Source organism: Trachurus japonicus, chromosome 17, assembly GCF_045865225.1.
Source record: "Trachurus japonicus isolate A0001 chromosome 17, Traja_1.0".
Lineage (NCBI taxonomy): Eukaryota > Metazoa > Chordata > Actinopteri > Carangiformes > Carangidae > Trachurus > Trachurus japonicus.
In genome coordinates, this window is record NC_140923.1 from 30924195 (window position 1) to 30994329 (window position 70135).

At 42.9% G+C, this 70135-nt stretch overlaps 5 protein-coding genes across 9 annotated transcripts in view; all 5 read left to right on the forward strand.

Moving 5' to 3' along the window:
* The first annotated feature begins 290 nt into the window (after positions 1-290).
* Positions 291-11084, forward strand: LOC146971052 (uncharacterized). 3 transcript variants are annotated; one of them, XM_085805031.1, is made up of 12 exons: positions 309-461; positions 1414-1616; positions 1874-1966; positions 2055-2147; positions 2251-2361; positions 2459-2591; positions 6306-6508; positions 6614-6706; positions 7016-7111; positions 8217-8327; positions 8416-8545; positions 8627-10722. In XM_085805031.1, the coding sequence occupies exons 1-12, from the start codon at positions 458-460 to the stop codon at positions 10501-10503; spliced, it is 3147 nt and encodes a 1048-aa protein (XP_085661157.1). In that variant the 5' UTR covers positions 309-457; the 3' UTR covers positions 10504-10722. The 3 variants fall into 3 exon arrangements, with proteins under 3 accessions (XP_085661156.1, XP_085661157.1, XP_085661155.1); XM_085805030.1 differs by lacking the exons at positions 6306-6508; positions 6614-6706; positions 7016-7111; ... (1 more) ...; positions 8416-8545; positions 8627-10722 and adding an exon at positions 3269-4659 and having other exon boundaries at positions 291-461; XM_085805029.1 differs by lacking the exons at positions 309-461; positions 1414-1616; positions 1874-1966; ... (1 more) ...; positions 2251-2361; positions 2459-2591 and adding an exon at positions 5373-5516 and having other exon boundaries at positions 8627-11084.
* Positions 11085-13644: 2560 nt separating this feature from the next.
* Positions 13645-38375, forward strand: col6a1 (collagen, type VI, alpha 1). Its single transcript, XM_085805033.1, has 35 exons — positions 13645-13913; positions 14635-14764; positions 15339-15539; positions 15627-15786; positions 17141-17260; positions 17536-17556; positions 18291-18311; positions 18416-18460; positions 18576-18629; positions 18729-18773; positions 19801-19827; positions 19938-19964; positions 20085-20129; positions 20227-20280; positions 20817-20879; positions 20967-21029; positions 21117-21170; positions 21280-21315; positions 21410-21472; positions 21695-21757; positions 24978-25040; positions 26281-26343; positions 26490-26540; positions 26628-26663; positions 26869-26931; positions 30639-30704; positions 32599-32634; positions 33013-33049; positions 33271-33279; positions 33390-33523; positions 33829-33935; positions 35431-35617; positions 35702-35876; positions 35999-36028; positions 36134-38375. The coding sequence occupies exons 1-35, from the start codon at positions 13829-13831 to the stop codon at positions 36736-36738; spliced, it is 3039 nt and encodes a 1012-aa protein (XP_085661159.1). The 5' UTR covers positions 13645-13828; the 3' UTR covers positions 36739-38375.
* Positions 38376-49788: 11413 nt separating this feature from the next.
* On the forward strand, positions 49789-64506 carry col6a2 (collagen, type VI, alpha 2). 2 transcript variants are annotated; one of them, XM_085805027.1, is made up of 32 exons: positions 49789-49941; positions 51294-51385; positions 51557-51657; positions 51762-51905; positions 53212-53574; positions 53667-53687; positions 53789-53854; positions 53953-54051; positions 54166-54192; positions 54315-54341; positions 54451-54495; positions 54636-54689; positions 54784-54846; positions 54933-54995; positions 55079-55132; positions 55227-55262; positions 55367-55429; positions 55527-55589; positions 55695-55757; positions 55835-55897; positions 55983-56033; positions 56121-56219; positions 56310-56372; positions 57046-57081; positions 57177-57222; positions 57313-57465; positions 57567-57661; positions 58502-58683; positions 58769-58947; positions 59041-59079; positions 61104-61438; positions 63494-64506. In XM_085805027.1, the coding sequence occupies exons 2-32, from the start codon at positions 51310-51312 to the stop codon at positions 63758-63760; spliced, it is 3036 nt and encodes a 1011-aa protein (XP_085661153.1). In that variant the 5' UTR covers positions 49789-49941; positions 51294-51309; the 3' UTR covers positions 63761-64506. The 2 variants fall into 2 exon arrangements, with proteins under 2 accessions (XP_085661153.1, XP_085661154.1); XM_085805028.1 differs by lacking the exons at positions 61104-61438; positions 63494-64506 and adding an exon at positions 59680-60892.
* Positions 64507-65676: 1170 nt separating this feature from the next.
* LOC146971055 (D-serine dehydratase) lies at positions 65677-69598 on the forward strand. Of its 2 annotated transcripts, none has more exons than XM_085805034.1 (10): positions 65677-65890; positions 66382-66537; positions 66631-66760; positions 67063-67213; positions 67298-67478; positions 68380-68498; positions 68601-68727; positions 68823-68885; positions 68971-69076; positions 69162-69598. In XM_085805034.1, exons 2-10 carry the CDS (start codon positions 66392-66394, stop codon positions 69249-69251), a joined length of 1113 nt encoding a protein of 370 aa, XP_085661160.1. In that variant the 5' UTR covers positions 65677-65890; positions 66382-66391; the 3' UTR covers positions 69252-69598. The 2 variants fall into 2 exon arrangements, with proteins under 2 accessions (XP_085661160.1, XP_085661161.1); XM_085805035.1 differs by having other exon boundaries at positions 65731-65890; positions 66387-66537.
* A 497-nt stretch (positions 69599-70095) lies between these two features.
* Positions 70096-70135, forward strand: part of orc2 (origin recognition complex, subunit 2) — a 6424-nt gene continuing 6384 nt past the window's right edge. The window contains exon 1 of the mRNA XM_085805036.1: positions 70096-70135. This exon is cut by the window's right edge and continues 407 nt beyond it. The gene's annotated coding sequence lies outside the window, so the exon portion shown is untranslated.

Sequence of the window (70135 nt, forward strand, 5' to 3'; positions counted from 1 at the left end):
GGTGGGAGCAGACAGTCAGACACCGAGTTGTCAGAGTTTCTCTTTCAAGTGTTTAGCCTACACCTTGAGTGAATTTCAGGTTTGCGTTGCATGATAATCAACAGAGCCTGGCCTGTGGAGGGCAGCACCGCGGCCTGTGGAGGGCGGCAGCACCGCGGCCTGTGGAGGGCAGCACCGCGGCCTGTGGAGGGCGGCAGCACCGCGGCCTGTGGAGGGCAGCACCGCGGCCTGTGGAGGGCGGCAGCACCGCGGCCTGTGGAGGACAGCATCACGGCCTCACAGGAATAATGAGACGAAGAAGAGGAGCCCGGAAGTAGCGCTCAGCTCCTCATGTCAACAAGAAGAAAGTGTCGTGGAGTGGGAATAAAAGGCGTTTTTCACTGCACGAGGAAGATATTCTGCTTTAGAAACACTCACCTGTTCCCATTCAACTAGCACAGCTCTTCAGGGGATTAAAATGGGTAAAGTTTAGTCTCTTACTGCTGTCTTCATCGGTTTGTTTTGATGTTAGCATGCCTGCTAAAGCTAACTTCATTGCACTGATGCATTACACTTGTGGGATACAGATACAACTAACCTGAACAATACTTTTATGAACACCTAATGGTTTTTAGTTTCTCATTTTGTCATTTCGATTTTTTAAAATATTTTAATCAAGTTAAAATCACACTCATATTGAAATCTTTAAGAGGGGGGCATCAGTGTTAAACACAGTGAGGCCAAACCTCCAAAACAGCATAAACAACATTCATGCACATTAAAAGATAATGAAGACGCAGTCTTTGTGGCTTAATGTTTTATTAGGGGCATGAATCAAAAAACACGAGACAAGATGCAGAGCTTGAGTCTTTGCCGTTTGTCTCTGTGTCTAAAGTGTAATCCACATCCACTGAAAGGAGCTCATATTTTCATCAGTTGTTGCCACAGCACAACTTTTTGAGTCTCACCTGATGATTGTTACAATTTCTTCTCATGTAGCATCTCTCTCTGTCCTTTTTTTTTTTTTTTTTTTTTAATTGAAGAATTGTTAGTTGGGATGTACATTGTGAAATGAGGGATGAGGGGGTTACAAATAAAAATGGAATAATGTCAACAAGTTCAGTTACATAGTATCATGACAGGCAGGAGAAGACAAAGGATAAGTACATTTTATGTTAGGCAAACAGAGGTCTATTCAAAAACGTGGAAACAGAGAATAGTGCTATGGTCTTTATGGCTTTCTTATTTTCAGATTGACTAATTAAGTTGATGTATTGTTTGATTTCGTTTCTGAAACGGTGAGTGCAAAGTATTTGATTTGTAAATTTGCGGTTGTGGATATGAGCTTTGGCTAAAAATAATATCAAATTGATTATATAATATTGGTTTAATTAAATTTAATTAATTAAATCTCTCTCTGTCCTGTCCTGTTAGAGAGCTCCGTCCCCACGTCCTCGCTGAGGCTGCTGGCTCCGCCTCTGAGAGTGATGCTGGCTGTGATGTGGAAGGTGGTTCATCAGAGGAACATAAAGCATTATGGGAAAGTGGAGGAGTTTGTGTCCTTGGTGACTGAAGCCGTCCCTGACATCTTGACCAATAGACAGATGAGACTGCTCACTCTGGGCTTAAGAGCAAAGGTAACTGATGCAGCCTACATACTGGGAATCAATGTAGTTGGTGTTGGCAGATGTTGAATATAATAGATAATACTTATAGCAAGCCAGTGTTACTTATTCATCTGAGTTATGATATTACATAATATAATAGGATAGAATATATTATAAATGTATCCCTTGGATTATAATACTTACCCTATATTTAAGTGCAAGCATACAATTGGATGGTCAGAAAATAACTGCTAACTTAATTGTTAATGTCGCCGTCTCTTTTCCAGATGACTTTCCAGATGTTATGTTCTGAGGAGTCAGAGGATCTCAAACGTGTGGGAACTCACTTCAACAACCTCCTGCCATCCCACTCAAAACAGGTGAGACTTTTTCAATCGTGACCTGAGTACCACTCTCCTGTTTTCAGAATTGTTCTGCTTAGATAACACGCACATTTTTACTTGACAGCTTCAGCCAGAAAATGAAGCTCTGGAAGACAACTTTGTCCGGCTTGTTCAGAGTCTTCTGGAGGACCCAGATGGAAGACGGCACTTCCTCGAGGTATGACTCCGTTTTCCCCTCATTGTTAGTTTGAACACGAAAGGAGACATCTGGTTTACATGTTTGACAAATCCATGCACCTGTTTGATTTTTTGTCCCTCAGAATGTGTTTCCTGTGGAGTATGGTCCCAGCTTTGACACGGCACTGGAGACTCTGACTTTTGAGTTCTTCAGCCGACTGGAAGAGCTGGTGCTTATACCAAACTTCAAACAGGTGCAGAGACCATGAATCCTGCTGCAGTTTACAATGTATTTCCTGATTTCTAGTCCATCAAAATAAATGTGTTTTTGTTTGTATGTTTTTCACTAAGACTGCTGTGTGGATCAGTGATACATCCTCTGTGTTAGAAGAATACACGCAGTGTGTAACCACAGCAGACGACTTTAAAGTATTGCTCAAAGGCAAAGTTCAGCAGGAGCAAATGGCCAAGCTGGATTCCAGTGGTAAGTGTTTTTGGTGTTTATCAGTGTGGAAATAGTCCCTTGATGAAATGATGAGTTAACCCTCCTGCTGTCCTTCTGGGTCAAATTGATCTGTTCACTTCCCCCATCCTTCCTTCTTTCCTTCCTTTCTCCCTTCCTTCTTTCCACAATCCTTTTTCCCTTGCTTCTTTCCTTCCTTCCTTCCCTTCGTCTTTACTTCTTCTTCCTTCTTCTTTTGATCCAGTTGGCCTGGTCTGTTCCCTCCCTCCATCTTTCTTTCCTTTCCCTTCCTTCTTTCCACAATCCTTTTTGCCTCCCTCCCTGCCTTCCTTCCTTCCTTCCTTCCCTTTGTCCTTCTTCCTTCTTTTTTGACCCAATCTGTTCCCTCCCTCCATCTATCTTTCCTTCTTTCCTCCCATCGTTCCCTTTGTCCTTCCTTCCTTCCTTCTTTCCCTTCACCCTTCCTGCCTTCCTTCGTCCTTCCTTCTATCCCTTTATCCTTCCTTCCTTCTTTCCCTTTGTCATTCCTTCCTTCCTTTCATCCTTCCTTCCTTGACCCAGGAGGACAGCAGGAGGGTTAAGAAACTGCAGATTGACTTTGTGAGCAAAAATCTTTGCGATGAAGATAAACAATTTTAAATGTTAAGCAGTCAAGTTGCTTGACCTTTTTCTTCTTTTTAATTTCTTTTCTCAAAAAGTGCCGTCTCCCTCAGAGCAGCAGCTGTTATCATCATTATCCCTCCTTCCATCACTGAGAGCAACCGACACCAAAGATGTGGAAACCAGCGCACAAAAATCAGAAAACCAAAGACAGTCTGAGGTGATGTGTCCTCAGGGGGAGGAAGAGGAAGACATGAGGACAGAGGATCAGACATGGCCGGGTGATGATGAGACCCAGCAACATCTAAACAGCAGCGATGCAGAAGAAACGTCAGGAGAGACGTGCGGTGACAGTGTTCCTGATGTTCACACTGTGGAGGAGTGCGACGACGACAGAGCTCCCTCTACATCTGCTGAGAGTCCTGCGTTGTCCAGCCACATGATCGCCCCCCCTCGGCAGAGAGTGGCGCACAAATGCAGTCAGTGCGGAAAGTGTTTCATTTACCGCTACGAGCTCCTGGAGCATCAAAGATTGCACACGGGAGAAAACCCTTACAAGTGCTCTCAGTGCGGAAAGGCCTTCAGGAGGACGTCTGACTTGTCCACCCACAGACGAACACAGTGCACAAAAGCAGCTTACATCTGCATCAAATGTGGAAGTAGCTTTCAGTCCATACAGGAGAAATTCAGACACCAGTGTGTGCACAGCGTCCAAAAGTTTGACTGTTCCCAGTGTGGCAAAAGCTTCAAGAAAATGTATTTGCTGGGTAAACACGAGCTGACTCACACCCAGAATCGTATTTTTACATGCAGGCAGTGCAAGGAAGTGTACCCCAGCATGAGTGAGCTGAGATCCCATCAGAAGGTCCATCCTCCTGAGCTGTCCAATCAGTGCATGCAGTGCGGGAAGTTTTTCAGCTCTGTTGCGTGCTTGACGGCCCATGAGCTGCGCCACAGACAGCAGAGGACACAGATTTGTGTGCATTGTGGCAAAGCTTTCAAAAACAAACATGACCTGAATCTTCACATGCGCAGCCACACGGGCGAGAGGCCTTTCCAGTGCACATACTGCGGGAAACGTTTCTCCGTGTCAGGAAATCTGAACATACACATCAGAACTCACACGGGAGAGAAACCGTATCTGTGCTCCGACTGCGGCAAGGCGTTTGTTTCGGCCGGCGAGCTGCAGATACACAGACGCACCCACACGGGGGAGAAGCCGTACAAATGCAGCGTGTGTGGGAGAGGATTCACCATGGCGAGTAAAGTGACGCTGCATATGCGTGTTCACACCGGGGAACGGCCTTACATCTGCCCTGAATGTGGGAAAGGTTTTTCACGTGGAAGCGAACTGAAAAAACACACCATGAACCACACAGGGGTTCGACCATTCGCTTGTCAGATGTGTTCAAAGACTTACACCTGCCTCAATCACCTGAAGAGACACTTAAAAACTCACAGTGTGGTCCAGGCCCAGTCTGTCTGACTCTGTTTAGTTACCAAAAAGCTTTTTTCAACCAATGTCTTTATACGTTCCATATACTGACTCTGGTGTTGACTTGTTGGACTGTGTTATAGGTTTCATTGTCAACCTCAGTTGTAAGGACTGCGTTGCAGAAATGCACTTAGTACTGATTAATCCCATATCCTGCTTTGTCAGATCTGTTGTGATTGTAAACTCAGTAAGCATGTCACTTTGTCACGTGCTACGTGGTTTCCTAATGCATATGTTAAAAGGATTTCTAAGAAACATATATGAATACCAATGTTGTCTAAGTCTATTTGTCCCTGACGGCAGCAGAATTTCTATTTTAAGTTAACATCAAACATCCTGTTCTGCTTTTTACAGCCAGTATTTTTGGCACTTTCAAAAAAATGAAGAAATACAAGAAATACACTCCATATGAACCCAGAATATTTTGGGGAAATGAATAAAGTGATAATTCACTGAATTTTAATGGGAATTCCTTTCTAACTTGGTTATTCAAAACTTTTACCTTTTCTATTTTCTTTTATTACTTGAGGACATTTTTTTTTTTAAATAACGACACGAGTTTGTGAAGTGAAAATGTCCCTGTTGTCGGTAGTAATTCATTTTGCTCCGACAGTGAGTCAGTAGTGAAGCTCTTCTCCGGGTCACACCGTGCACCAAAACGAGCGCCCCTGCTCCAAACAGCCTCGACCGGGCCAACGCTCCCACAGTGAACAACGTGTTTCAGGAAGAAGTTGGCGCCTGAAGCCCCCTGCGCTGTTAGCTAAACACGCTAACAGAAACTATGAGAGATATGACTCTGTAAAGACGTTTCAAACCATCGCCAGTGGAGGTTTCCAGAATGAACGAAATGGGTAAGTAACAGCTCAGGAAGCTTGTAAAACTGCATGTATGGTTTCTTATGCGGCTAGCCGAGTAGCTGAGAGAAGGATTAGCCGAGGCTCACCAGGCCTCGACTAATCCCTGGAACAAGAACTGTTTTGCTCAATAATACGCCGGTTTAACCAGGCAGCACCAGCGGTCTTGTGGCTCGTCTCTTAACATGAATATTTTGCACAAACAGTGAATGATAACTTTAGAAATGCTTCTTTACACCAAATGCAACACGGTGGTCGTGTCTGCTTCTGAACCGGGAGCAGGTTAAATTGAAGTTATGCTATGCTAACAGCTAACAGCTAGCTGTTTGGGGACGTCCGTCTCTGTGAACTAGCTGCACACTGCCCTACCTACGCACTAGCGCACTACAGTGTCCGGCACCAGTTTAAAAACACTAAATATGTTTGTGTTAGCCAGTTGAGGACAGCACCGGCAACCAGAGCCCATTACCGGTGGTCGGTGTGTGTAGTGGACACAGCCTGGTGCGTCAGATACCTGGCTGACACACTGACACTGCTGTGCTGCATCACAGGGATGGATCAGAGTACAGCGACTAGATAGTGCTGCTGACTGTATAGAGACGGACGCTGTTCTGATGAAGACAGGCAGGTCTGCTCTCCATCAGCTCTGGAGCCGACACCGCCCCCCCCCCCTGAATAAAACGTGTTGAAGTAAAGCCCGAGTGCACACAAACAGCAGCGGCAGTGCACTCCGCTCTCATGATGCTTTTCAGTTTGTTTGACTTGATCTGGTCTCTGTTTCTGAAGAATTCAGCGTCCCCCTGTCCTCGCTGGCGCTCCTGGTCCCCCCACTCCGGCTGATGTCGGCGGTGATGTGGGAAGTGGTCCGCCAGCGGAACATAAAGCACTATGGGAAACTCGAGGAGTTTGTGTCCATGGTAACAGATGCCGTTCCCGAGCTGATGAGCAAAAGAGAGGGGAGGCTGCTGTCACTGGGCCTGAGAGCCAGGGTAAGAGATCAGACGTGTTAGTGTGTAGAGACTGAAAACATCCAGCGTTTGAAAAGATTGTCACTGAAACACTGATTCGTAAAACGCAAATTAAAATTCCCACAGACAACTCTTGAACTGTTGCGCTCTGAACACCCTGAAGATCTGAAGGCTGTAGAGACTCACCTGAACCGAATCCGAACTTCTTGCATTGAGGAGGTGAGTGATAAATGTTTTTTATTGACTGGTATGATTACAATTTGAATCCATTTTAATCAGAAATGCCAATAAATGAACACGTTCACAATTATCACATTTGAGAATTTTCTACCCTGTGATGTGAAGTTGAATTTCAGTGACAATGTGACTGTTTATCCTACTAAAACAACTTTAAGACGACAACATGTGATCTAGGAAATTGTTAGGCACAGTTTAAATTACCTAAATAAGGAAACAATCATGCAGCCCTACCTGGTGGTTTCATCTTTTAGGGTCCTGAACTCATCTCACTGGTGTCTTGTTTTCCAGACTAATGATCCTGTAATTGAAGCACCAGAGGCAAACTTTATGAAGCTGGTACAAGGTCTCATTGAGGATACTGACGGCAGAGAACATTTCCTTAAGGTCAGATTTATGTCAAACTTTCTCTCTTTCCATTCATTGTCTGTTGTGCTCATCCATGCAGGGTTACAGAGGGGCTGGAGTCAGTCCCAGACGTAGGGCTCTGGACCGGTTGCCAGTTGGCTCAACGCAGAGCTGACATATAGTCACAAACACACACACTTACATTTGCGCACTACAAGCTACAGGCAGTGGCTAACAACAGCTAACGCTCATATTAAAGCATATCGCAGTCAAAACGTAGTTGACGAAGACGGCTCCTTTTTTCTTTTTTTTCAGCCGGGTTTAGGCAGAGAATTATCACTAATTAGACGGATCACGTCGGGTCCAGGCTTCAACACCCGCGGGTTGGACCGGGTTGTAATTTTCAGATCCGTTTATAACTGTAGCAGGCAGCAAAGACAGGAGTAGATACTGAATGGGAGGCGTGGCTCTGACTTTGCTCCTTACCAGTGGAAAAGCAAACTGGTTCTTTGGAGGCACCAGCAGCATGGAACGAGCACCAGGGACTTTTTGGTGGAAAACACACACAGGGAGAATATGCAAACTCCACCCAGAAAGGCCACTGGCCCTGGAGTTGAACCTCTCTGAGAGGCAATGGTGCTAACCGCCACACCACTGTGCGGCCCACTTAATTTATGTGGTGTGGTAAAACATACAATTTGCTAAGTTTCAAATCTTGGGATCAGTATATCATCACAGCTTGATGTTCCAAAAATGTGAAAAATGTTGTTTTCTACTGTTCATCGAGGACATAGTCATGTCTTAAAACCTACTTTTACAGGAAGGCTTTTTAGAGTAGCTCTGTTGTTTCCCACCTTTATTGTTTTTACTTCAATTTTATTCCATTTATTCTATTTGTTTTATTATCGATACTGCTGATTATGGTTTTATGCTTTTATCCTGACTGTTTTATCTCACTCCGTAAAGCAGATCAGGTTTTTGGTCTATGTTTTTCTTAATGTTTGTGTAATGTTTGTGATGACGGTGTTATTTTTGCTTGATCTGTAAAGCACTTTGTAACTGTGTTTTGAAAGGTGCTATACAAATAAAGTTTATATAGTCATGTTCTTACGGTGACCTGCTGGTCTTCTCTTTCATCTGACAGAATGTGTTTCCGGTCGAGTACGGTCCTGACTTCGACACAGCACTGGAGACTTTGGTTTGTGAATTTTTTACAAGACTTGAGGAGCTGCTGCCAATACCAGACTTCAAACAGGTAAAGAAATGATTACTCAACAAGGACAATGTCAAATAGTCAGAGCACTTTGAGCTTGAAATTCAGATTAGCTGTCTCTCTTGTACAGACTGCATCTTGGATCAGTGCTGCCCCCTCTGTCCTAGAGGAATACATGCAGTGTGTCTCAAATGGAGACGACCTTAAATTCCTTCTCCAAAGCAAACAGTGCCATGGGAAACTGGCAAAGAGTAGTGTTGGTAAGTGTACAGTTTATACATGTTATATCAGATGATGAAGTAATCATGGTATATGGATAACTTTCTTATGTTTCCACACAGCTCCGTTCCAGTCCGACGATCTCCTCATACCCTCTCTGTCTCTCCCCCCTTCGCTGGAAGTGGCCATCGCTTCCCACCCGAGCGGCTGTGACGACGAAAATAACGACGTTCCTCAGATCGTTATGTTCGACGAAGAGCTGTCGACAAACCCCTCCACCTCAACTGACTTTCCCGAATCGCCAAAAAGGACTGACATCTCGTCTTCTCCGCGCAGGAGACAGCAGTCGGGAATGCATAAATGCCCCGAGTGTGACAAAGTCTTCAAGCATCACTCTGTCCTCATCGAGCACCAGAGAGTTCACACGGGGCTTCAGCCCTACAACTGCTCCGAGTGTGGGAGAGCTTTCAGGACGGCCACCCTGCTGGCCGGGCACCGGCTGCGCAAATGCAAAAATGCAGCGTATCTGTGTATTAAATGTGGGAACAGTTTTCCAACCTCGCTGGACAAATTCAGACACCACTGCCCAAAACGTGGCCGCAATCATGACTGTGCCCACTGTGGAAAGACTTTTCAGAAGTCCAGCAGCTTGAAGGAACACCTGCTGACTCACGTTCAAAGCCGCCTTTTCAAATGCAGCCACTGCGGCGTGGGGTTTTCAGGCATTGGTGACCTGAAGTATCATCAGCAGGTAGATCACGATAAGCCATACCAGTGTAAGCAGTGCGGAAAGAGCTTTATTTCCTCCAAGTGTCTGACCAAGCATCAACAACGACATCAAGAGGTCGGCGAAATGGAGGCGGCCAAGTTAATGAGTGGAGGTAAACACAGGAAAAGTGGCTCCATACACCGCACGATTTCAGCATCTCTGTCGTCCAGGAAGTCCTCGATCAAAGCCGCCTACCCTCGCGGACGAGTCACCCACAACTGCCCGCTGTGCGGAAGGAGCTTTAAGTATCGCTTTGAGTTTCTGGAACACCAGAGGTTCCACACGGCGGTGAAACCCTACAAGTGCTCTCAGTGCGGCAAAGCCTTCCGCACCGAGGCTCACCTGTCGGGCCACCGGAAGAGAAAGTGTAAAAATGCCGCCCACATTTGCACCAAGTGCGGGTGTCAGTTCAGGTCCGTACACGAGCGAGTCAGACACCAGTGCGTGCAGCTGCTGACGAAATACGAATGCTCCCATTGCGGAAAGACCTTCAAGATGGCCCACATGCTCCGAAACCATCAGATGAGTGAACACCAGCTCCCCTACAGCCCCAACCACCGCTTCAGGTGCAGATACTGCGACGAGACGTTCCCCGGGATCAGCGAGCTCAAGTACCATCAGAGGGTCGACCACGAAAAACCCTATCAGTGTCAGGAGTGCGGCAAGTGTTTCCTGTCTGAAAAATGCCTCGCCAATCACGAGCTGCGCCACAACGACGACAGACCGGAGAGCTGCCTGGTGTGCGGCCGCGGCTTCCGAAACCGCTACGACCTGAAGCAGCACATGCGCACGCACACGGGAGAGCGGCCTTACCAGTGCACCCACTGCTCGCAGTGTTTCTCCACGGCGGGAGGACTGAGGAGTCACACCAGGGTGCACACGGGCGAGAAGCCGCACGTTTGCCCCGACTGTGGGAAGGCCTTCTCCCAGATGGGGGCGATGCGCACCCACAGGCTCACCCACACGGGGGAGAGGCCGTTCAAGTGCACGGTGTGCGGCAAAGGTTTCACGATGGCGCACAAGGTGACGGTACACATGCGCGTTCACACAGGAGAGCGGCCGTACGTGTGCTCTCAGTGCGGGAAAGCCTTCTCAGACGGAAGTGTGCTAAAGCAGCACATGTTGAACCACTCAGGGGTGAGACCGTACCACTGCCAGATCTGTCCCAAGACCTACACCTGCCTGAACCACCTGAGGAGGCACCTGAAGAGCCACTCAAACTTGAACTGAGTCGGACATAAACACAAGCTGGAGCAGAACCTAATAGACATTTTACACATGTACTGAGACACTGCCTTTGACAGAGAGTGGCTACTACTAAAATTGCAACGTACTAACTAAACCAAGCAATACATGAAGGAATATGGAAAGATGCTGTATGCTCACTGCTAAAAAATGAGGTGAAAAGTTTCATTTACTCTGCATTGTAAAATAAATGTAACCATAACATCCAGTTGTTAATGTCTATGACAACCAAGCACAAAGAAATGTCTCTTCTCCCTCATTCCACACCAGGCTTTTCCTTGAGTGTTTTTTTTCTTACTTCAGTTTGTTATGCATGGATACACGTGGATGTTAGATATTATTTGGTTGAGATGATGGGTGTTCAGAACAGACGCTGTAACATTGGTGAAATTATATTTTTGGAAAGGCCTCAGAATGTTGACTGTCTTTGAATAAGCTGAAAGACAAATACATTTAGTGCAAAGTTAAAAACGATGACATGAACCTATTCCTTAAGGCCTTTTTATATCCCCACTATGGTTTGCAAGGTTTGTGAATTTCAGATTAAATTACCTTGTTACACCTTGTACATGTTAACTGACTTTATTTAATTAAGAGAAATGTGTGGACAGACTTGAAGGTTGTAGTCAGGATCACAGCAGAAGGTCTCACTAGATGGCAGTAAGTGACCATCAGCTGTGTTCCCCCTTGATCTCCATGTGTTACCAGGCTTTTGTGACTCTGAGCTGAAATTAATAATGGGATCCGTTACCTCACGCATCACGAGCTGAATTTATTTTTAGGTTGTTTATTTTCCAGTTTTTGAAGGAAGCAATTTGGTGTTATATGTGCTGCAGAGTGGAGCATAATAGAGGAAAAGAAAACATTCAAGCAATCTTTTGAGGACACTAGAGATTGATGAGGGAGGAGGAAGTTAATCTGGTTTACTTCCTGTCATTAACGTTATTTGGTGTGTTTTGGAATCTTGATTAGGCTGCAATTTCCTCATGTTTTGACTGGCGCCTTCAGTATCTGAAGTGGGGTAAACCATGACAAAGAGCAGTCCTCACTTTTCTTTTCTTTTCTTTTTTTTTTATCAGTTTGCATGGGGCCACTGTGCATGGTGCCGAGTTTTACAGTTCAATCTGGACCACCACTGTTCACAATACTTTTTATGTTCGCTTGGACCTCAGGCAAATGCAGCTTTGAGTCGTATGGTAACGGGCACATTGGTTTAATATCTTCCATCTGTGCCGAGCTCACTTGAATGTTTTCTCTGGAAAAGAGAAGCTGATTTTCTTTTCTTTCTTTTTTCTTTTCTTTCTCCCTTGTTTCATGCTTGTGTTTCATCTCATCTGCGGTCGCTTATGAAAAATAACTTTTGAATCACATTCTCTGAGACAAACCCACATCTTTGCTCTTTTCACATCCCCAAAGTACAGCCTCGGAGATGGATGCGGTGCCCTGTTAAATGTTGCAAGATGCAAAAAAAAAAACGAAACCACAAGTTGTAATGATCTTCAGACTGGAGACACTGGCTGTGCTCAGCAGTATATTCTGTCTTTTTTCTCTGTGACTCAGAAGTGCAACTAATCTTCTCCAGCGAGCATCTGAATCCTGCGGAAACTCGTGCTGCGTCCTGCCTGCCAACAGAACATTACCCAGAACCGCTCCGCTGTAGGAAGTATGTTACTGCATTTATCTGCTTGTAACGGAGCTCTATCTCTATCGCCGCTTGTTTCAGGACATGCCCTGTCTGTCTCCTCGGCTTGGACAGTAATGACCTCTCAGTGATCCAACCCCCACCTGCCAGCTTCAACTACAACAGATTCTTTCTTTTGAACAAAAATTGTTTTCACAATCGTTACTGTGGAAATTGAAAACGTTCCCAAATGCTGCACTAATGAATTCCTTAAGGATTTTTTATGGAGTAATGTGTTTCTGAGGAAGGCTGGTATTGAGACATCTCTGAATACATGCAGCAATATTTTACACATTCACACAACTGCCAGTGATCCAACAGATTTACTATGAGAGCTCGCTAATAAACACAGATCATTACCAGATGTCTGCCCCTCTCTCTCTCTTTCTCTTTTTTTTCTCTCATCCCTCCCTCCCTTCTTTCTTTCCCTCTCCTTTCCTCCCCTTTATCCAACTAACGTTTTCTCTCCACGCAACAGTGATCTCAGTGGAAAATGTGAGTCCAGGCCTTTCCCTTCCCTTCGGTCCCACACACACATGCATGTCCACAGCAACCTTGGAACATCCACCCCCATCAACACTTTGCCAAATGAGCGATCCATGCCTACACCTCCCTGCCTCCTTCCATGGAAGTACCTCACCCCTCCCTCCCTTTCTCCCCCCAAAACACAAAACTGTTTCCAGACTCCTCTCCAACATCTGTACACGAACAGCCAGTAGGGGGCACTGTGTCTCTTCCTGTTTCTGCAAAAATCCCCCTTCTTCCTTCATCTCCCCCCACACCCCACCACACCCCTCAACCTCTTTTTTTTGCTTTTATGTTCAGGTCAGGTCTGGATGCCACAGTGTAAACCAGATGCACCCAAAGTCCCGCCCACCCCCGTCTTCCACAGAAAGGAGAGAGTTTTACACAAAGAGAAGAACAAGATGCTTCCAATCTGTACTGTCAGCTGCTTTTCATTAGGCTCCATGAAATTACTCCAGTGTGCATCTACTTCTTCTTGATTGTCTTTATGTGAGGGGGGGGGGGGGCAGGAAATATAAGAAGCCCTAGCTGATTTCTGATTACACATGTTCTGAAAGCATTCAGACACAGTCACAATCAGTTTCCACGTGCACCCTCTTTGGAAAAAAGTAAAGAAAAAGTCTGTTTGTTTTGTTTTTTATTAGGTTAAGAATAAACCGTCAGCTGTGTGATGGTTGGATCGTCCTGCAAACTCAGCAGGCTGCTCGTTTATGTCCCTGTGTCTCCGTGTCCTCGTGGACCCTTTTAAGGAAGCAGACATATCTCGCATTTTGTGTAAACTTTTAAGTCCGTGCGCGTTCTGGTGTATTCCCATCTCATCCTCACAGGAAAAGCGCGTGAACTCCCACCACCCCTCCTCTCCGCTTCTTCCTCCTCCTCCCCCTCCTTCTCCTCATCCTCCTCCCTTTGCCGTGCGCTCTGGTCCTCCTCTGCGCGCTCTGGGTTTCGCCTCGGACAAATCGCGGTGGAGCGCTGGATCACCAAAAGTTCGCCGAATTGGTTTAGAGGTACCGGGCTTGGGGGGCCGGAGAGGTTCGGTGTCTTGTTTTCTGGGGGCCGGGGTGCTGTATTTTTGGAGTTTTTAGTTTTTGTTGCAGTTTAATCATGGAGACTTTCAGAGGTCTCCTTGCGTTGCTGTGCGTTTTCCTGGCCGGAGCGCAAACGCAGGTCCAAAGAAACAGGTTTACGGGTAAGTTCGCAGGAATCTGTCCTGCTCTCTAAAAAATGTTCTAGTATCTGGTGTTTATGGCATAACGCTGCATGTAACGTGGTCTTTCTGTGCCTGACTGTGTTGAAGTGATGTCTTGCTGCAAGAGCTAGTCCAGATGTTCATTGTCTCTGGGTTGCATAGTTCTGAAGGTTGACTCGCCTTCACAAATCAGCAGCAGCGACACCACAGCAGCTGGAAGTAGGATCAGAATATGAGGCTGGTTCAGCTCCTCCAGTAGGCCCTTGTTTGGTGCCATGCTATAGTATAGTGGGCCTGGTATGGGCTTTGGGTGTAATGCAAAGGAAGAACTGCTAGTGCTGTTCCAAAACAGGTGATGTGTTGAAGATATGCCCAAAGAAGAGTTTTATTAGTAGTAGTAGTAGTAGTAGTAGTAGTAGTAGTAGTAAGTGCAGCCTAAATGCAGATAGTCAGTATGTGGGGCCTGGACAGAGTAAGTCCTGCACCTGTTAGAAGTTTACCTGTGTACAGATAGATCAGGTAGAGCGTGTCATGTCACCCAGTGGGAGGCCGGCTGCTGTCCTGAAGGCCTCCAAGCACTGTAATGACGTCGCTACAGCTGATGGATGAATGGATGGAAGTGCATTTTGGATTGTTTCTGGTTCTGCAAGGATGTGGATGATCCATTTGCTGACAGCCATGTTTGTTTGTTTGTTTGTTTGTTTCCTGTATGTGTGAGCAGACTGTCCTGTTGACCTTTACTTCGTACTGGATACGTCTGAGAGTGTCGCCCTCAGAAAGTCACCTACCGAGTTTTATATTGACCAGATCAAAGATTTCACCAAGCGCTTCATAGATCAACTCGAGGACATGTAAGACACACACACACACACACACACACACACACACACACACACACACACACACACACACACACACACACACAAAACAGGTTACCTGCAGTGGTGGAAAAGGTTTTAGAAAGCAATCAAACCTTCACCACTAGTACCTCCAGTAAAAGTCTATGAATTCCAGTTGTTACCTAAATATTAACATCTCCAGTCCTACAGCTTTTCCCAATCCTGCAGTGATGTCCAGGTGTCCCCTGTGACATTGTGACATCACTCGTGGGCGTGGCTACAGGTGCAATACAGCACACTGACCAAACCTAACCACACCCATTGGTCTAATGATGCTGGCTCTGACCTCAAATCCCATCCAGCACCTCAAAACTCTATTGAAATACACTATTTGAGTACATTATACAGAGGCTATGGTCCCCGGTTCGATTCCACCGGTGGACCTTTGCTGCATGTCATTCCCCCTCTCTCTGTCTCCCCATTTCCTGTCTCTCAACTGTCCAATCCATTAATCCCCCCCAAAAAGTCCTTCTCTGCACCATGAGTTGATGCTGAGTGACTGTTGCACCTGTTTCTCTGTATCCAGGCGCCACCAATGTGACCGCATCCTGACCTGGAACTCAGGAGCGCTGCACTACAGTGACGACGTCATCATTGTGCGAGAGCTGAGCGACATGAACACTCAACGCGAGGCCCTGAAGAGCGACATCGACAAAATCAAATACATTGGCAAGGGGACATACACCGACTGCGCCATCAAGAGCGGCCTCGCCGAGCTGCTTATCGGGTAATAATAACACACATGTAGTATACACTTCAGCAGTGATATGAGAAAGCTGCTGTTTCATTTCCAAGTGTGTGTGTCTGTTTGCAGTGGCTCCCACTACCACGAGAACAAGTACATTGTGGTTGTGACCGATGGTCATCCTCTGACTGGTTACAAAGAGCCATGTGGAGGAGTACAGGAGGCCGCGAATGAAGCCAAGCAACATGGAGTCAAAGTCTTTGCTGTCGCCATCTCACCTGACCACGAGGTACCTTAGTATAATTAGTACTCCAACTCCTAACCTAACCACAACTAAACACAACACAGCTCAGTTACCTCAAAATCAAAGATATCAAAGGTCATTCTGGTAATATGAGTAATCAAGTCCTTTATGAAAACTCAACTTGCTGCCATAGTTTAAATTTGTGATTATTTTCTAGACAGATTCCCCCATTCATTTTCTTTATGTTCACTTTGGTAAAGATATCATGTATATTACAGTTAACAGGCTATTAACAGGCTATCAAATCTGATCAAACCACAGCTACACACAGTCCTGATGAAGTTTCTTAACTGTGTTGGAAATACTAAACCCATCCCAAATACTACCTACAGATGGTTTTGAAATAAATAAATCATTGGCTGAACCAAGTTTTCGGGGGGGGGGTTAAAGATTCTTTAATTTAATTTCATTATGTTGTATATTATCTATCTGTACACTGACAGAATTGTTGGTCTCTGTCCATCCTGTGTGTGGAGACATCTAAGTGCAAGACAAATGGAGGACACAATCCAGTCTTAGATTGAGTGTAAAGGGCAAGTCCCGTCCAGAAATGCATTTCAAACTTTAGAAATAGACTATGAATACTGAATACCCACTTCAGCCTCAGACACCTCGCAGTGGAAATATAGTACTGTGCAGTGAGGAACAGTCAAGTTAAATCAATGAATACTGTGAAGTACTGTACAAAGAAGTAATGTGAGCTGTGAGGTGAAGTGAAGGACAATATACAGTCAAGTGGAGAAGGAGAAGTAAACTCACTCAAGGTGAGGTTAGGGTTAAGATCAGTGAAGTACAATACAGTAACATGATGCAAGGTGAAGTAAAATGAAGTGATGTCGTCAAGTGAAAAACGAATATTTTTACACACTCTCAGGGTCTAAAACTTCTCATTTGCATCAGTGTGTGTACTCTCATCCACACTGATACACAGACACATAGACAGTCTCCTTGACTCTTGATGTGCATGGACAGTTGTGTTTTGAGCGCAGACTGTAAACAGTTATACAGTTTATACAGTACGTACTCCCGGACTACATTCTACAGACCGTACAGTATTTGAAATCCTCCATTGTCAGATGTTTATGTTAAGTGCTGCCAAGAGCCAAGATTCATTGTTCACACTGTGTCAACTCAGTGGCCTGATGCCCGGAGACAGACAAAAAGAGAAAAGGACAGGGACCTCATTCTCAGAAAGATGTAAACGGAGTGAACCAATCCAATCCCTGGATGTTGGACATCAACTGAAGATACAAACCAAAATGTCAACTAGTAAAAGATGAGTTCCACCTGCTGCTCTCAGGCCTGGAGGTCATGATGTTTGTGTTGTGTCTCCATCCAGGACACCAGACTGTCCCTCATCGCCACAGATCAGAACTACAGACAGAACTTCACCGCTGCAGACGACGCCAGATCCGTCAACACCAAGATCGGAACCATTCGAACCATCATTGATATGATCGTATGTACTATTATTTTATTATTTTTGATTGATTTTATTGTGCACTTTAACATGTACTATGCACTTTATATATGGATTGCTGCTAGTCCTACCACAGGTGCCTTGGTGTTTATTATTCTACTTCTTTTATTGGTCTGGTTTTATCTTATTTTTAGTTATTGTTTATTTGCAATCGCCTTGTCGACATGGAAATAAAGTATTGAATCTTGGATGTATTTTCTTCTCTTCTCCTCATCACATTTAATTAACCTGTGTTTCCTTTCCTTATTTTTCAGACAAACGAGACAAAGGATGTGGTATGTTTTGTTTTTTTTTGTTTGTTTTTAGATCTGTAAAGAAATCTTTTGATAGTAGATGGTGAACCGTTATGTGTGTACATTAGTGGATTTCCTCACATTCAAACAGTATGACTAAACATGTCATCAATAAGCTTTTTGGCAGTTTGTATCTTGGTAGTTATGATTCTTCCTGATTTGTTTTGACTGATGGATTAGTTATGGATTATTCTTTACTTCAGATGAAACATGTCACAGCAGAACTGGGATGGAGAGTCAGTTAAACAAAGTGTTCAGTTTCCTACTCTATTATGTTTTCTTGCCAGATTTACTGTTTATGACTTCATGACCACCAGAGCTGTTCATCTCTTATTCCTCCCCAGTTACTGGCTCGGTCTTATTACTGGCAGCCCTTTGCTGCCCTCTAAACTCCCTCAAACACAGGAAACATGCTGGAGTCACACAGGAAGCTGAAATGAGCAAATTAAGATTGCTGAGATATTCAGGATCCTGGTTACTTCTGTATCTCCAATAAAATGGCGGCCTTTATATGTTAAATTATTTCTGGTCTGGTCTTAGACATGACAATGTTAAGTTCAGAAGACTTAATTATTATCTAAGATCAGACCAGATATCATAGGGCCACATCCTGTTTTTATAGATTTGAACAATTGTCAATAATAGTCACATCAAGCCAAACATAAAATAACTACTTTAAGATTTTAATAATTTTTATTTTCTCTTTTTTCTTCCAGTGCTGTTCCTTTGACTGTAATGTAAGTATGATGTTCATTACATTCCTGCCAAATTAACTGCTTTTTGGTTTACGTTTGTTTTGAACTATTGTTTTATTGATTGTGTTTTATTGTTTTGGATGCAGGCTCCTGGAGGCCCCAAAGGACCAGACGGCGACACTGGCTCTAAGGTGTGATGATCATACAAATACATCTCATTTCAGAGACCGGCTGCAGCCGGTGCACTCAGCTGCACTCCAACAAATCAAACAATCAAACTTTTGTTTGTTTTTTTCTTGTTTACAGGGAGAAACAGGTAGACCAGGAATGCCTGGAGAGAAAGGAGATATTGGTGCAATGGTAGGTCATTTTCTCAATACACACATGTATATAGGACACAACAACATTTGTACTTGGAGGACATCTAATGACATTTCTTTTTTTTTTGCCGTGTTACAGGGAAACGTTGGAGATCCTGGTCCTGTTGGTTACAGTGGAATGAAGGTAGAGTACACATGTACCACTAACAAAGCGTTAATAGTGTTAATGTGCTTCACTCACTTCAATCTAGTTTTCTATCAATGGACGTAACAGACACTTAGCAGTAGCAGCAATGATACACACAACAGCTGAGAGTAATGATACAATTCAAGTCAGTTCATTCATACTCTGCATTATCTCAAAGTGCTTTACAGGAAAGGTCAAGACCTTAATCTCTTGTAAGTAAGTGCAATTAAATAGAGGCACCAAGCCAGATGAATAGGTTTACATTAACACCACAATACAATGTCTGCCATGCGTGATGATGGCTTACAGACATTTATATAGACATTTTTCCCGGCACTTTGTGTATTGGTCTGCTTTAAGTGTGAAGATGAAGGTCACACTCTCCTGACCTCATGCAGTTTCCTCAACAGTAGCAGTCACTGCACCTGCAACCGTTTCCATACTTTCCGTTTCCATACTTTCTTGCCAGCAGCTAAAATATTTAAAATAGGAATCATCTTGTGCCGCTAATTTAAAAAGTGTGAGCACTTTTCCACATTTTACATTTTAGTTTACACATTTTTGACCTAGAAAGAGAGTCAAACTGATTTATGCTCCGTCAGGATGCTGTCTAGTCCCTCTCAATGTATTTCACATTACTCACCGGCCATTATGGTGTTTTTTATTTATTTATTTATTTTGCACGAACATATCATTTAAAATAGCATGAACAATCATCATGACTGGGATGTGCAAAGGGGAGGTATGAAACCCTTATATGAAAACCTCACCCACATATTCAAAAACCAAATTTGTTACAAGTAAAAACAAGAACATAGGGAATAGTTACACGATAACAAAAAATAAGTAGAAAAGTAAGTGATTATACAGTAAGTATAGGGAAGTAAGGAAAAATGCATACATGAATGAATAATGCAAAACAATAATAATGAATGTAATAATGAGAAAAAGAAGAAAAAAAGAAAAGAAAAACATGACAAGTTTATCTTGATGATAATAATAATGTGTGTATTTCTGTTTCCAGGGAGACCGCGGTGGCAGAGGAGAAAAGGTACGAACCCATCACACAAATACGTCACCATGTGTACTCTGTTTGATACGACTCTGACTGATGTGTGTAAATCATGACTGACTGATGTGTGTGTGTGTGTTTTCATGCAGGGTGACAGAGGAGCCAAAGGCTACAAGGTGAGCTGAGCTCTTCCTGATGCTCTCTTATCTCTGCTCACTCAGAAATCTAATAGTTAATTATTCCATCACTTTTACAATCAAATTTATTTCATCTCTGTGTTTGATTTTCCTCCTCAGGGAGACAAAGGTCAAAGGGGAAATGATGGAACTGACGGACGCAAGGTGAGTTACTGACCTCAACATCCAATCGGAGGAGCTGTGGCTGTCTGTCTGTTTTCCTTTTCACTGGCGTTCATTGTCCTATGTGTTTCCTCATCAGGGTGAAGCTGGTTATCCCGGCCTTCCCGGCTGTAAAGGATCTCCTGGATCAGATGTGAGTGGTATATCTCTGTATAGTCTCTGATTAAGGTCTCCAGACAGCATGAATCACAACCAGGTGGAGATCAGTCATTAGATGTTCACACCGATAATGACATCAGGTTGAAGGACTGCAAATACACAGCCAATCAGAAGAGGAGGCGTTGGTGCATACACACACTTTTTTGATTTCCCCTGTGTTGATTTCTGTCTTGAATACAGTAACACACTGAGACAACCCACTTCCGTATCTGCCCGGGGTTCGGCTTCATTGTTTACAGATCAGCCATTTGCATCTTTAGGAATGTGGCTGTCGGCGTGGCCCTGACCAGATCGCAGACCTGATCGCAGCGGCCTGGAGGCCTGCAGGCTGAGGCCATTAGCTCTTTAATCACCGCTCAGTTTACATTCTCCACTGTCAGATTGTTTAAATGAACAAACACACATGCGCACATGAGCATACGTGCACAGCAGGGCCTCTTAGCCCGAGTGTTGTGGCTTCAGCTGCTCATGATCATGTGCTGAAAGTCTCTCTGTGCTGGATGTTTCTAGGGGCTGCAGGGAGACGGTGGACCAAAGGGAGACCCTGGTCCTTATGGACTGAAAGGAGGAAAAGTAAGATTTTTGGAAATACTCACATGGTCAGAGATTGTCAGATTATCTCCTTGTGGTGGGTGATGAGACATTTCCTACTTCTTCCAGGGTGATGCTGGAAGAGACGGTGAACCAGGAAGGCCTGGAAACTATGGACCTCTGGGACCTCAGGTAAATCAGCACACAGGTAAACACAGGAGGATGATGATGGAGAGAGGAAGAAACATGTCTCATATAGATGTGTGTGTGTCGTGACAGGGTGATCCGGGCCCTCGTGGAGCTGACGGGGACAAAGGAGAGCGTGGTGACGATGTAGGTAACAATTTTGCTGGACAATGCCAAAATCAACAGTTATGCAATTGTTCAGCCCCAACTGATGTCCTGATGTGTGTGTGTGTGTGTGTGTGTGTGTGTGTTTCAGGGCCCACCTGGACCAGATGGCGGTCGCGGCGAGAGAGTAAATAAACATATATGATTAATTGACTCAAAATGTGTGTTTTCTAAGTGTGAGCTGCCAATGTATACATTGATATCTGTAAAATCTCTTGTAGGGAACAATCGGAGAGAAGGGCGAGCAAGGTTCCCGTGGAAACAGAGGGCCCAGAGGCGAACCGGTAAGTGATGATAAGGATGACAATGTGGAGAAATGAAGAACAGATCCCGGGTCCCTCAGGGGCCTTCTCCTTTCTCACATCTCATAGAAATTCATGGGAAATTCAGTTTGGCACTTGTACTGAGGCGACTGCAACCACACTGACCTTAATGGAAGCCATACTTATTATTACAGCGCCGGTCTCCATTAGCTCGCCTTAAACATTTCTTCTTTTCCTTGTCAGGGGGAGCCAGGACCCCGTGGAGAGCAGGGGAGGGAGGGCTCAACTGGACCCAACGGAGACCCCGTAAGACACACACACACACACACACACACACACTCAAATATAAACACACACAGCAACTGAAATAGCACAAACAGAAGCTACGTGCTCCGATTGTTAGCCTGTTGTTTTAGGAGGCAGCTCAGCCCCAGAAAACGAACCACCTACTTTTTCTCTCTGGCAGCATCCTTTTTTTTCCAGAGGGTGAGAGGGAGTGTGCGCATGCTTCCTGGTCAGCGCTCACATCCATATTTCACGTTGAGAGGGGAGTACATTGAGAGACGCTTAAACAGAGGCAAATCTGGCCGTGGCCCCAGAGCGCTGCCCACCTCTGCATGCTCCATCTCCCCTCTCTCATTCTCAGTTTTTTACTCCTCCTGGGAACTTCCACACTCACTCTTTCCCCTCTGACTCAGTTCTTCTCTCCGTCTGCTCCAGCCAAAGCCTCAGTATGGTTTTTCTTAATAAGGCATCGAGCAGTGTAATAATAATAATACGTTACAAGCGTTAGTTGTGGTAACCTCCGTGAAGTCAGGAGCTTCAATGGCGCTTTTGTGCTTTTGGCTGATGATTAGTGAGGGACTGGATGGTACAGAAAACATGGAATAACTGACATGTTGGGCCGACCCCTCACACCCAGGAAAAACTGTATGCTCACATGCTAGGGATGTCATGATTACTTGTTTTAACAATTAATCGCGGTATTAAACGCCACAATTAATTTATCGCAAAGATTCCTAAATACGTCACTTAACAAAAAAGATTATGTCGGAACCATCTCGGCAGATGTGCGCCAAAGTAAAGGTAAATGCACAGATACTGGTCCATTTACCTAATGTAACATTGAATCGGTAGGAATTTTAAAGTTTGCGTGTCATTTGTAATTTAAAAAAAAAAAACGGTTAAAATAAACTTAAACATTGGTATAGATGACACTTAATGACTTGAATAATTAGAACACTTCCCCTGGGGAATATAATTGGTCCTTTATTTATAGATACTTAAAATATTTTGTGTAAATAATTAGTATTGTAATTATTTAGACTATATTTGATTTTACACATAGTGTTGTGAAATCGTAATACCGTGATTATTTCTCTGACAATAATCGTACCAAGAAAATCTATAATCGTGACATCCCTATCACATGCAGTAATGTGCTGTACATCATCTGCAGCGATTAAACACTGTCAATCCACATTTTATGTGATTACGCATATATAGCGCTGAATCGTTATACCATAGAAATGTGCAAATGTTAACTTTTATTTAGGAAGTAGGCTACTGTGACATTTTAGGATACCTCCTTTTTTAAGCCTTTACCAGGATTAGAAGAGAAGAGCAGTACTGGGCTCAGCTCTGTTCATCCAGGGCAGGTTGGTCGACCTGTGTGATTTAGCCTGGCTGTGCTCAGACAGAGGCAGGAAAAAAAGAAAAGAAAAACGACCCTTCCAAGAACTACCGAATGTCCCTGTGTAAATATTCATCAATACATTTGACGGTTCTGTTCAGTTTCAGCAGCGTGCAAAACATGACTCATGGCTGAGGGGCTGCATGCAGCAGCTGGGCCCAGCTGTTAGAGGAAGATGGCGGCTAGTCAAACACTAACTCCCTGTAAACGACAGCATTTTGTTTTCCATTACGCTAAATTATTGTTGAGATTTACAAGGTGCAATGTGTAAGTGAGTCACCTTGGGAGGTTTAGAGAGTTTTTTTTCTCACACTGACCTCCTCCTCACGTAGCTGTTAAACCTTATGCCTCCAGTCTTTGTGCTGAACTAGACTACAACAAATAGGATGTGGATTTGTCTGCAATGTTGAAGCGTTGCGTTAACATAAGTTACTCATGTGTGTGTGACCTGCTCCTGCAAGCTGCTAATAGTAAGCTATAGCATGATGCTAGTGGCTGTGCTGTAGATGTTGTTCAGGACATTTAGTATTGAACTCATACTTATAGGATTTTCTTCTTTCGGATTAAAAAAAAAACTTATCATGTCACACTTAAGATGAACAACTCTTATACATACAGTACATATAGATAATTATTTAAATGCATGATGGAGCCTTTCAGATCTTGCAAACCAGGCAGATCTGAGAAAAGCTAACATGTAGCTAGCACAGTCTGAAAACTGCAGTTCCTTTAATGACCACTTGAGTCTTGCTCAGTCCTAAAATGTAGCTTTATTGCAGTACTTACTCCTTAATGGCATGTGTAGGGGGAGTGGATTTTTATATATCTCAGCTATTTGAATTTTATTAAGGTGTGAAGTTCTGCATGAATGAAGACAGGCTTCATCCCACCTCTTTGCCTATTTTTGGATTAGCTGGCAGTGAGTCCCAGTCAGGCGCTGGCTGCCAACTTAGTGACACAGCAGCTCACTCACAGGAACCAATGGATGACGTTATGGAGGCTACGCCCACTTTTATGATGCTATCACGGACCGAACACCACAATGAAAAGACAGGTTCAGGTTACCAAAAAATCATAGTGATTATTGTACAGGAGAACAAAACACACAAAGCAGAGAGAAACAAGCAGAGATGACTGAGACAAGATGTCAAAACTGAGCAAATGTCACTTAAGTCTAAACTAAAGAAGGCGTAAAAAGGGGCAAAAAAGGGGGAAAGAGAAGGGAGAATGCAGAATAAATTCCCCAGGAGAGAGGAGACAATCCGTGGCAGGAAGAGAATCTGAAATGAGAGCAAGTAGTAAGGATAAGACATGGTAAAAAAAATAAATGATAAGAAATAATAAGAACAGAAATAACCTAGAGACAGAGCTTCACACTACTTGCATGTCATAGCAGTGACTTTCATTGTTATGAAAGTGAAAGAATAATGGACAGAGTTATGGAAAATTGTTATAATATTTAATCTAACAAACAAACAGCAGGTGAAAATATTTTCTCCTGACCTCCAGAGGTTAAACCTCTCACCTTGCTGCAGTGTTGTAGAAGTGTGTCAGTACAAAGTGACATCCCAGCTGGTGTGGCTGCTTCAGGCCACGCCCATCACTGAGAGAGACGTGACTTGATACTTACAACCAGAGTGAATCACTGTATCATTCAGTCATGTACAAAGTGAATCTTTAAAATTGAAAAGTTTCAGGTTGTCTTATTGAAGTCTGGATGAATTCTGACATAATGACAAAATATTGTGATTTCTTTATGAGGCGAATCAAACCATGACGAAGCCTTTAAAAAAAGACAAATTTACCACATTAACACTGGTGTTGTTTTTCCAGGGTGAGCCAGGAAGGGCCGGGTCGCCTGGATACAGAGGAGATGAAGGCGCACCTGGACCAGAGGTGAGTCCAACAGGAAACACACACACAAACACACACTGTTGCTGAGCCAACAAATACTGAAAACATACTTGCTCGGTACAGCTGTGATAAGATCCTACAAGAGTCAGAGCAGTTTTAAATCATTTTACATGAGAAGCCTTTCTTATGTTTGTCTGATATTTATTAACTTGTTTCAAGCTTAAAGTAAAAAAAAAAAAAGAAATCATGTTCTGTGCACCAATCAGGATTTAGAAGCATTTTAATTAGAAGTTAGTGAGTGTTTGTAGCTTTTCTTAATCAGACAGCCATGATGAAGAACACATTAGCCATAATGTTGCAACTCTTTATACATAGTAAGTTAAAGCAGAAGTAAGCGATCTGGTCGTTTTGGCTAACTTCCTGTCAGCCGATGGAGTTAGCAGTCCCCGCCCTCGTCCCTACGTCACCACATTCACGCGCATCCCTTGGCTGCACACACAGAGAGGACCGCCCCTTTGTGCCGTTCTCTCTCCTCATTGGATAAAGGTTGTAGAATACAAGGAAAGTTTTCTCCTCGGCTTACAGCAGAGCAGAGTGACTGACAGACCCGTGTTTCAGACCAAACACTCTATGTAAGTGATTGCTGTTGGAAGATATAACTTCTTCCGACAGCAATCACTTTGTATTATTAACACAAACATTCCGCTTACTTCTGCTTTAAGGCTCATGAATGTTTTATATAATCGAAGCGCAGACATAAGCAAAAATAACAAAATGTGAAACATATAATACTTATTTTCTGTAACTGGAACATATTTAGCGTTAATAATTGAATATTATGGAAAAATAGTAAACATTGTAAAGTGTTTTCAGTCGATACCACATGAGCTCCAACTTGGCATGTAAAGAACTGACTGTAATAACCGTATAAATGTGCAGCTCATTGCATCAGCTACAACCATAAAGCTGATCACAACCATGTGTGTTACAACTATTATCATCATTATTAGAAGACATTTGTCTGGACACTCACCTCAGTAATCACCCAGACTGTAACAGATTGCTGTTACTGATCGTTGCAAGCAGTTCAAATCACCCAGCTCTGTGCAAACCCTAATCTTTAGGTTTTTATTTACATGCTTACACACACACACACACACACACACGCACACACACACACGGTGCCTGAACAACATTCACGTGAACACATGTAATGTGTTTGGCTCCAGTTGAATGTTATAGTTCATACGTTGCTAACATAATCATTGCTTTCGTCTGACAGGGACCCAAGGGACCGAGAGGAATCAAAGGAGCTCCAGGAGACAGAGGCCAGATGGGAGTGAGGGTGAGTATGGGAGAGACAGAGAGGGGGACGGGGGGGTGGGGGGGACAGATGTGCACCATCCATCATAAGCCCTGCCATGAGGTTTGCATTTGTGTGTGCATGTGTGCACAACTGTTTGAATCTTAAGTGTTTCTTTCCCATTACAGGGAGAGGATGGTGCCCCAGGAAACGGTACTGAAGGTTGCCATGGCTTCCAGGTATGTGGTCACATCTGTATGATGTCATGTATAACACACTACGCTACATTGAAACGTGTCGAATCTGAACATTTCTGTGTCTTTTAGGGTTATCCTGGACCCCGGGGAGACGCTGGTGAACCGGTAGGTCATCTGTCACATGTCCTTTAACTTTCTGGACTTTTATTAGAAATCATTCATATGGTTGTACCTGGTTATCTTTTGCCTTTTGCATACATTTTAGCAGCAGCGCCGAATGAAACCAACCAACACTGTTTGAAGTTCTCTGAACTCAGTCGTCATGCTCACGTTCCCTCACGACCCCTAACATTTACTGTGTGACTTTCAGGGCGGCAAGGGAACCCCTGGACCCAAAGGAGATGATGGAGATGCTGGAGATCCAGGACCTGATGTGAGTCTGCCTTTGACTTGTCTCTTTTCTGGAGTTGCTTTTCGCCCTTGATCTCTTTTTATTGTTCTTCAGTCCTCCCTTGGCAGAGAGCGCTGACAGGATGTGAATCACATGTCTCCTTTTATCACCACACTGATATATTTCTTTTTTATTGGTTCAACACTTTTAGTAATATACAATCAGACGATTCTTCTTTTAATTTCAGCCTCTCATCTTGTTTTTTTGTGTACTTCTTTTCTTTCTCCTTTTATTCTGTCTTTCTGTTGTTCCTCTCTCACACTCTTCTGTTCTGCAGCTGGGAATGCTTTCTTAAGTAGATCTGCACTCATTTTTCTGTGTGTGTGTGTGTGTGTGTGTGTCGCTGGGGAAGATGGCTGTGATCTGATGCAGCTGTGTATATGGCGTTGTTAGGGATACCAGGAAATGAGCGGAAACGATGGACTGCATTACTCTTCTGGTGTGAATGTGTGTGTGTGTGTGTGTGTGTGTGTGTGTGTGTGTGTGTGTGTGTGTGTGTGTGTGTGTTGCATCTGTACATGTGTGTGATCATCCACATCTTCATAGCATGCCAGTTTAACGCTCTAACCCCCGGTTCAACCTGCTCGTGTTTACATTAAAATTACTGCCTTTCCAAGGTTCATGTTTCACCTTTCTGCACACACTTTTGAACGTCTCTCTGCTCCGTGCATCAGCGCACCGTGACCTCATTTCTTCAAGAGGAGTCGCACTCTGTAAGCCTCAGATCAGTTTACTTCTCCTCAAGACTCTGAAGCACAGTGCAGGGATTAGACGGAGAGGTATAACTCACCCAGTGTTTACACTTTCCACTTTGGTGACAGCTGCAAACAGGAAGTATCTCATAACCCTTATAACTGATTCTACAGCTGCAAATGATGCACGAGTTGATAACAAAGTTCCACTGACTCCAAACATTTCCAGTCAGTTTACAAGATGCAGCTTTTGGAATCCCGTTACAACATCTTTATCGATTTCAAACTTGTAAAAGCTTCTTGTTTGTTACCCCACTGACTTTTTGAAGCATACAAACAGCAGTTCACAGGAATGTAAAGTAAATTGACCAAGACACATCAAGTAAACCATATCGTAATAGACAAAGACAGAGCCAAGGCGATGCTAAGCTAACCTGCTGCTGGCTATAGCCTGGTGTTTAACAAGCAGATAAGAGCCTGCTATCAATTTTCTCTTGGCAGGAAAGCAAATAACTCCAAAACTTTCTTCTTTAGTCTGCTGTTGCTGTACCAGTCTGTGACCAGGTCTTGACACAGATACATAATAGTAGCCTGTGCCATATTTAATAGATCTCAATGGAAAAAATGAATCCATTACATTCCATTTATTCCCCGCGGCATTCATCCGTCTCTGTGCTCCTTGTTGTGTCTTTTTTCCTCTGAACAATCACTTGTTTGTCTCTCCACAAGTTTTACTCTCAGCTGAGCGCTGTTTTTTTGGACAGGAGACTGGAATCTGTTTGGCCTGCACATGAAGCTTCAAACTGAATAACAGCATATGCAGCTAATCTGCCGCTGGGCTCATTGTAATTTTTTTTGACCAACTGGATTTCTGAATTGTTTAAATATTTTCACACTGTATGGACACGTACTTTGCTGCTTGGCCTTTCTCTGGCCAGAGGGGACAGGCAAAGAGGAGGAGGGAGTGTCAGAGACGACGAAGGTGGAGACTTTTGACTTTTCACACCAGTTTAACTTTTTTAACTAACAGGCTTTGAAATGATGACATACACATGCTGGACGAGGTACGACAGGCAGTCACATCTGGCTCTGTGTCATCAAATATGACGCCATAAACTCTTGGCACGACATATGTTTATGTTTGCGGATGATATGACCCATGGTCTTAACATCAGAGTGTTTAAAGTTGAGAATGTGCCATAATTGGAAACGTGTGTGCTCTTATTCAAGGCTGACAGCAACTAGGTGCGTGTGTGTGTTAAAAGCCAGGTGCTGGCATCACCCTCTCTCTCTCTCCGTCATATCTGTCCACTGGAGGCACAGGGCTGTGCAGCAGACTCCAGATCTGCTCCTTTAAGTCGGCGTCTGACTCACATCAAAGAGCAGCAAAAGATTTATCATGATGATTTGTGACTTTAGTGCCAGTCTGCCCCGTTCCCCTCACTACATCTCATTTCTGTCTGCCACGCTGAGCTGTAAATAAGTATTTATGTGACAACCAATCAGAATGTGTTTGAAGCCGAGAATTAAAGGTTGAAGTTAGTCTAATAATGATCTTTAAGACTTGAGGGTAATCCCTTTTTACTGAAGATCTAAAAATAAGCCTATTTACAGTAATGGGTTCAATATTGTACATGAGTAAACACACGCTTTTAGTGTTAGTGTTTAGTTTAGTTTAGTTTATTTATTTATTTCATTCCTTTTGAGTCCTCATGTGTTTCCAGGCCGGTTCGGAGGCTGTTTCTAGGGCATAACACATTCAACATGATATCTGCTTTCAGTGTCTCTCAATTTTTCCTCCTCAAACCAAAATTCCCTAATTTCTTTAAAGTGTGTAACAGTATCTGTGGGAACATGCAAGTTAATGATGAGCTAATTTTCCAGAATTGACTTATTGACTCATGTTAAGCTGTTTATTCTACAGTGGAGCAGTGGAGCAGCTGCAGGGGCTTTAGCTGCTCCCTCCTCCTGCAGCTGTGATGTCTTGATAGACAACCAGATCAGCTCACAGTTTAGATTTGACATGGACTTAGAGGCTTTCCTCAGAATGACTGTACATGTTGGCAGTGATCTGAGACGATTCCCCCTTCGCAAATGATATACTGGTGTAAATTTGTTTAGAGTGGAACGACATAGTGCAGAATACTGGATGTGTTGGTGTTAAAACGAGGTGTGATCAGGTGCGTTGTTGATGCATTGTGTTTTGAGGGAGCTGAAAGCAGCTGTGCACCTAACCAAGGAAAACCTGATCTGAAGTCAGTGGTTCTGTATTTTAATCATCTTTACCTTTGTTAGCTATGTTTGCTCTGAAATATTTTGTCTTAATACCTGTTGTTACCCGTCCTTATGGTGCAGACACACATGTCTTGTAAAAGGAAAGGAAGATGGCACCAAAAATACACCCACAGTTCCAACCTTTTTGAACCTGCAACCATTTTTTCCGCTGTTAAAGTGGACCTGAAGGACACACCCTGAGTGCTTTTTTAATTGTAAAACCTTTATCTCAAGGCTCCATATTAGGAGCATTACTTTTCTAACAGTAGTTATTATTGGTGACATCCTTTGTCAATTTGATGTAAATATTAAAATTTCAAGTAAGAAACCTTTTTCATTCCAGTATTTACCAACAAGACGCAGGCCATAGGCCACGGTGATGTTTTGTTCTCAGTCCTTCCCAAATGTAGCATTCTAAAAGTTAAATCTGTGCCTTAATACAGCAGCTGCTACAGTCTTATCAAAAAGACAAATATTTGAACACATAACACAAATTATGTTTCTGCTCATGTAGCATTTAGTGGAACTTCAATAGTTATTGATATTCAGATGGATACAATGGATAAGGAAACTATTTTTTTTTAGATTTCTACCATCAGGCCTACCGAATCTCAAAAGTTGCATCACGAGCAAAAATTGGAGACTGTATATACATCCTGGTGTTTCAAAAAGAGCATTTGCTTACCTTCTTTTAATCTGCATGTCATTTTCTCCCTTCCACAGAACAACCAACCAGGGCCTCCAGGATCCAAAGGGGCCAAAGGTCACAGAGGACCCGAGGGCAAATCGGTAAGAATACCATGAAGCCGGGCCGTTAAGTGTGTGCGTGTATGTGTGTGTGCATGTGCGTGCTTGTGTTGTAGGTTCTCCCTCCAGATGTATGCAAGTTGAGACACCGGAGGGACTGTTGTCCACATGCTCAAACTTTCACTTTCAACCGTAGCTTTGGGGTCATTTGGACTGTTTGTAAATCTCTACAGTGGGAAGTGGGTGTGTTCTGAAATAACGCTAAATCTGTTATTCTGAATGAATTTAGCAAAGCACAAACTGAATGAGATTACATCAGTTGACACCGCCACAGCAGAAGAGACATAAATTTGACAAAAAATGTTGTAATTGTTTTTACATTTGTATTCATTGAAATTATGTGGCAATATCCCACATACTGTTGTTGTTTTTTTGCTAATCTGACAAAACAACTTTCAGTTTCTTCACCCTGTGGTACTCAGCCACAAGCTCATTATTTTACAGCTGAAGTTGTAAATGCATGAAAACAGGTCACAGGTATAAATTTCTATTTTTAAAATTCAGTCCGTAATTTCCTAAAACACCTGTTTTTGCTTGTATTTATTACTATGACCTAAACAGAGGTAAATGGTCTATTTGTTGGGGACTATTTTCAGCTGCGGATTAAGACACATTCGCTGATGTCATTTACTGCACCAGTACAGTAGTAGAATAAACAACAGTATCCTGTGAGCATGGTAATGAAGGAACATGTTGTTCATGCTGTGACTCACTGATGCCTTTTTAATAGAGTTGGGACAAAAACTGAGATCTAAGTCGAGGAAGAAGCCACACAGGCACACCTTGTTTATAAGATCAATTGATTGATTTATTGACAATAAGAAATGTGATAAAATCATTAATGAATTAATACATTGAGCAAATAAAAAACAAACCTGCATCATGGTCTATTTTTCCACCTGTGGTTGCTGCTCGTCCCACACATAGACCCACAGACGTCCAGTAACTGAGCTCCGTTAACTCATTACTCAACATGAGACCAAACCACATGATGAAACATAAAAAAATCGGCATCTTTTGGTTTTTTAGTTTGGCTCAGTCTATGTAGGAAAGATGTGTTTAATAAGTGTAATTCCCCACCTCTCTCACCAATTGGCAGGAAGAAGTTTGTGGTACTGGACCGTGTGAAAAAAAAGAGCAAAGATTGGATCTAAATATAAAAGCCATGTTCTCTGGGGCAAAGTATCAGTTCTCAAACTACCCTCAAAAAACTTTCCCATCTTTCTTTCTCCTCTCTACTCATCCCCTCTTCCTCTTCCTCTTCCTCTTCCTCTTCCTCTTCCTCTCCTCCTCCTCCTCCTCCTCCTCCTCCTCCTCCTCCTCCTCTCCTCTCTGCTGTCTTGTGTCTGTGTTGCGTATTTCTTCATGAACCGTTTGTCATGTGATTCTCGGGACAGTTTCTCTCGTCTACAATTAACGGCTGCCTCTCTCACTCTCTCGGTCTCTCTCCTGCTGGCGTCTTTGTCACAGCAAAGAATGCTCTTAAACTGAGTTTAATGTCTGTTAAAACAAAACAGATGGTTTTTCCCACAGCTGAGCAAAAAAACAAAATGCTGTGGCAACGAACTTTTTGGAAGATTCGCATGTTGTTGCAGGAAGATAGCCGCGCACAGAAATGTGTGGGTGTGGATGTGGCTTCTGTGACGGAGGGATTCTGGTTTTCAGTGAAGGGAGTAATGCTTTTCCTAAGAGTCACCATTTTTCTTTATTCCAGTTAAAATAAAAAGACTCTTCCAGGAGTCTCTGTAATCTTGAAGTCAGACCAGATCGACCTTTATCTGGACAGTTTTCTGAAGAGATAAACACACATCTATCAGGATGAATCACACTGTCTCCCTATCTTCTCTGCTCACATTCATTCTCTTTTTCCATCCAGGGACCTCCTGGGCCTCCTGGACCACCAGGAACTGATGTGAGTATAAAAAAATTTGAATCAGTCTCTTTAATCTGAACCCTTGGCCTCATTCTAACCCCAGGGACAGAACAGCAAAGCACCAGAGGCTTAATTCCCTCTTCAGGCTGAGCTACTTCTCAACCTGAAACTGATACTGTGTGTTCAGTCTGAAGCCACACATCCAATTTCCTGAACACAGAACACAAAAACCCATAGTCTTTAATAGAAACAGCCCTCTAAGTAAAAAATATGACTATTGTCTTCATTCATTGTTTTCTTTTTTTTTCTCTTTTGAAGCTTGAAACAGTGGAGGGCTTGGTTGTGTTTGAAAGTTATGTAATGTGATTTAACAGCGCATTGCAGCACTGTAACATGTTACTCCACCTCTCCCTGCAGGAATGTGAAATTCTGGATATCATCATGAAGCTCTGCTGTAAGTTATACGCTCACAGTTAGACACACACACACAAAAAGGAGGCTACACATGAAATACTTTGCCCTTTTCAACTCACAGCCTGATTAACCAAACATGCAATCAAAACCTAAAGAATGTGAAGGTCATGAAGGTCCTGTTGTGTTACGTCGTTTTCTGGCCAGTCAATTAACTCTGACTTGTGTTTTTTTTTTCTCCATCCTTTTCTAATCACTTGGCAGCCTGTTGTGGTAAGTCTGTACGCAATCTACACAGTCATTATCAATGTTATGGCCCGCACTCCACGGAGAAGTGTTTTCCTGAGAGATTTAGTTGATGTGTGTTTTGTCTGCGTCCTCAGAGTGTAAGTGTTCCTCTCTGGACCTGGCGTTCATTGTGGACAGCTCAGAGAGTATCGGTGCCACAAACTTCGCCCTCGCCAAAGACTTCATCATCACAGTCGTTGACAGGCTGATCAAAGACCAGCAAGTCAAGGTAACAGCCCTCTTTCTTTAGTCACAATGACGCCATCGATGTCGTGAAAACGGTTTTTCATAGATGTTACTGTAGGAACCGCCTGCTTTGAGAACAAACCTTAAAATAGAAAGTGTGAATGAAACATATTATTTCTGATTTTGCAACTTGCTCTCATGTCTCTCCAGTGACTCTCCTCTTCCACTTTGGATATAATTAGTCAGGATGGGTGGGACGCAGAAATGTTGACAGAAGAAAACACATGGCTGTAGACATAACACACAGACCAAAACACACAAGTCACTATGCAACGTTTTTCTTTCCAGTTTGCAGGTAATGAGTCCAGAGTGAGTGTTGTCCAGTACAGTGGAGCGCAGGCCCAGGAAAGTGTCCAACTGGGCGTCAACGTCCATTCCCTCACCGAATTTAAACAGTGAGTTCACATGCATGTAATCACAACCCTGCCTGTCTTAATACTTTCTCTCTAGCTTGTTCATTAATTGTGCGGTGTAGGCTAATGGTGATTTATGCTGACTCACCACTGCTGCTGGGCTTTGATTTCAGTCTTTCAGTTGGAGCTTCACACATTTAGCCTCAACTTCAAACAAGTCAGTATTTGGAAGGAGTAGCACAACAAGCTCCTTATTCTCTTCATGGGCCAGCAGTGCATTGATAAAATCTTACCCAATATTGACTGTGTGGACATATTGACAGCGAGGATATATGAGATACACAGTCAATATTGAGTAAGATTGTAGCAATGCACTACTATAAATATGTCATAATTTTGCACCCAGCTCAGTGCCCCCAAGTGTTTATAGTTAGCTTAGCCATGTCAAAAGCTAAAGGTTATGTCAATTAAACATTTATTTAATCACGTTTCATTAGTAAAGAATTAAATATTGTAATTAAGATGATAAAAGTCTCATCATTTGGGGATAGCAGGAAGTAAATAGCTTAGCAAAGCTTAGCACAACAACTGGAAGCAGAGGCAGCTCATAGTAGACTAAAACATTTAGAAAGTATTTTGATTCTACTTTTTTAAAGGGATAGTTCAACATCTTGGCAAATTGGCCCATTGCCATAATCACTATAGTCTTAGGAGTACATTTGTTACCTTTATTTGTCGTTGCAAGCTATTTTTAGAACGGCGGTGCAGAGCCGCGAGCTGCTCAGAGCTACGCCACGGAGGCTCATGGGATTTCTTGGTTTCCCTCATCAAACTCATCAAATGCACAATCCAACAACTCCAAAACGCTCTGGTGGACAAGTTGTGACCTGCACATTCACCAAGATAATCTAAGATAATAACAGAACGTTACGAGAGTTGTTTTAGAGGGAAATACAGATAGATAGATAGATAGATAGATAGATAGATAGATAGATAGATAGATAGATAGATAGATAGATAGATAGATAGATAGATAGATAGATAGATAATTTATTAGTACAGACTCTGGGTCCAGTTAAGACAGAGACTGCTTGATGAAAAACTGCCCCTGACAGGAACGCACATGAGCTGTTTTGCATGAATTTACCTTGAAAAAAACTCTGTCTCGTAACGTTCCGTTATTATCTCATAGCGTGGTGAATGTGCAGGTCACAGCTTGTCCACGACAGCGTTGTGGAGTTGTTAGATTGTGTATTTGATGAGTTTGATGAGGGAAACCAAGAAATCCCATTAGCCTCCGTAGCGTAAATAGCTTGCACCAACAAATAAAGGTAACGAACCTACTGAAGGGATTATGGCAATGGGCCAATTTGCCAAAATGTTGAACTATCCCTTTAACCCATACAAAACCAAACAAATTAAAACTAAAATGTTTCTTTTTTCATTACTGAGAAGGTAAAACCTTTTTTATTATGTTATGGAGTCTCTTAAAGCAAAGCAGTGTTTTGTGTCATCAGTTCTCTGTGTCTGTGTGCAGGACAGTGAAAGACCTGCGCTGGTTGGCTGAGGCCACATACACAGGCGAGGCCCTGGAATATGCTTTGAGCAACACAGTCAGGCTGATGACACACGAGAACAAGGTTGTTCTTGTTCTCACCGATGGTCGCTCTGACATCGACAGGGACAAGGTTCCCCTCAATGTTCTCTGTGGTAAAGACGTCACGGTGAGTGTCACGGCTACTGTATATGTCACTGAACTAAAATAGTTGGGTAGCAGCTAACCTAACAACCTGTTCCCTCGTCTCCAGGTGGGGGGTTTGGGAGTGAAGGACTACTCAGGCCGTCAGCCCAACCAGGAGCAGCTTGGAGATGTGGTGTGTAAGAGCGACCAAACCAAACCAGGCTTTTCATTCGTCCTGGACAACTTTGCTGAGCTGCTTGATGACACTTTCCTGCAGAACCTCACATCACGAATCTGCCAAGGTAAACACACGCACACACGACCTACACAAAAAACACATTCATGGTCATTTCATTTGCACCAACTGAACGTTCTGTACCATCATCAAACGAACTGACTGAACCTCTTTTGTTTTTTCATATAGATAAGAAATGCCCAGACTACAAGTGTCCCAGTAAGTCTGTTTTACAAAGGAATGGAATTGAAAATGTGTAAATGTTATTTTGTCAAGGCTGTCATCTGGCTTCTTATCTAATGTATTGTGTCTTGTGTTTTGCAGTCACTTTCACTGAAGCTGCTGATGTTTTGATCATGATGGACAGCTCAGCCAGCGTCGGCCAGAAGAACTTTGAGACGAGCAAGACCTTCGTCCGTCGCTTGGCCGACCGCTTCCTGACTGCAAAGAGGAGCGCGGGCGCTACTGTCAGAGTGGGCGTGGCCCAGTACAGCCGAAGCGCCCGCATGGAGCAGCCGCTGACCACCAACTACACCCTGCTGGCCAATCGCATCGAAGAGGCCGCCTTCCAAAACGACGGCACCGACGTGCTGCAGGCCATGGAATTCGGCATCAGGAATTTACGAGGCCGCGGAGACGCTTCAGGAGGAAACAAGAAGCTGGTGCTGTTCTCCGACGGACGGTCTCAGGCCGTCACCGAGGCCGTGCTGGAGAAACGCGTTCGCGAGGTGGCGGACGCCGGCGTGGAGCTCTTCGTCATCGCGGTCGGCAGCCAGGTCAACGAGGCCAACCTCCGCACGCTAGTGAGCAAGGGGCGGCTGGACGACGTCACCTACGCCCAGCGCCACCTGTTCCGCGTGGCAGACTACCCGTCTCTCCTCCGCGGGGTCTTCTCCCAGACCGTCTCCCGCAGGGTGTCCATGCGCTAAACGCAGGGCCTCAGACAACAGGACCAACACACGCTTTAGATTTTTTAGTCCCATTATGAATATTCAGTCTCACTCATTTACCGTACACTGTGTTCAAGTACTTTTGTAGAAAACAAAAAAGAAACGGCAAATGATTGTGTCGCAGAGAAATGGAAATGTCGTCTTTTTTATTTTTACCCTTATTTTACCAGGCAAATTAATAAGAGTGATTTTATGAAATCCTTAATTTCATGAAATTGTTTTAACAAATGTTTCATGGGACATTTTCATCCTGAGTTGCGCCTCCTAGGTAGACTATCTCAGGCTGTGTACAAATTTCACCCTTTATGTCTGGATCATTAGTCCTTAACTGAAGTGATAGCACCACTGTAGAGCACTAGAGGCAGTAACAACAGCAAACAATTGGAAGAAATTCCTAGGAGGCAAAGCTCAGGGTGAAAATGTCCCTTTTTAAGAGAGGTCACTTCAGTCCTGGAGAGCCATCAGAAATGGCCACATGTTAATGTTTTTCTAACTTTCACTATCACTGGGCAGATTTCTACTCAGGGATTCTGCAATTCCTGTTTCACTATCATCTTTGAACTTATCCCAAAGAACTAATGTGAGTTTTTAAAATGGCTCATCGAGGTTACGCTCTCTCCAGGACTGGAGCTCCGGCCGTCTGAGGGATTATGTTTAGGGTCTAATGTGGGCTTATTTTTTGTAGCTCTTACCACTCTTTCAAGCGGTGCCGGATGTGCAGAATCACACAAGTCAACCAACCAGAGCTGTGAACGGAAAACTCACCGAAATTTTTTTTTTGGCGAGTGCCAGCTGTACCTAAATGACTGTTAACATAGAGGGCAGGCTCATGATTGGCTAGTCAGCTTTATTGTAAGTTTTGCCTCATGAAGCCTTTGGAAAAAATGAATTGGAAAAGTCGTAACATTCTTCCTTCTTGGTGAAAAGTTACAGCCGACATCACTTGAAAACTTTATGAAGTCACCAAATCGACAGGATGTGACATCAGACGGACTCTCAAACAAAACCCATCAGCACCTCAACCTGGTACTAATGAGGACACAACAGCTGGACTCAACGTGTGCGAGTCTCTCTGAGTGTGTGCATCTGCCTGGGTGTGTGTGTTAGTGTGTGTGTGTGTGTGGGAGGGGCACCCCTGTGTGTACATAGCTTACATGTTTATGTGTGGTGGTGGTGGTGAGGTCATTTTTTACATGTAGCCTTGAGTGTTTCATAAACAGTTGTACAGGGTCAGTGGATCAAGTGTCTGACCCTCACTCACACACACACACACACACACACCTTTGTACTTCATCAGTGCGGTAGGAAAACATCTGTCACAGTTGAAGGCTGGAAAGGAAATTTAATGGGACTCTTGATGCTGCAAAGCCCCTCACGCCCACACACACAGACAACACACACACCTTTAAGACCCCCCCCCCCCCAACTGTAAATTCCAGACGTTCAGTTTTGTTGTTATCAGTGGCCCAGAGTCGCTGTACTGTTGTTGTTATCTGTGGTGCTATTAGTCTCAGTGTATCAGCCTCTAGCCATGTCGTTCAAGAAGATATTTTTACCTGAGGACACAAAACCTCAGGACTGTTGTAAGAGCTCCTTCAATAAAGGTTGCTACACCAGACTGTCTCAGCTCGTCGTTGTCCACTCACTAACACACACACAGACACAGAGTGATTGGAAATTGTATAAGCCAGTTTATGATGGAGCATATTCATGTGTTTATAACTCCACTGATCCTTCACACTTTCTTACTTGAAATGAACCATTATGTAATTTGACAAAACCCTTACTTTTCAACTGGTACCATCGTGCAGTCAGAATTTACAATTCATATTTTTTTCTTTCCATTTATTGAATGAATGAAATTTGTTTATTTCGGTCATACAACACCAGCACATTATACACAATTGCAACCATACGCACACACACAAAAAAAAGAGAATATCATACAGTGACTGAAAAGGGAACAGGCTGAAGCCCATGGCATATATTTGCCTATCCTTTACACTCTATGAAATTAAATTACCTAGAATATCAACAGTCCAAAAAAATAAGATGAAAGTAATCATTACTGTATTTTATAATTTTTCATTACATTTCAAGGCTTTCTTAGAGACTCTAAGACTCAACAAAGAACTACGTCTTCAACTCATCACTGAGCTTATTCCACATTTTAACTCCCAAGACTGAAACACTTGTATTTTATATTAGTTCTCACTTTACACATTTTGAAAATCAATAGCCCTCTTAAATTATAGTTTCCTTTTCTTAATTTAAATTACTGAAGAATACAAACTGGAAGGCTGCTGTTCTTTACTTGAAAAATGATTTCCATTGTCTTTAGGAACACAGTATCTGAAAATTTTAATGCATTAGATCTTATAAATAATGGGTTGGTAGGTTCACAATAGCACACTTTGTTTATTATTCTACTTACTCTTTTTTGAAGTTTGATTATATATATTATTTTGCATACAATAACACACATGCGTCTATCTTATTAGACAGTGAAGAAACCGCTCTGATGAACCTGACTCTGCAGGTTCCTTCCTGTGTCATTGAAGAACTGCCGGATACCGCACATCTGCCTGCTGTACCTGCAATTGTAATAGGCCTAAAAAAATGTTTCTGTCTAAGCTAATTAGATGCTTACATCCTCATCTATCAGATAATGACACATGGTCATGACAAACCACCCGTGATACGCGTTTTCTACCATCTCTTCGTGCGTTCCCAACACTCTACGTCGTTCTGGTAAATTGAGTGGAGTGTCTCTCCACATGATCAATGGTTTGAGTCTCTCTGAGTCTCAGCAGTTGGATCAGCATCTCGATGTGGAAGGCTGTCCCATTGGCCCAGGCGTTCAGGGCGTCACTTAACATCTGCTTGTCCCTCACCATGGTCTTCTTCAGCTTGACCAGAGCTTCACCCAGCTTCAGTTCAGTCTGTTTCAAGTTACTGCTGGTTATTGTTGATGTGTGCATCATGTACCAAGTCAGGCACAGGTCAATCGAGCATCCTTTGTGTTTTCCTCAGGTGGACTGAGGGAAATGATGTCGATGGCCAGCACTCTGAGACCCGTCAGCGCAGAAGATGTTAACAAGCCAGCCAGCTTGTCTGCCAAGCTCTTGACCCAGTCTACAGCCAGGTCACCTGCCTCCAGCCTCCTCTTCTCGTAGTCTCAGGTTCTCTGAGGAATCAGGACTACAGAACCTCACAATGTTTTCATTAACTCTCAGATCCAGGCCATCTTTGATTCCCTTCATATTGCATATTTTAACAGTTTAATATGAACAATGTTAAACTGTTAAAATATGCAGATGACATGGCCTTGGTTGGGTTTATGTCAGAAAATAATCCCACACTTGAGGAAGCTTATTTGAGACAGGTCTCTGTACTGCAGGACTGGTGCCAGTCCAGCTATGTATGTGGCCAAAACAAAAGTCAAGTCAAGTCAAGTCACAGTTTATTTATAAAGCACATTTAAAACAACCTCAGTTGACCAAAGTGCTGTACAATTGCAAAAGCACAACACAGTTAATCACAAACACTACAACAAACAAAACAACAACTCAAAAGAACTCATAATACAAACAAAGGGAGTTACTAATGTCACCCCTGCTGCTCTCAACAACCAGACTGTGGAGGTCGTAGATCAATTTAAGTATTTGGGCACAATCATTGATCACGCCTTGAGCTTCAATGAGAACTCAGGAAGTGTTTTTAAGAGAGCAAACCAGCGACTGTTTTTAATCAGGAAATTAAAGAGCTTTGGTGTAAGTCGACATATTATTGGAAATGACATACAGAGGCCTTGTTGAAAGTATTTTTGCAGTTTAATAGAGCTGCCTGGTATGGCAACCTGAAGATGCAGCAAAAAAAGAAGCTTTCCTCTATAGTAAATAGTGCTGGGAAGCTGGTCGGTAAGCAACAACGACAACTTGATGAGCTGTTCAACACTGCAGGATGGCCAGACAGAAATCTGAGGATGTTACACATCCCTTAAACTCAGAGTTTGAACTGCTCCCATCCGGCCGAAGATTCAGAGTTCCCAAGATGAGCCGGGAAATTTTTAAGAAATTCTTTATTCCACAGGCCAGGAGGAGAAAACTTCTTGTATACTTCCTTGTATCCTACAATTTTTATCCAATGAGGAGAGGGAACGGCATGAAGGGCTGTGTGTGCTGCCAAGGGATACGCGTGAATGTGGTGACGTAGGGACGAGGACCAATAGATCCATGACGAGGGCGGGGGCTGCTAACTCCATCGGCTGACAAGAAGTAGCCAAAACGACCGGATCGCTTACTTCTGCTTTAAGAAAAAAAAAGAAAGGGGTAACCCTTTAATTTCCAGGCCGTTAATTACGTCATAATATCAAGAAATTACCCAGAAATAATGATTAATTGCGTAGTAGCCTAATGTCAAGAAATTGCCTAGAAATAACGGTCAATTTCATAGTAATAATGAGAAATATAGCCAGGAAATAACTTTTAATTGTGTAGAAATAGCCCAGTAATAATGGTCAATTGTGTAGTAATGTTGAGAAATATAGCCCAGAAATAACAATTAATTACATGGTAATGTCAAGAAATATAGCAAAGAAATGACACTCTAGTAATATAGACAAGTTGTAGTAGTAGAATTGCAGTGAATTACTGCTAAGTATTGGGTAATTAGAGTAAATAGCCTGTCGTTTCCATGATATAGTCAAGTACTTTCAGTGTGATTAACCTGATGTAATTGTAATTTCCACAGTCTTACCTTAGGGTTAGCTGCAATATCTGTTCCCCAAAAGCAAATGGTAGATCTGGTAACTGCTGGAAATGTCACCATAGTTAACCCATAATTACCTTTCTGCTGCCTGCAACGTGTAGTGGACTTTGTTCCTTAGAAACGTATGGGTAGTTTCAGCATAACTAACATGGTTATGAGAACTTCCACTGTAATAGTCTTGCCCAGTGGAAATGTCACCGTAGTTAACCCATAATTACCTTTCCACTGCCTGTAAAGTGTAGTGAGCGTTGTTCCTTAGAAACGTATGGGTAGTTTCAACATAACTAACATGGTTATGAGAACTTCCACTGTAATAGTCTTGCCCATAACCCATTTGGATGAAAGATGGTAGATGTGGCAACTGCTGGAAATGTCACCGTAGTTAACCCATAATAACCTTTCTGCTGCCTGCAAACTGTAGTGGGCTTTGTTCCTTAGAAACGTATGGGTAGTTTCAACATAACTAACACAGTAATAAGATCTTACACTGTAATAGTCTTTCCCAGTAACCCATTTGGATCAAATGTATAAATATTTTCCAACAAAGATAAGCTACGTACCATGAAATGTCACAACATGAACTCTTTTTAGGAACATAGAAGCCATTTCCAAATAATGGAGGAGATAATTACCTTCACATTTTATATTAAGTGTACAATATTCCTGCTATAACCTATCCACCTTTTTCTGAACTTCATAGAAGAAAGGCAAAGTAGATTAGAGTACATGAATGGGATGTTGTCCTGTTAAATCTCAAAACTCATATTCACATGTTCCCATGAAGAAAATACAATGAAGCTGTTTTCAGTTGTTTTTAATAATTTCCCTGCTTATGTCAGCGTATTGGAACATTCCCAGTAGAGTTATTCCCTTTCCGATACAGTATTGGAAATGCCTCCGATACCACCAAAAATGTTGGCATCGGTATCAGCAGTAGGCTACTGGAGTCCAGGTGTAGCCGGGACGGTCTACTGCGTTGTGTTCTGTGCACAATAACACGGGACGCAGGGCTGGGTTCACACTCAGGTTTATTCCTGTATGATGGCAACATAAAACAAAAAGGATGTGAATTAAATGGTCATCTTCTCCATAAAAGTCCTCTCTCAGTCAGGAACAGTGCAGACTGACAAATGCAGCACTATTTCTCCCAAAAAACTATCACATTTCTTCACATGGTAAAACACACAAGTAAACATCTCTAACATAACAATGGAGGCTGAGCAACCACACACATACCTGTATGATGGCCACATAAAACTAAATGGATGTGAATGAAATGATCATCTTCTCCATAAAAGTCCTACCACACAAAAAATAAAATACATTTAGCATGTAGGCTAGTACATGGAGGACGCATTGACACATGCACACCACACACACACGCACGCACGCACACTCACGCACACACACAGGGAGAAATCGCGGCAAAATAACTGTCTCTCTCTTGCTCAAAACAGCTCTTAAAACACACTACACGACAGAAAACACCATTCCAAACAGTTTTAGATTAACATTTGTTCATTAAATTGGCAATAAAACTCAACAGATATAACTTTTAGGTCCCGGAGCCTCAACAACATAGCCTACCTCTCTCAGTCAGGAACAGCGCAGACTGACGAGAGAGAAGGGAGCGACGTGCGTCATATCCGCAGACTTTCAAAATAAAAGATCGGTTTTGTAAAAATGAAAGAAATACAAAAATAAAACCACAAAAATTTTAATTATATTAACAATAATCCATATTTAAAGTAAAAAAGAACTTAAATCACATCATCAGATGGATTTTGGTGAAATTAATAACAATAAAATGTGTCGTTTCCTTTTTCTATCTGTTATAGGCACCGATCCGATACCACGTGTGTTTATCTGTGGGTTATAAATACAACATGCAGCTAGAATAGAATAATAATTATTATAATAATAATTAAAATGATGTTGTGGGCCACAGTTAAACAGAAAAAGGAAACTACTACACATTTTGGTGTTTATTTTATTGTTATTAATTTCACCAAAATCCATCAGATGATGTGTTTTGGTTTCTTTTTACTTCAAATATGGATTATTGTTATTGTTAATACTGTATAATTCAAATTTTTGTGGTTTTATTTTTGTATTTCTTTCATCTTTACAAACCCGATCTTTTATTTTGAAAGTCTGCGGATATGACGCACGTCGCTCCCTTCTCTCTCGTCAGTCTGTGGCTGTTCTTGAGTGAGAGAGGTATGTAGTTGAGGCTCCTGTTGAGTTTTATTGCCAATTTAATGAACAAATGTTAATCTAAAACTGTTTGGAATGGTGTTTTCTGTCGTGTAGTGTGTTTTAAGAGCTGTTTTGAGCAAGAGAGAGACAGTTATTTTGCCGCGATTTCTCCCTGTGTGTGTGCGTGAGTGTGCGTGCGTGCGTGTGTGGTGTGCATGTGTCAATGCGTCCTCCATGTACTAGCCTACATGCTAAATGTATTTTATTTTTTGTGTGGTAGGACTTTTATGGAGAAGATGATCATTTCATTCACATCCATTTAGTTTTATGTGGCCATCATACAGGTATGTGTGTGGTTGCTCAGCCTCCATTGTTATGTTAGAGATGTTTACTTGTCTGTTTTACCATGTGAAGAAATGTGATTGTGAATGTTTTTTGGGAGAAATAGTGCTGCATTTGTCAGTCTGCACTGTTCCTGACTGAGAGAGGACTTTTATGGAGAAGATGACCATTTAATTCACATCCTTTTTGTTTTATGTTGCCATCATACAGGAATAAACCTGAGTGTGAACCCAGCCCTGCGTCCCGTGTTATTGTGCACAGAACACAACGCAGTAGACCGTCCCGGCTACACCTGGACTCCAGTAGCCGACTGCTGATACCGATGCCAACATTTTTGGTGGTATCGGAGGCATTTCCAATACTGTATCGGAAAGGGAATAACTCTACTGGGAATGTTCCAATACGCTGACATAAGCAGGGAAATTATTAAAAACAACTGAAAACAGCTTCATTGTATTTTCTTCATGGGAACATGTGAATATGAGTTTTGAGATTTAACAGGACAACATCCCATTCATGTACTCTAATCTACTTTGCCTTTCTTCTATGAAGTTCAGAAAAAGGTGGATAGGTTATAGCAGGAATATTGTACACTTAATATAAAATGTGAAGGTAATTATCTCCTCCATTATTTGGAAATGGCTTCTATGTTCCTAAAAAGAGTTCATGTTGTGACATTTCATGGTACGTAGCTTATCTTTGTTGGAAAATATTTATACATTTGATCCAAATGGGTTACTGGGAAAGACTATTACAGTGTAAGATCTTATTACTGTGTTAGTTATGTTGAAACTACCCATACGTTTCTAAGGAACAAAGCCCACTACAGTTTGCAGGCAGCAGAAAGGTAATTATGGGTTAACTACGGTGACATTTCCAGCAGTTGCCACATCTACCATCTTTCATCCAAATGGGTTATGGGCAAGACTATTACAGTGGAAGTTCTCATAACCATGTTAGTTATGCTGAAACTACCCATACGTTTCTAAGGAACAAAGCTCACTACACTTTACAGGCAGTGGAAAGGTAATTATGGGTTAACTACGGTGACATTTCCACTGGGCAAGACTATTACAGTGGAAGTTCTCATAACCATGTTAGTTATGCTGAAACTACCCATACGTTTCTAAGGAACAAAGTCCACTACACGTTGCAGGCAGCAGAAAGGTAATTATGGGTTAACTATGGTGACATTTCCAGCAGTTACCAGATCTACCATTTGCTTTTGGGGAACAGATATTGCAGCTAACCCTAAGGTAAGACTGTGGAAATTACAATTACATCAGGTTAATCACACTGAAAGTACTTGACTATATCATGGAAACGACAGGCTATTTACTCTAATTACCCAATACTTAGCAGTAATTCACTGCAATTCTACTACTACAACTTGTCTATATTACTAGAGTGTCATTTCTTTGCTATATTTCTTGACATTACCATGTAATTAATTGTTATTTCTGGGCTATATTTCTCAACATTACTACACAATTGACCATTATTACTGGGCTATTTCTACACAATTAAAAGTTATTTCCTGGCTATATTTCTCATTATTACTATGAAATTGACCGTTATTTCTAGGCAATTTCTTGACATTACTAGGCAATTAATCATTATTTCTGGGTAATTTCTTGATATTATGACGTAATTAACGGCCTGGAAATTAAAGGGTTACCCCTAATGCTGGCTTGTTATTTGTATTTTCAATACAAAATGTCATATCATTTCAGCAAATATTGATCATGAGCAGCGAGACAATGAAGGATTAGTTGCTGCGTTGATACATTTTAACATCAATATAAAGATATGATTTCATTTCAACTGTGTCTGTGTTGTGGCTGTGATGTCTTCAGTTTACATGCAGGAATTTGGAATTTGGTTGGATTGAATGATATTCACTACATTTACTCCTACTTAACATGAGTACAGTTTTGAGGTAAAAATACTTTGTGGGAAATATTGTTCTTTTTCTCCACAACAGGTATTTATCTCGAGTTGAACAGGACAGGCAAAATACTGTACAGACTGTATAAGTTCAGTTCACTGGGGCAGACTGCTGTACTGAGCTCCCTTTTGCCCTGGAGAAAAAATCCTCCCTCTGTTGTCATGAGTGATTATTGTCTTGATTGAGACTGTTGATTGTCTTCACACTCTGTTTACAGGTATCCTTATTGTCAGTTTGTCCTACATGCTTCTGATTACATGGCAAAGTGTCTAGTGAAGGTACAATGTAAAGAAAGGCATGATTTCACTCTAAACACCAACTCTATAAGAACCTTGGGTGCAGTGGTGACAGTGTAGTAGAGAGATGCCGTCCCTTAATCCTAAATCTAACCTACTGTGTGAGCAAGTACCTGCCTGCTGAGATGCCCTTGAGCAACACACTCAATCAGCTCCAGAGCTGCTGTGCTGCTACTGGCTGTGACCTCTGACCTCCCTGTTGAGGATGAATAAGAGAAGACAGAACTCCTCCCTCAGGGGTCAACTGTGTAATATCACTACAAACATCTTTTTATACATCCATAAATGCGCTAAAATATACTGTTTATACACATCATGGGCATGCAAATGTTAAATTCCCTTCCTCCCCGTGGCTCAATGAGAGACAGATGTTTTATATTAAATCTTATTCACACTGACTGCAGCAGAAATTCAGTGGAACTGTCTGAGTTTGAGTTACTGTTTTGATCTTGGCTCTGTACATTTCTGTGTGAGTGTGTGTGTGTGTGTGTGTGCACGCTCATGCACTGTATGTGTCTGCTCTCTTTGATACATCCCTTCCTGTGTCTAAAGTCTAAAATAAAAACTGATCAGGACTTATCAGATCGCTCCACAGAGTTCATGCATGTGTGTCTGTTAGTTTGTGTATGTATGCATGGGTGTGTCCACTTGCACGGTGATGCATATTCTGTGCATGATATTCAGCATTAGTGTATCCACGCAACCTTTGTGTGTATGTGGCTGTGTGATTGTGTGTGTGTAAGGTCGGCAGTTCCTCAGAAATTTGTCTTGGCTCCTCTGACGTTTTTCTGAAATTCAATTTCCTTCTTCCTCCCGTTTTTTAAAACCACAGCGATGGGACTTCTCACTGCCATATTGTCCATAGACCTCAGCAAAACATTTCCACCGAATTTCACTGGTAGTGACATAAGTTTCACACATGGACTTGACCGTGCATGATGTGTGCACAACCCCCTGTTTAAGTGTGTGTGTGTGTGTGTGTGTGTGTGTGTGTGTGTGTGTGTGTGTGTGTGTGTGTGTGTGTGTGTGTGTGTGTGTGTGTGTGTTGGTAATGCACGAGGGTAACGACTCCCAGCTGCCTGGTCTGAACAGAGAGCACATCTGGAAAAAAGGAGGGAAAAAGATTTCATAAAGAAGCAAAGGAGAAAAGGGGAGTAGATGTTAGCTTATCATAAGTTTATTGTAATATCCTGTTTATTTGTTCTTGAATATAGAATTTGGGATTCAGCAGCCGCACTAGAGAACATCTGGAAGAAGTACATCATTTGCATTCACATACAGACGGTCATGGAGATCAGGACTCCCTTGTAAATAACCGTCCGAGCTGTCACTGTATGCATCTGTGCAGGCTGCAGGAACATGCATCTGCTGTTTGACAATGATGTGCTGTGTACTTCCATGTATGTTTCATGCTTTTGTGTTTCTACTGACACCCAGTCTGCATCCCTGTGTGCTGAATCGTTCTTTGTGCGTCTTCTGTCGAACAGACCGAGTGAAGTCGCAGCGATGTTGGCAGAGTTGAGCTGTTTATGATTCTGGTACTGATTCTGCAGAAATCCCCCCAGAGTTAAACTCTCTTTTGGTCCATGTGAAAGAAATAAAGAGAGAGGAAAAAAATGGAAGAGTGAAAGAGTGTGTGAGAGAAAGAGTGAGACAGAGGCTGGTTTACTCTTATTTGGGAGGGAGGTCATTCCTATTGTATGAGTCACACAGCTTTAAGAGAGACCAGAAGCCCCCCTCCCTCCCGCCCTCCGCCTCCGCCCCCGCCCACCTCCACATTTCTCCATCACACACACACACACACACACATATACAGACGTATTGCTCCACTCCTCTCTTCGTCTCTTTTTTTAAGTATATATTTTTCAGCTTTTTGCCTTTATTTGATAGTGATGACAGTAGAGATAGACAGGAAATGGGGAGGCAGAGAGAGGGGGAATGACACGCAGGAAAGGTCTGCCCGACGCGGGATTCGAACCGGGGACGCCTGCGGCGAGGACTGTAGCCTCTACATGGGGCGGCCGCTCTACCCACTGCGCCACGCACCGCCCCGTCTTCGTCTCTTTTTAAGGAAAAACTCTTCACTGGCCAAGACAGAGAGAGGAACTTCACAGTTCTAACTCTGGTCAGCAGCTGGCCTCCTCCTCCTCCTCCTCCTCCTCCTCCTCTTGTCTATCTCATCCCTTCTCCTATTCGGTTCTCTTGGCTGACTGCTGTATCTCCTCCAACCACCTCTAGGCTGCTTGTAATCCACTACACTGTCAGATACATTTTGACTGAAAAGCAGGGGGAGCTAAATGTTTAAAACTTGCTTGTCCAAGTGAATTGAATGTCCTTAAATGTCAAAACAGCGTCTATTACCTGTAAAGGTCAGCCCCACTCCACTCGTCAAGTTTCAGAGGGAAACTTTCATCCAAACCCTGCATGTGATATTCTCCTGCCTGCCAAGTAGATCTCTCATCATTTCCTGATGATTCACATCAGCACTTTTCACATTTTTATATTTAATACAAATGACCTCCTCATCCTCTCCAGTCTGGTGGCCTGTCGTGCAACAGATGTGGACTTGGATGAAGCCTCCTGCTCCTGACATGGCCTCCTGTGCTCTGGGCTGCTCAACACATTAGTGGCAGTGTTACTGGTTAATGCACTGGCTGCCCTGCAGGCAACATCAGAAAGTTTGACCTTATTAGAATCTGGTGTGTTTAACCAGGTTTACTGCAACGGGTACACCATCACCAACAATGGCATGAAGTATGCTTTACATTCTCAATGTAAACACAAGTGCAGATGTGCTCATACATGACAAATCCCATATAAGGGAGACCTCCCACCATGTCTGTAAAGACTTTAAGACATACAAATAGGCAAACAGGCGGCTGAAGCACCTACATGCGTATAAACATGCTGAGCAGACTCATGGACAGTCTGTCAGTGTTTACGCAAAGTATAAACTCCTCTCACCAGGCCTACTAATTGCAACCAGACAAGCCAGGGCTGTTTGTGTGTGAGTGTATTTATGAGTAAAGGGGGTTAAGTCTGGTCTTTATCCTGTTCTATTTCACCCTGACTCGCCACATGTGTGAGAATAACTGTAAAACCTCTCAAATGCTCTATCTCAGGAACATGAAAGCTCAGAGTGGCCCCAGGGCCATGCCATGTGCTGAGCTGAGGGCCACATCCACACAACCGTGATATCTCCTGATGCTAAACGGACATTGGTGTTTAAGGCGTCTTCAAGGGGGATCAGTTCAAAAACCCCAGCTGTGCTCTGGCATCATTTTCTACTAGTATAGGAGTGTCACTGGTACAATATGCCATGGGCACACGCGCACGCGCACACACGGGTTCCAGCGGAGCCACGGCGCCTCCAAGCGGACAGCAGAGGACACTGGGGTGCGCTGTGCGCATGCAGGAGGAGGGATCAGAGGTTGTTGCTGGGGCTGGACCGGGACAGGGGAGCGAACGGACGGCTCTTCTGCGTGAAGTAAACGCGCATCCAAGGCTTTATTCCCCATTTCTCATCCCACAACCCCTTTCTTTCTCGGCTTTCCTGTCTGCTGAGATGAGATAATTAACAGAGGAGCAACTGCCCACGAAGATTTGAAGTAATTGGAAAGAGTTCAGGTATGTAGCACTTTTACGCACAGCGATGTGCCACACTCTGCTCTCTCCCTGCCTCCTTGTCTCTCGTTGCCTGTCTGTCCATCTGTTTCTTCATCTCTTATCTTGTCCTAAAACTCCCACTCACTGAAATGATGGTGTTTTTTTAGTCAAACCAAACTGCTGCGCCAAAAAACGTTGGGTGCGTAAATCTTTGAAAAAAAAAAAAAACACAACTTGCTTATGAGGAAAAGCTTAGGTGGCGCCCACTTGTGTTTTTATCTTTGCATACTTTTGCATGTCATTTAGGCTACTGATGCAGTGATGAAAAGCTGAAATAGATTCCCACTTAATTTCGTGGTTCAGACAGTGGGAGCGGAGTGGGAACATCTGCAGCAGCGACTCCTCCGCAGATCAAAGCGCTCTGTCCGCTAGAGGGAGTCACAGCAGACAGAGGTTTGCTCTGCTGTACTGACCATTAGTGGGTATATGGTCCACTGATGGACACTCGCTGGCTTTAGAGCTGAGGAGTAGATGCAGGGTTGTGCATAGACACCAAAGGAGAGGATTTGCTGACAGATTGCTCGTAATCTCGGACAGGGCGTGATCTGGATGTCATGTCAGTCAGCTGTTCTTCAGAGGCCCTCAAAGACCCAGACCAACAGAGGGGCCAGATAGGGGCCACAAAATGTGTGTCAGATGGTTGATGCCCCCCCCCCCCCTCTTCTCAGGATATTCAGAGGTCAAATAATCATGCAGGATTTCCTGACTTCAAAATCAGTACTTGCCGCATATTCCTATAAACTTGTGTTAAACTAATTGACAAACATGTGTCAGTGCACTGGGGCTGGGAACCATGACAGCATGTGAACTGTGAGAGAGGGGGAAATCCTCTGGAGCGCTGCAGACTGAGGCCTTGAGAAATCTTGTGGTTAAAATCTGAAACCTGAGGCTAACTATATAAAGTCAGCTACCTGCTCTCAGCTGCCAAATACAACCAGACTGTTCATGTCATCACCTGAAGTAATGACTGTATATTAATCCCCATAGCTTGGAAGGATGGGGTGCTATATTATGATAAGGTAACTCACTCCATTCCATAATCCATGCACCGTCCTGGTTTCTCTGCAATAGCGTCAAACCGGTTACATAACTGTGGCAGCCATTTTGTTCCCATGGTAACATTCAGTTTGTATTACATCCCATAACTGATACCAGGTGCAGAATCAATGTTGTGTTTTATTTTAAAAAGCTGTTGCAATGTTGTTTTTTTTAAATAGCCAAAACATTTTCTTGGTTCGTGCTTTCAAGTTTTCACATGAACTTCTTTCCCTTTTCATAATTCTTGGTTGCTGTCTTGTTCCTTTATGTGTCAGACAGGGGAGCAGGAAGATGTTGGGGTTAGAGGTCATCGCACTCTGTCTCCTTTTTGGAGCCCTGACTAACGGCCAGCAATCAGAGTGTGCCAGTAAGTACCATCAGACTGAACTGTAGCTTCTTCACAGCCTCAGTAACATGCCACCTTTAATGTGTGAACACGACTTGAGTCACTTGCAGGGAACATTTTTGTCCTGCTGATTTTGGTACATTACTGTTTTCTATGGACATTTTATGTATTCTTTTTGTGTGTGCTCTCCAGAGAAGAATGAATGTCCCATAGACCTATACTTCACCATCGACACATCTGAAACCATCGCCCTGCAGGAGCCGCCCCCTGGAGCCCTGGTGGAGAGCATCAAGGTTCCCTGTTTATTACTTATCTCATTTAGCCTATTACTTTAACCTCAACACAAATTGTCTCTATGTGCCATGTTGTGTAATGTCAGTGCTGTGTCTTGTTGTAGAGATTCACTGAGGACTTCGCACAGCGTTTAGACGATGTTGAGTTCAGAGGCGCTGTGCGTATCAACTGGAACATTGGTGGACTGCACTTCTCCCAGAAACAGCAAGTGTTCAGTCGCGTGGCATCCAAGAGCGATTTCATCAGTGTAAGTCACACATCATCATCACACACACTTCACATATAAAGTATTAGGAGTAGTACTAGTAGTAGTAGTAGTTTTAGTAGATTGACAATATGGGTGATCTGTTTTGTGTTTTGCTATTCACAGTAGTGTCACCCAGGGGTGAGCACAAGTGCTTTGGGGGCACGGGGCTAAAATCAGCTGTAGGTCCCCACAACATAGAAAATGGCAACCAGGGGAAGAAAAATAAAGAGGCTTTTTGTGCAGTGTGTACTGCAGAGCAGAAATGGCTGGTAATTCCAAGATGTACATATAGTCCCAGTGATTTAAAGCAGAAGTAAGCGATCCGGTCGTTTTGGCTAACTTCCTGTCAGCCGATGGAGTTAGCAGTCCCCGCCCTCGTCCCTACGTCACCACATTCACGCGCATCCCTTGGCTGCACACCCCTTTATGCCGTTCTCTCTCCTCATTGGATAAAGGTTGTAGGATACAAGGAAAGTTTTCTCCTCGGCTTACAGCAGAGCAGAGTGACTGACAGACCCGTGTTTCGGACCAAACACTCTATATAAGTGATTGCTGTTGGAAGATATAACTATTTAAGACTTATATTAACACAAATATTCCGCTTACTTCTGCTTTAACAATGCAAGCACAGGTTGCTGGTTTGATTACCTTGTCTTCACTGGTGTTTTGCTCACTGCACTGTCAAAAAACACAAACATATTAATCAATTATAGTTATAGTGACTTAACACTTAACCTCCAACAAAATAATTTCCCCATTTCATTATAAAAAAAAACATTCATGGCCACATTCATTTATGGTAAGGCTTAGGCCTAAGCCAGCAGCCAGTTAGCTTAGCTTAGCACAAAGACTGGGGACAAGAAGACACAGCTAGCTCGGTGCTGCCACTAATTAACATATTATATCTAATTTGTTTAATCAATACCAAAAACCAAAGTCATCAACAACAGTTCTTTGGTTTTGCAGGTGGTTTTCACTTCACGTCTAATTGCTCCCTGCCAAGAAATAGTCCAGCAAAGTAACCCATATAAACATGCAAATTGTTGTATTTACACTTGAGATTTGTGTACAGATGAAATATTAGTGAGCTTTAGAGGTGCTAAACACAGCCAGGTCAGCCGTCTCCGGTCTTTGTGCTAAGCTAAACAACCCTCAGTAAATTACCTCTGCTGCTGGCTATGTTCATATATTTAACAGAGTCCGTCCTCTCCTCGTCCATAAAACAGGTTCTTTGTACACATCCACATAATAACTTACCAAGTTGATTATTGAGCCTTGATGATAACTTATTTTCCTTTGTTTCCAGGGTGTCAGAGGAATCAAGTACCTGGGTAAAGGCACCTACATTGACTGTGCCCTCACCAACATGACCCAGGAAATGCTGCGTTCACCCCAGTACCCGACAGCCCTCCGATTCGCTGTGGTCATCACCGACGGTCATGTGACCGGGAACCCTTGTGGGGGTATCAAGGTGGCAGCAGAGAGGGCTCGTGACGAGGGCATCCGGATATTTGTCGTAGCAGCATCGAAGAACGTTGAGGAGACAGGTCTGAGGGAGATCGCCAACTCTCCAGCAACAGTCTACAGGAGGGACTTCATGGCTGTGGATTTCAGCCAGGGCAGAGCAACCATACACACAGAGACCATTGACCGCATCATTCAGACAATGGTAATGCACAGACACACATGGAGAAATATAATCAACTATCAGTGATTATTAGTGCCTATTATGTTCACACCTTGTCTCTTTTGTCTTCACAGCAACATTTAGCATACGTGGAGGTAAGACATCTGACAAGACAAGTTATAATCAGAGATGTGAATATTTCAGTTTCAGACTGTGTCATGACCGACTGTTTCTCTTCATTTCATACAAAACACAGTGTTACAAGGTATCCTGTCTGGAGACACCAGGACCTCACGGTCCAAAAGGCCACAGAGGACAAAAAGTGAGGTTCACACACACATACACACACACTTGGAGTATTTATACACCAGCCACTTTCATCCTCACAGACATTTTCTCCATATCACTCTGTGATTGCAGGGAGCTAAAGGTGACAATGGCGATCCAGGCCCAAAAGGAGAAAGAGGTCGTCCAGGAGACCCTGGTATTGAGGGTCCAATTGGTCAGCCTGGTGTCAAGGTAAGATGCCATACTTTCACCTCCCCACCCTTCACTGCAGCACACAAAATATAAATTCAGTGTCCGATTATACAGTGATACATAAAATTAATCTTCTCCTTTTTCCCTCTTTAGGGAGAACCAGGTCTTAAAGGCGACAAGGTCAGACATCAGTTTGCATTTTCAATAAATTACTGTTTTTAAAAATGAATTTCAATACAAATCTGGTCATTTTGTGATGACACAAATCTCTTAATGTACATACATCTTCTGTCTGCCCACAGGGAGAGTTTGGAGCTCAGGGGAAGAAGGTAGGACTTTTTTTTCCCGTTTCTAATTTACTATTACGGTAAACTCAATCAGTCAATTAGTACTGAAATGTGATTGGTCCTTCTCCTCTAACTGTCCCTTTGTTGTTAGGGTGTGGCTGGTATCCCAGGACGTAACGGGACTGATGGACAGAAGGTAGGAACTGTGAAAGACTGAACTTTGAGGCCCAAGTTTTATTGTCCAGTTTAGAAAATGTAGAAACTTGATTATATTCTGAAAACTTCAATTAGAGCATGTCTGATTTTGAAATAAGTTTAATTTTCATTTTGTTTTAGGGTAAAATTGGACGGATTGGCGCCCCCGGCTGCAAAGGAGACCCAGGCGACAGAGTACGACACTGAACAACATTCTAGTTTGTTGGTAGGCTACACTCATATTGGTGATGTTATTGCTTCTTTACGGTGTGTGCTTGATGGTTTGCAGGGTCCTGATGGACACCCCGGAGATGTCGGCGAACGTGGTCTTGGTGGTGAGGATGGAGACAAGGTAAAGAGTCTTCTGTCAGCTTCATACACAGACCATAATCAATCCACACATTGTTTACATTGTCCGTGTTTGTGTCATGTCTTCAGGGAGATCCCGGACGCCCTGGTAGGTCTGGTCCCACTGGCCCAGCTGGAGTGGAAGGACCCAAGGTAAACCAGTCCCTCTCTTGAGTCCAAGGCCAGAGGTTATGTTAAACACATTGAGAGGCTGATGTCTGGTGTTTCTTCTGCAGGGGGAGAGGGGAGGTCCTGGATCACCTGGCCTCCCTGGGCTGAAAGGAAACCAAGTAAGATTCTGTTCAACATCACGGACAGAAACACACTCAATCATAGACTCAATCACATGTGTCAGGTGACTCACCTGTGTGTTGTGTTTCCTAGGGAACTCCTGGACTTCCAGGAAAGAGAGGAGAGGCGGTAAGAACGTCCGATTCACCCACGACCATTTCCTCTGTCTGTCTGTCTGTCTGTCTCTGTCTTTGTGTTGATGCTGATGGTTTTTCTGGTTTATGGTGTTCTAGGGGAGAAGAGGGGACTACGGGACAAAGGGTGCGCAAGGACCTGATGGAACTAAGGGAGAAAAGGTATGATTTCCTGTACACAATCATGCAAGTGTAACGAGACGTGTAATTCTACTTCTCCCACTAGAGGGCTCGTTGCTGATGGTATTATGTATTTCAGGGTGAGATGGGGCCAGAGGGCACGAGAGGACTTCCAGGTGAAACAGGAAACAAAGGTACAAAGGTAAGAATAACTGCATCACTGTCTCTATAACCTGCATATATTCATATTGACATCAGTTTCACTCCCATTCACTCCACCTGCTGTCAACACTCTCTCTCTGAACAGGGAGACAACGGTCTGCCCGGCCCCAGAGGACCTCCAGGAGCACCAGGAGAGGCTGGGAGAAATGTAGGTGAAAACTAACCTTTGGACGTATAGAACCAAAGGCCTTATCTAGCTTTGCTTTAACACTGTTTGTAATGTAGGGTACCAGAGGCGACCCTGGTGATGCTGGGCCAAGAGGAGAGCCTGGACAGACTGGACCCAAGGTAAGAATAATGTGTATATGTGCAGTATCATCTTCTCTGCTTTATAGCAGCAGTTCTTCGTCTTAACGGCTCCGACTCTATTTAGGGAGACCCTGGAAGACCCGGCTTTAGCTATCCTGGACCAAGAGGACCATCGGTAATGTACACATTCACTCTAAATCCTTGCATTTTCACAAGCAGTGACACACTTGACTCATAAAACTCCTCCTCCACTCCTCTGCAGGGTGACAGAGGAGAGAAGGGTAATCGTGGACCTCGTGGCAGCAGGGGAGACTGTGGTCAAAAAGGCGAGCCTGGGGACAAAGGAATTGTGGGAGAGGGAGTAAGTAACTTCTGTTGTTGGACAGATGCTGTAATTTGAGGAAATGTTTTTGAAGATAGTTATATATGTATTATTTGTTTGCTCACAAAGGGTGAGCCAGGGTCTCAGGGTGAACCTGGCCTCAGAGGACCAAGAGGAGAGTCCGGACGTGATGTAAGTACACATAAACTGCACATAGCCTACATCAAAAAAGTAAACACACAAGCCTCCCACAATGGCGACTGCATTGTTCCCAAATGTACAACATCATTTGGACAGTCTGCCTTCTCAATAAAAGGGGTTAACCTATGGAACACTTTACCCACTCACCTGAAACTGGAGACTGATACAAACTTGTTTAACAGAGGATTAAAAGCATTGTTAAAAGCAAAACAACAATGCTCACATGTATAAATATGGACTTTCTCATTGTTACTATTATTACTGTTACGATTACGATTTCTGTTTGCTCAATCTCCTCTCGTTGATCCTGTGCTCTGTATTTTTTAGTATGCTACTGTCATGATGTAGTGTCATGCACTTGGTTTTATCTTATACTGTTGATAATATGTTCTGTGCTTTTAGAATTGCCGCCTATGGACTGGTGTTGAAAATTAGCACATGTGCTAAACACACCCAAGCAAAGCATCTGTTCTGTCCACTGGAACAGTCTCAATGTATTTGTGATGTCCATATCAAATAAATAAACATAACATAACATCCAGATGCATCTCGCCAGCAAAAGCCAGTCTAATCTTGTATACTCATTAGTATCTGCAAGCAAAACCCGAACCAGCCAGGATTTGATAGACAGTGATGTGATTTTGTGTGTTCTCCTCCTCTACAGGGAGATCCAGGTCCCGAGGGAGACCCCGGCCTCACTGTAAGAATCATTCAACCACTGTCCTGTCACTGTCACATCAACCAACACACAGAGGATGCACTGGATATGATGATGTGTTTTGTTTGTTCCTGCAGGAATGTGACGTCATGAACTACATCAGGGAGACATGTGGCTGCTGTGGTGAGTCCAGGCAGGACTGGTTTGTCGTTTGTGATCCGTACAAGCTGATTGGCTGTCAGATCATTACAGTCTGTGTTCTCTTGTCTGCAGACTGTGAGAAACGGTGCGGGGCCCTGGACATCGTCTTTGTGATTGACAGCTCAGAGTCTGTGGGTCTCACCAACTTCACCCTGGAGAAGAACTTTGTCATCAACACCATCAACAGGCTGGGATCTCTCGCCAAAGACCCACAGTCAGAGACAGGTGAGCATTTGTTCCATAGCGTCTGTGATCAGTCTGATCAGAGTTATTTCAAAATGGCCCTGTATGTGTATGTGTGTAAACGTGGTGGCCTGTGTCCGCAGGCACAAGAGTGGGAGTCGTCCAGTACAGTCACAGTGGAACGTTCCAGGCCATCCGGCTCGATGACCCCAAGATCGACTCACTGTCTGCTTTCAAGGTTTCACACGCAGTCAGACACAAACAAACACAAACAGCTTTGAAGTCTGCTGTGTCCTTTCATCTCTGAAGTCCAGATGTTTTATACTATCTCATCTGAACAGATCACATCTGCTGCTGTCTGAACACATTAGGCAGACGGAAGTCATCACAGTTACATATGTAGGCCTATAGGCTACATGTCTTATTGTTTCTGACATGTATGAAAACATATGATCTGGCATGTACCAGTGGTAGACAGGACAACTGTGGCTTCTTCTATTTTTTTTATATCACTGTCAATAAAAACTGTAACTTGATTCAGCTGATAATTACTGTCAAAGCCAGACAGCAAACTGTTTATTTAGAGTCAATCCTGCATACACTGCAAATACTTTCTTGGTCACCAAAACGACTCTTCCCAAATATTTAAAGTGACTGTTTTTTTGGAAAATTTAAGTCATTAATTGTAACCTGTTTGTAAAGATTTATATCTTCAGTAGGAACCAACAGGCTTGTGGCTGAGTAGCACAGACAGAGAAGGTAGTGGTGTGTGTATATAAGGGCAGAGACTAACAAACACATTGTACGCTTTGGTCTTTTTATGGAATTTGTTGACAATAAGAAAAATACAGGAAAAACAACACACTTAACCCTCAGGTTAGTTTACACAGGAAACTGCCTTTAGTTCACTCTTGAACATAGTTCAGATATTTGTTTTAACTAATCTAATTAAATTTGGTCAATTAGCTTTCTCTGTTAACATTGTATTTCAAGCAGATGTCGGCTACCCCATATACCTTGATGGATCCCAAAAACTACACATGAACATCTCTCACTTTCTGCCTCATCCACTATTCAGGATGAAGTGAAGCGTTTGGAGTGGATTGCTGGAGGAACGTGGACTCCATCTGCTCTGAAGTACGCCTACGACAACCTGATCAGAGACAGCCGCAGAGCCAAAGCCAATGTCACCGTTGTTGTCATCACTGACGGACGCTTCGACCCCAGAGATGACGACTCACTGCTCACCTACCTCTGCAGGTACCTGTCATACCATTTTGCATAATAATCAGTGTTTGTGGGGAAGGTAAAAGTTTTACATTGTTGTTTGTATTTGTGTGAGCAGTGATCCCAGTGTTGATGTGAGCGCCATCGGTATTGGAGACATGTTCGACCAGCTTGAGGAGAACGAGAGTTTGAAGAGCATCGCCTGCCAGAGGGACGGCAGAGTGATGGGCATGAGGCGCTTCGCAGACCTCGTGGCCGAAGAGTTCATTGACAAGATTGAGACCGTGCTCTGCCCAGGTATACACTCTTTTACAGAAACACACATGACGGTCAGATCTGCAGTTCAATTTTGTCTTGGTTTTTGACCCTATCCTCTGTCTTTGGCTGCAGATCCTGTCATTATATGCCCTGACCTCCCGTGTAAATCAGGTAAGACTATAAAACATTATGCATCAAATATGCTTTGGCTTTGCTTTGTTTCCTTTTTCGAAGTTTATACTCGTTAGAATTATGAAGGCGTCAGTATCTTTTAAACCAAGTACTTGTTGTATTGTCAATTAGCATAAACATACTCACTTAAAATGGTATTTGGCGAGGTGTGTGGAAATGAGAAAGTTGCCTCACTTTTTCATGCACACCAGTGTAACATGATGAATAAGGAAAGACTGAAAGTATGTGCTGTTATCCCCTTTTGTATGGCTCATTGTGTCTTATCCCTTGTCTCTTTGGTGGCAGGTATGAATATATTTTACCTTCATATGTGTCCACATGTTTGAAGCATACTGACGCCTTCGATCTATTGCATTAGATGCAGTGTGGCTTCAGCTGAGGTCAATGTGTCTGTTGTGTTGTTACTCTTCATTTGCTACGGAACAATTCATTTATGTGGCAATAAAAAAAACAACAACAGACAAAACCAAACTTGAGTTTTTGTGCAACTTGGCGTACGTCCGGCATCTTAGTTGGCTGTATTGCTGCGCCGTGTTTGTGGGACCCCGCCCACAATGTTATTCCGCCCACTTGTTGCAGGAGGGGGCATCACTGTGGGGCAAGCCCCTCCCCCCTGGAAGCCACTGGCCGAGGAAGGCAGCCCCCCGCTGGTCCCCACCTCTTTGGAGGGTGTGGCCAACCTGCTGAATGGCCTGAGCGAGCAGCAGTACGGGGTTGGCGTGGCAACCATGGCGTACACAGCCCAGAGAGCCAAACTCGCCCAGGGAGCGGACAGACAGCAGTGGACCCAGCTGTTCATCGACTCCTTCAAATATGTCTATGGGGACATTATGGGAGACCCCGAGAAAGCCTTAGGACTTTGCTAATGCTAATATGCTAACCATGCTACCTCACCAAATATGGCTGCCAAGTGACTAATAAGCTTACTGCTGGATATACAATAGATTTTATCAAAACTATGGGCATTTATGTTAACTCTTTGGGTGCAATATACAAAAGAAATGCATGACATGAAGCTGGCCCTGTCATAACAGCCTAATGTGGTTGCTGTCTGTGATGGGCCAAAGGTCAAAATGTCCATTCATGATCTTCCCTCAGCTCATGAATTATGTCTGATGTACAAATTAGCGCTGTTTCTCAGAAAAGTATGTCAGTCAGTAATATGATACATATCATTTCTTCCATCTTAATGGAGGAACTTTCTTTTTTCATTGGAAAGCAAATGTCATCCATTTGTTGGAGACAGATTCGTCTGTAGAGCCATTCATGTTGCTCCTGTATAGTGTACAGTGGCTCTTTCATGAAGCCTCGTTTCCACTGTGAATCATGAGCTCGCTGAATCACTCTGATGACTTTTTTTTCTCTTCTTTTTTTTTTTGCTGTTTTGCACATATCCATGGTTACGGTCGTTACTTTTGTCTGTGAATGACTCATGTCGATGGAAAAGCCATTACATGTGGAAAATAGCTGGTGTTATACATATCACAATATACAGTACTTGAGTCAGAAGTGGGTGTATGTATGTGAATGTTTTGTTAAGTGACGATGAAGGAACTATTGTACGTTATGCCCTTGATTGGTGCATGATTTTTTTTGTTTTTTTGCATGTGGCTTGGCTTGTAAAGTAGGATGACTAGAGGAAAATGACCACAGAGCTGCTTTACCCACATGTTATGGTACCATTAGCTCCGGGACTGCAACTTGTTGATGTGAACTATGTTTTGTTTAAAATGTATTCTTGTTTTTCTTTTGGTTTTTTTGCAATGTTCTCGCAAGAATAAAATGGTAGAGCAAACTTAAAAGTGCTTTCTTGAAGAGGCCACCAGTGATCTGTGAGGGTTTACAGTGACTCACACAGCTGGACTGCAGCTAGCACGTATGGAAGTATAGCATGTTAGATAATATTTTTTTGCTGACTTTGGCCACTGAGCATCTTTTCTCCAGATGGAGCTCATCAAGCACAATGTTTGATTTAAAACCTCATGTACGTGTGTCTGTTCCAGAGCCTGCTGTGGCTAGCTGTGTCCAGCGGCCAGTGGATGTGGTGTTCATGTTGGATGGATCTGAGAGGATGGGACTGGAGAACCACCGCAGGGCCAAGGAGTTCATCGAGAACGTGGCTCGTCGCCTCACCCTGGCCAACGGCGCCGCAGACGAGAGGAATGCCCGTGTGTCTCTGGTCCAGTACGGCAGCCCGACAGAACAGAGGGTGGAGTTCCCGCTCACACACAACCTCACAGTGATCGCTGATTCACTGTCAGGTGTGAACTACATGGACTCCTCTTCTGCTCTGGGCAACGCCATCATCCACGCTGTCAACAATGTGGTGTTCTTCCAGGTAGGCCTATAGCAAATACACAAAGTCATACCGACACAGTCAAGTGGCGATTAGCAAACTGTAGCTGACATATATTGTTTCTTTAAAGCAGATATCAGTGGAATGTTTTTGTTAATATAAGTCCTAAATAGTCCTATTTTCCGTCAGCAATCACTTACATGAAGTATTTCAGCCTAAACACGAGTCTCTCCGTCACTCTGCTCTGCTGTAACCCGAGGAGAAAATTTTCCTTGTGGGATACAAGTGTTATCCAATGAGGGGAGAGAAAGGCATGAAGGGCTGTGTGTGCAGCCAAGGGATGCGCGTGAATGTGGTGACGTAGCACGAGGACCAATTGATGCCTGACAAGGGCGGGGGCTGCTAACTCATGGTGCGTTCAAGGAAACTCGTACTTTGTGTTTTTCCTTCCTGTGAAGTCATACCAGTTCGATCTGGTACGAGTTCACGGGTCGGAAGTTACGAGTGGCCGTTATAGGGAACTTTCACAGACAACAGGACGGTAAAAACACGAGCTACGGGTTACCTGGAACGCTACCAAGTCGTAGTTGTGACTTGAAGCTGTAACTTACGGTTTCAAAAGCCTGCCTTGAACACAGCATTAGCCGAAACGGCCGTGCCGCTGATATCTGCTTTAAAGGTGTACAGAAAAGAAAAATGAATTTGATTCCACTGTGGGTCATAATAACATTAGTGTAATAACTCATCTATCAGACGATGTAGGCCGAACTTTGTGCAAAATTCTATTTTCGACTAAATCCGGGATGGAAGTGTGGTAGTTTTTTTTCACATTGGATAATGCAGGCGCACGGATTATGTGTCACGTTGCTCACGATTCATCAGCCACTGATATTGGATCCGTCATCCATCAATCAAACGTCTGAGACACACACACACACACACACACACAAACACCAAGCTCGGTCTCGCCCCAAACATTGAATATCCCGCCTGCTCGATAACGACCAATCAAATTCATTTTCTTTACTCGGGTAAACTTGTGCGGCAACTTGTGGAAACTCGTATAGGAGGCGCGACAAACAGGACAAACGGCCAATTCTAATAATAATAATAATAATTTTATTTATAGAGCACTTTCCATCAAAGTGCTGTACAGTTACAGAACGTTTAAAAACATGTGAAAACAGACACAACAATAAAACAACAATTCAAACATGGATGACAGAGAAGGCAAAAACACCTACTCATACGTGACAGTATACAAGTGGGTCTTAAGCTTAGCCCTCAACTGAACATGACTGCCTGATGTCCAAGGGAAGACTGTTCCACATAGGTGCGCGGAAGGAAAAAGCCTGCTCACCTGCTGTTTTTTTATTCACCTTTGGGACACTCAGGTAATCACTCGCCTGGGAGCACAAAGGTCGTACAGGTAGGTGTTAACAAGGTCTGACATATAGATCGGAGCAAGACCATTTAAAATTTTGTACGTCAACAACAGCACCTTGAAATCGGCTCTGACCCGAACAGGGAGCCAGTGAAGAGAGGCCAATACAGGGCTAACATGTTCATAGCGGGATCATCCGGTCAGCAAACGGGCTGCTGCGTTTTGGACCAACTGCAGGCCACGAAGGCTCTTTTTGGGCAGCCCAGATAAAAGCACATTACAATAATCTAACCTTGAAGTTACAAAGGCATGAATAAGAGTCTCTGCGTCTTTCAAAGAAAGGATAGATCTGATCTTAGCGATTTTTCTGAGGTGAAAAAATGCTATTTTAGTCACCTCCTTTAAATGTGACTCAAAAGAGAGGGTCTGATCAAAGAGCACTCCAAGATTTTTTTTCTGAACACCTTTAAATCATAAAATTTCTAAAACCTCTTAAGTAGAGATGGAGCCTGGAGGTTTTGCACTTAGTTTAATGGAAATGTTAAAGGGAAAGCTGCTTACTCTTTTCTCTCCAAAATTCAATCCAAGCTAACTTCATCCTATCTTAACCTCCACACAACACACAGATAAAAGAATTGACAATTAACCCCTCACTACCCACTAATGAATGACAGTAATGATATCGCCTAAAATCTTGATTGTTATGTTTGTAGAGAGCACGCCAGGCCCGTCGCAACGCTGAAGTGGCCTTTGTCTTCATCACTGATGGTATCACAGCCAGCGACCAGCTGGATGAGGGCATAAGTGCCATGAGAAGATCGGAAGGCGTTCCCACGGTGATCGCCATGGGAACCGACACAGACGAAGAGGTCCTGCGGAAGGTGTCATTAGGGGACATGTCGGCCATCTTTAGAGGAGCTGACTATAACATGTTGAACAAACCCTCATTCTTTGAGCGCTTCGTCCGCTGGATATGCTAGTGAGGAACGGTAATGCTCTACATCATAGAATTAGAGTCTGTAGAAAGAAAGAAAACACTTGCTTCAGTGTACACGTTTAAATACATCATTCATTGTGATGAATGGTGGATGTAAGGCACTGAGATTGTTACATATCCTGTTTTTATTGGTGAAGGTTAATTTTCAAAGCCAGAAGAAAGGAGCAGCACACAAAAAACATAAGGTCGTAACATCATTTGAAATTCAGTTGTTGTACCTGTTCCCAAATCCACGGTCAGCACTTCCAAACAAAGACACTATAAGAGTCCCAGAGAAAAGGTGTATGATTATTGAATGTGTACGAAACAAACTGTATGCTTTATGTTGTTTTTATTTTGTACTAATTTTCAGTTTTCAGAAAAGAATCTCTCGCTCTCTTTCACTCTCTCAGTCTCTTCTCACAAAGTCACATTATTTACATTAAAGGTGCTAAAAAGAAAAAAGAGGACAAAGCCATCTGACTGGTTCTGAAAACTTTTTTACATCATGTTATGCTGTAATTATTGTAGTTTGTTCAGGGGATTAAAAAAAAAAAAAAAAAAAAGACATGCAGAAATGTTCATTTCCAAGGAAACAAAATCACACATACTGTAAGTGCCCCACATTCAACCACACAGGAATCACACACATACACACAAACTGTATGCCATAGTAATTTGACACACAATCATAAGAGAAACAAATCTGTAAACATGAAGTCAAAATAAAGCCTACTATGGTCACCCCAATACCGTGTTTTGTGTTGGTAAGATATTTACTATGTGCTTGGATCCATGTGCATCATTAAACCACTGCAAAATAACTGGCTCTGATATTAACTGGAGTAAAGAAAGGAAATATAGCAAACACATAATGCAAACATACACATTTCTGACCAATGGATTGTAATGTTTACCCCTTGCACATAATAAAATCAAGCTGTCTTTACTTTGATTTAATTCTGATATAGTTTGCCGTACAATGGGTGTTTGTGTATCTTGCTCCCTCTGCTGGATGGAGACAGACAAAGCACCAACTCTTACAGTAAATGGAGTCATGTCTTTTTATAATTATTTGTCAGAAATTCACCAAAAACTAATGAGAATTAGAATAACACAGCTTGATACAAAAAACATTTATAATAACAGAGATTGACACATGAGAAAATAATATCAATGTTACAATGGTTTAATGTAAAACAAAATAAAGAATAAGAAAAAATGCCATAGGATACATTTATAGAAAATGAAAACATTAGAATAGGAGTGTAATATTGATACTTTGGCTTTTAAAAAAAAAAAAAAGGTGATATTGTTTTCACATAGAACTGGATCTCTTAATTAAAAACATGAAAGTGAGGTCGTGGTTTGGCAACTTCACATCAATGAATTATAAACTTCGCAGAAAACGTGGGCATAATTAGAAAAGATTAATATAATCTTTTCTAATTTTTAATTTGCACTGTTTATCTAAGATAAACAGTGCAAACAACTGTTCCATGTTTATTATTCTTATCAACAACAACAATTTGGAGAATATGTCACTAATCAATTATATCCAAAGCGAGGAAATTGTGTCTTTGAGCTTATATACCTTTACTTGAATAAAACGTGACCTTTTTAAAACCAACTTTTCCTTAATAAAAGTGCTTCTGACCACATCAACTGAATAAGTTTGTCCACTCAAAGACTCCGTAGTAGAACCGTGACCAGTGGGACGTTCGAGTTGCTTTGCCTGTCGGAGCAACTCAGTAGTCGAGTCGTTTCACACCATAAACTGCAGGACGTCATGTGGCTGCATGCTTCAATATTATCCTCGTGTAATAAACAATAAAAAAAAAAACGGAGGCGCTCGACGTGTATAAAAAAAAAGGCCGGAGCGGCCAGCCTGGACCCGGGTCTGTACAATATGTAGCCTAACGCTTCCATCCAAGTGACTGGAAGATAGTTTGGTATCATATAAAATCCGTGCAGTCCGGAGAAGGTGAGGATTTCTGTTGGATACAGGCTGTGGCTATTTCCTGGATGCAGCTGTTGCCAGAACAAATCGAAAAAAACCAGTAGAAAACACTGGTTCTGTGTCAACACCAAAACCTCCCGCATATCAGCGAAAGATTAGAGTCACTGCAGAGTGGTAAGTCATGATTGGGTTGGTCTGCTATAAATATGTTCACATTGAAGTACCATTAGTTAGTGAGAAACAAAATGTAAAGAAAAGTAAAGGTCAGGTCTGCTCATTGACACTTTTGCCAGAGTTGCATAGTGATATTAGAGTGGCTTCGTAGATTATGATTTTGTTTTTCTTATTATTTCGGTTATGTAATGTATTGTAGCCTATGTAATGTTTCCTTTATGTAATTTAAAAGTAGGATTCAGTGGAAAACTGAGACCTCTGTTGTCTAGTTTTCACAGTTCAAAGGTCACAGCATTGCACAACCTGGGGGGGGGGGGGCTACAGTAGTTTATTTACTGGTACATTATTTACAGGTATGTAAAAAGCACAGTTTAGCAATGCATTTTGTTGTCATAAGAATAGTGTCATCGGTCGACTATGTGAGTTGAGGCCAGTCATGCATAAGTATTTAATTGCATCAGAGTTATGTTTTGTGTGTGTGTTTGCTCCAGTGCAGCCAGTATGGAAGGCGAGCCCCTCTCAGCCCTGTGCACCCCTGCTCTGGTGGTGGATGTGGACAAAGTCAAGAGAAATGCCCAGAGGATGATGGAGCGTTGTCAGAAGCTGGGAGTCCAGCTGCGGCCACACATGAAGACACACAAAACTCTGTAGGAATACCCCCTCCCACACTCATATGTCCGTATAACTTGCATAATCATGAGGATGATGAGACATTTCTGCTTGTTTGTGTTCATGTGTAGTGAGTGCGCTGACATAATGACGGGTGGATCACGCCGATGCATCGTGGTCTCCACACTTGCAGAGGCCTGTTTCTATGCCGACCATGGATTTGATGACATCCTCTATGCATACTCTGTTCCCTTTGATAAGGTTATCTCAAGTCACACTGTGCTTGATCCCTTTTACACACAATCTATACTGTATAACAAAGTATATAGTGCACTATATTTTAAATGTGTGGAATCTACCGATACCTGGAACACAGTTTCCAAAACAGTCATTGATTCACATCTTCCCAATTAACTAATGAATGATTATTATCAACATGCAGGTTAATGCAAATAACATTAATGTGACAGAAATTTGTATAATTATCACACTGGTTAGGTTCCAGCTATAGTCAAAATACCATGCATGCTACTTTATGTCTGTATGTGTGTGTGTGGTTGTAGGTGGAGCGTTGTGCAGCCCTGTCAGAGCGACTGGATCTCTTCCAAGTTTTATTGGATCATCCTGAGGCTCTGGAGCAGCTCAAAAAGAGACCACTCAGGGACGGACGGCAGTGGCACGTCTGGCTGAAACTGGACTGTGGCAATGGGAGAGGTAAACGGGTCGGGAAAACCATGACACAGCTGGCATTAACTAACTGTGTACTTGCTTGATTGTGTGTTTGCTCTTTTGTTGTAGCCGGTGTCCTGCACTCAGAGCCCGGGGCGCTCGCTCTGGCTCAGGCCATCGCTGAAACGGAGGGCGTGCGGCTGACAGGAGTGTACGCTCACTGCGGGAACACCTACAACTGCAGAGGAGCCGAGCAAATACAGGCTGTCGCTCAGGAAACCACCACCCTGACTCTGCAGTTCATGGAAAAGTAAGTCACAAGTAAACAGGTATCAATGTGTACTAATGTACTTTTTTAATAGTTTCCTTTCTTTGCACAAGTCTTGTTGGTTTGTAGGTGTGATTGAAGAAGAAAGGAGACTGACGTCGAGTTCATAAGAAAGCACTTTAAACTTCTGACATCAGACAGAAATTGGGATTAACACTACTTAAATTTTGCTTATTTACACTGTCCACCTTTCCCACAGTACGTTTTGACCTCACCAACAACAAACAGCAGGCAGACTCGAGAAGCACAGAAGATTCATAAATATAAATGCTGCTCCTTTGCATGGAAAAAAAAATGTATGGAGGGACGGATGGAAAGATAAATGCAGAATATTGAGCTTCATTAGATGGACACAGATCCAGAGACAAATGACTTGTATAAGATAAAAATGGATTAAAGATAATATATCAATGAGTTTATACATTGTTAGGTTCCTACAAGTTCATGCAGGTTAAAGTTATTTGACCAATAGTTATTGCATGTGAGTTAAAGGGATAGTTCAACATTTTGGCAAATTGGCCCATTGCCATAATCCTATAGTCATAGCAGTATGTTCGTTACCTTTATTGTCGGTGCAAGCTACTTTTAGAATGGCGGAGCAGAGCTGCGAGCTGCTCAGAGCTACGCTATGGAGGCTAATGGGATTTCTTGGTTTCCCTCATCAAACTCATCAAATACACAATCTAACAACTCCAAAACGCTCTGGTGGACAAGTTGTGACCTGCACATTCACCACGCTATTAGTTAATAACGGAATGTTGAACTATCCCTTTAATGGCCTTAGAGCATAATTATTTCAAGTAAGCTTTTCGATTAGTGTCTAATAAAATGTGTCTTTTATATGATTATTACTTAATCAGCTCTCTGGGTTTGTTTCTGGCAGACTGAAGGCTGTTGGCATCACCTGTAAATCCAGCATTGGCTCCACCCCTTCCTGTAGTCACCCCGTCAAAGACATGGCGCAGCTCAGTGAAGTGCATCCTGGGAACTACGTCTTCTATGGTGTGTGGAAGGAAATGTCGTTGCATCAGGTTTACAGTTGAACTCAACATAGTGAAAAACTGTATAGTTAAAACAGCAGTTGTCGCTTCCAATGGGTTTTAGATGCGCAGCAGTCTGTGATCGGCTCATGCAGTCTGGAGGACGTGGCTGTGAGGGTTTTGACGAGGGTGATTGGACACTGTCCTCACAGGAACCAGCTCCTGACTGACTGTGGATGGAGTGGAATCAGGTGCCCTCATTAGCTGATGTAAATCTATACTATCCATCAGCTGTAGCTAATGTTTTTACCTAAGTCATGATTTATTTTATCTTCATCTCTCTCAGTCTTGATGGAGCTGGAAAACTTCCCACTGGATATGCTGTGATCGAAGGTCATCCAGACCTCAAGTAATGCTGTTACTCTCTCCTTTGTTCTCAGTTTTAACCTGTTGAGTGTGACTGAAGTCAACTGATGAGAGACTTTTGCCTCTAGGTTGTTGTCTATGACCCAGGAGCACGGCAGAGTGGAGCCCATCTCCGGACCACTGGACTACAGCAAGTACCCCCTCGGCACTCTGCTCACCCTGATCCCCTACCATGTAAGAACCCTTCAGTGCTGAATCAACCTGACTGCTTTATTGTCATTCTCCCTCTGATCTGACCATCTCTGTTGATTCCTGTCAGTCTTGTGCAACAGCAGTGATGCATCCTGTGTACCATGTGCACTCTGAGGGCCGTCTGCTGGGGAGGTGGACTCCCACTCGCGGATGGTGAACAACCAACTGTTCAAGAATGCATAACTCTTTTAGCAAATCTGCATTAACACAGAAAGAAGGACTTCTTTGAGCGACTCCTGACACCTGTGATGGAAATAATTTGGGTTTTTTCTGTGCTCTCCATTAATTTTCACCTCTTCTTTCCTCTGTTCTCCTGAGTGACAGATATCTGCAAGTAGTAGAATTTAATTCCAAACTAGAATTATAGATTTGATCATAAACTCTAATTAAATCATTCGTCGCACTTTTGTCGGCCTATTCCCTAAATAATGTGACAAAAGAAATGTAGAGAAATACACATTTATAAACGTTTCAATGTCTAAATAAATCAGTGCTTAAGTACTATATTGTCTCCTCATTTCATCAATGCCACCTTGCAGTGATTTGAAAAGTGTCAGTATGTGAATTTCAATAAAAGTCATTGTGCTGTGGAATAGACTGAAACAACAAATGTCAGTAGAAGTAAATTGACTTGACAGTGGAAAGTGCTGAAAAATGCAAGATGAACATATAGACAAATTAAAGATGAACTGAGTGACAGGTTGTTCATTCCATCTTGAGTTGCAATCACAGACTGGTTAATTATTTCAGGCTTAAAAATGTTACTCTTATTTCCACTTATCTTTGCTTTCCAAGTATCTTAGTGTGTCCAAATTATAAAAAGAAATGTGTTTATATTTTTAAATCATAATGCATGCGGTATTATTGTTGTAATAAAAAGTCATCCTTCAGTCATAAAAAAGCAATGAGCAGGGTCAAAGCCGAAGAGCATCTTGGGAAATGTTGTTTTCTCTGAGGCCAACGCTCTGATTGGCTGCGCTGTGACCTTTCACTTGTCACGTGGTTTAAAAACTTCAGGAGGATGGCGCGGAAAGTTGTCAC

Coding starts and splice junctions, on each gene's coding strand:
- LOC146971055 (XM_085805034.1), top strand. CDS start 66,392: ATGGAAGGCGAGCCCCTCTCAGCCCTGTGCACCCCTGCTCTGGTGGTG. Junction 67,479..68,379: donor ACTCTGCAGTTCATGGAAAA/GTAAGTCACAAG, acceptor TGTTTCTGGCAG/ACTGAAGGCTGTTGGCATCA. Junction 68,886..68,970: donor GAAGGTCATCCAGACCTCAA/GTAATGCTGTTA, acceptor TTTTGCCTCTAG/GTTGTTGTCTATGACCCAGG.
- col6a2 (XM_085805027.1), top strand. CDS start 51,310: ATGTTGGGGTTAGAGGTCATCGCACTCTGTCTCCTTTTTGGAGCCCTG. Junction 51,906..53,211: donor CCAAGAGCGATTTCATCAGT/GTAAGTCACACA, acceptor CTTTGTTTCCAG/GGTGTCAGAGGAATCAAGTA. Junction 58,948..59,040: donor TGAGACCGTGCTCTGCCCAG/GTATACACTCTT, acceptor CTTTGGCTGCAG/ATCCTGTCATTATATGCCCT.
- col6a1 (XM_085805033.1), top strand. CDS start 13,829: ATGGAGACTTTCAGAGGTCTCCTTGCGTTGCTGTGCGTTTTCCTGGCC. Junction 18,774..19,800: donor TTGGTTACAGTGGAATGAAG/GTAGAGTACACA, acceptor TTCTGTTTCCAG/GGAGACCGCGGTGGCAGAGG. Junction 35,618..35,701: donor TCTGTGGTAAAGACGTCACG/GTGAGTGTCACG, acceptor CCTCGTCTCCAG/GTGGGGGGTTTGGGAGTGAA.
- LOC146971052 (XM_085805031.1), top strand. Junction 1,617..1,873: donor CTCTGGGCTTAAGAGCAAAG/GTAACTGATGCA, acceptor TCTCTTTTCCAG/ATGACTTTCCAGATGTTATG. Junction 2,592..6,305: donor GGCCAAGCTGGATTCCAGTG/GTAAGTGTTTTT, acceptor CTGTTTCTGAAG/AATTCAGCGTCCCCCTGTCC.